Source organism: Phoca vitulina, unplaced genomic scaffold (genome assembly GCF_004348235.1).
Source record: "Phoca vitulina isolate PV1807 unplaced genomic scaffold, GSC_HSeal_1.0 scaffold1, whole genome shotgun sequence".
NCBI classification, from domain to species: domain Eukaryota; kingdom Metazoa; phylum Chordata; class Mammalia; order Carnivora; family Phocidae; genus Phoca; species Phoca vitulina.
The window spans coordinates 31,713,908-31,785,996 of NW_022589704.1; the positions used below are offsets into that span (position 1 = coordinate 31,713,908).

Below are 72,089 nucleotides of genomic sequence, written 5' to 3' on the forward strand. Positions count from 1 at the left end.
TCAAGGAGCTCCCAGACCAATAAAGGAGCTCAGGTGTCAAAATGCTGCTCTTCAGAAGGAAATTTCTTGCCAGAAGTTCCACTCTCTTGATTTCCCATTTTTCCCTGTCTGATCACAATTTTTCTTGCTAGGATTTCACTTCCAGCCCCACTGTTTCACTGTAAGTAGTCTTACCAAGGCCCCAGTTGCTAAATCCAAAGAGCTGATCCCATCCCTCATCTTACCTAATGAACACTGCTGACCACACTGTCAGACTTAGAACTTTCTTCTCCTTTAGAATAAATGTAATCCTTTCTCTTCTTTACACTGAAATGTATGAAGTAACTGTATTTTTAGCTCAAAAAATAGTCAAATAGCCAAGAAAGAAAAGGATGATAGTAGAATGCAGGGAATTATTTTAGCACAGTGAAACTATTCTGTATATTATAATGATGAATACACGTCACTATATATTTGTCAAAACCCATGGAATGTACAACACCAAGAGTGAATCCTCATGTGAACTATGGATTTGATTGACAATGATGCATCAATGGTGATTCATTGATTGTAATAAATGTGCCAGTCTGGTGGGAGATTTGACTGTGAGGGAGGCTTTTTGGGGTTTGGAACTCTCCCTATGTATATGTATACGGGATCTCTCTCTACTTTTTCACCTCATTTTGCAGTGAGCCTAAAACTACTCTTTCAAAAAATGGTATATTAATCTTTTAAAAGTCAAATATCAACAATTTCACATGGTTCAACCTAACAGTTCTACTCTCTTCCTCTCCAGAAGCTCCTTTAGGTCTCTGCAGGTTTTCCTCCCTCGGTCCTTTTCTTAGCTTTTGGCATTCTCCAGGGTCCTGTGTTTTCCTTCTCACTCTGAAAATACCACAGGAAAAAGTCTTCTGTCCTGAGGATCCTGTATATCAGGCTGCAGGAAATGCTTTTCCACATCTCTTGTCCTATGACCACAAAATGCTGGATGAATGCCATGAACGGTTGTAGGTTGCATCTCTGCCCATTTTAGATGCAGACACTGCTTCCAAGTTTTGAGGAGGATTGAATGCCAGAAATTTTCATCAAAAGAAAAGAAAAGATAATCCTTTAAATTTTTCCTCTCAGTATAAATTCAATAGACCCTTTTACAAAATATCACTTCCCACTACTACTAAACATCCTTTTTCTTGCTTCTCCTTCACTTCCAATTTGTGGTTCCAGAGGTGTTCACAGATTAGCACATATTTGTAGTAAGTTCACATAATATTTTGGAATGATTTTCAATATTAAACAATTTAAAAGACTCCAAAATTTGTATATCTGTAAGCCTAGATAACATGCATGAAGATTTAGGTTGACTCTTCTTGATCATAGGTTAGGTTTCCTGGGATCAAACTCTGAGACTCTGAAATTATTAGAGTTTTTACGGGGGAAAAAAAAATACTCAGTAGGGAAGAGCAATGAAGGAATCAGGATTGAACAGGGAGAAACTGAACTGTGATGTAGTTGTAGTTAAAACAGAAGCCTCAGTCAATATTATTAAAAGTTCTGGAGCAGAGATGGTTGGCCCTTCTGAACTGTTCCAATGGTGGAACCTTCAAATTGACCCCACTAACAAAGGCTGTTCTAGGGGAGAAGGTATAACTTTGGGTAAAGCAATTACCTTCAACAGAGAGCAATTCCTAGAGAGGGCACCATCAGAAGCAAGCACTCCAGTAGCTCAGAAGTGAAGGGTTGGTCCTGCAGACAATCTGGATGGCACATCTTAGCACCCACCACATTTACATGGACAACTAAATGGACATTACATGCTAGAATTGCAAAGTATACAATATTTATAAAAACATCAAACCATTTATTTAAATCTTCAAAAGAAATAAATAAAATAATTTTATTTTAATAATTTTTTTAATTGTCGAAAGCCTAAAAGAATGAGGTCAACATGGTTGGAAAGAAAAATGTATGCAAGCCAGAATTTTGGCCCAAAATACAGAAGTCATATATGACTCATTGTTTGTATTTGGCACTATATGAGATATGACTTCAAATATGCTGTGGGTGATAACTTTCTTTGAAAAAATTGAAAGACTATACAAATATTTTATGGATTTGCCAAAACACAGAAACCTTCATAAAACAGTAAATTTGACTTTACAACTGCTTTTGAGCACATGACGGGAATGCCAACTAGATACTGCTAAAGCAATTAGACTTACCTTAGACCTTAGAATCCATTAGAAGAATGAAGTGAAATAACAGAAGATCCTCGAATAAAAAACAAATTGTGGTCTTGTTAGAAAAATGAAATTACTTCCGTACTTGTTCTGGCTACAGTTATTTGGTATGGACTATTACTTGTTATATATTATAAAAAGAAATAGATCTAAGCGTAGATGTTTTCTTTTTAAAAGAATTTAAAGTATTTCTATTTAGAGTAAATTATTTTCCTAAATGAGAAATAACTACATGTGAAAAACACAACAAAGTGACATTTTAATAAAATATAAAGAAATGGATATGAAGAAGATCCACCCATAAGTTATCCTGAAACTAATTTCTCTACAGACAATTTTCTGATCATTTGAGATCAAGGCACAGTCTCAATTTAGACAAAGAATTACAATGAATTACAATGACTATAGATAAGTTGTCTCATTGAACATTACAGTCAACGATACACAAATTGTGTTTAAAATCTTGATTATAACACTTATGATTTGTGCTGAAATAAAAACAAGAAGAATAAATTTTATGACATTAGTATACGATAAATTTATAAAACTCTTTGCTAAGGTATAACAATACAGAAAAGTGCACAAATCATACGTGTACAGCTCAATGAAGTTTCAGAGCAAATAATAACCAGCACCCAGTTCAAGAAACAGAACATGATATGTGTCTTAATTTTATTGCTCATCCAGACATCTCAACCCATTAACAGAAGACCCAGCCATGTGTGACAAATTCAGTTGTCATTGACAAATGCTAACTCTTGGTCTTTACACATATTTTTCTATTTTATCATCATGAAGGTATATTTGTCCCAGTAGGGGAATAGAACATATTTATTAACACTTTGTTGTCTTGATTTATGATGTTTAGGTATTTCGTGGGGCTTCCATCAGCTGGTATTTTATCCCGAGCTCCATGAAGATTAGGGCTTGGTCTGCCCATGACTTCTAATTTTAAAGGCCCTCTGTTTAAGACCTCCTTAATGCTCTGCACCCTGCAGGTCCAGGTGTAGAGAAGGTGTAGAGAAGAAATACCCACATATTTCTCCCCCCCGTTTAAATTTGTTTTATGCTGTTATTCTATCTCATAAATTGTATTCTTTTCTTCATAGCACCTACCTCAATCTGTAATTAGGCATATTTTTATAAGTTTATGTATTACTGTCTATCTCCCACCTCTCTGAAAGCTCCATGAGGTAAAGAAACTTATCTGCTGTCACCATTTTATACCCAGCATGTAGCTCATAGAAGACAATAAATATATGTTGCAAGAATAAGTGAGAAAATGAATAAACTATAGGTTGATGCCTGACTCAAAAATCTATCTCTGCCAGCCCAGGTCTGACTCCTGAGTGCTACAATTCTGTGTCCAGCTGCCTCAGAAGGCATCTCTACCTGGATTCCCAAAAACATGTCAAACTCAACATATCCAAAGTGAAATTCATCATCTTCCTTCCCTGCTAAAATCGCTGTCTCCTCCTGCATCCCTATCTCAGAGTGTAAGTACCACCTGGTGTAGCACCTGTTAGCACCCAAAGAGCACCCACCCTCTCCCTCCCTCTAATAACTCCTAGTCAGCTGCCATCCTAACCTTTCCAAGTACCTTCCACTAACCCCACCCCCATCCCACCTTCTTGCCCCAATTACTACAACAGCTACCAGAGCACCCTTCACATGTTAGCAAAATTATCTTTCTAAAATTCTAATCTAATTAGGTCCCTCACATGCTTAAAATTCTCAAAAAAATTGGGAGTGTGGGAGTTAGTGGAAATGAGCTAAATTCTTCATCTTTCACTGTGGAGAGTCCATAAGTACTGTTAAGCTTGATAAATCAAGAAATATGAACATCAATATATTTATTATGAAAATAAATATAAACTGTAAAAACTGAAGACTAGAACTGTAGGGGAGGGGACAAGGAAGTGGAAGACTTTGAGTTTTCATTTTGTGGCTTTCCATAATGTAAAGTTATTCATTATAAATTATAATAATTTAAAGTGAAGATATATAGATAGATAGATAGATATTTTTTTTTATTAGCTTTCCAGTGCCCTTGAGATAAACTCCAAATTTCTTGGCATGAGTTTGTCATGATATGATGTCAGCCCTGCTGCTACTCTCAGCTCTTACACTCTCTCACTTTTAACCTGCTCTCCAGCCACTCTGAATTCATATGCTGAACTCCTCAAAGACACTGTGCTTGTGTTTTTGTATAAGTTGGTCTCTCTACCTGAATGTAAATCTCCTCTCTGTGTTCTGGCTAAGTCTCCCTTGTCCTCTATGATTCAACTGTGTCATGTGCTCCACAAATACTTTCCTGAGTCTCCCCAACTCTTCCCATGGGTTAAATGGTGCTGCACCCTTGAGCTCCAATATCTCCCTATACCTTGTTTATACTAGATCAATAAGACATGGGAAAGGTACTGTATCTCCCATAGCCTGGAAGCTTCCTGAAGGCAGGGGCTATATCTAACTCCTGTGCCAAGTGCAGTGCAGGCACCGAATGAGTGTTTCATAGATATTGATGAATGAACAATGAAACAACAGCTTACATCTTTCATCACTAAAATGAAGGAGTTACAAGCAAAGGGCTAGTTTCCTTAAAGGGGTCTTACACTAAAAGACAATAGTACAGCTGAAAGAAATGAACAAAAAATATGAGTTGACAGTTCACAGAAAATGAGATATAAATTACTCTTAACCATATGAAAAGATAATGAATCTGATTCATAAAAAAGGAAATGCAAATTAATTCAGTGATGAGATATCATTTTTAAACTATCAAATTGGCAAAGATCGAAAGTGTTGATAACACTGTATTACTGAGGATAAGTAGGATGATAGCCTCTCTCGAACATCGGTATGACCTCTCTGCAAAGCAAATTGACAATAAAAATTAAAAATGCAAATACTCTTCCTCAAAGCAATTCTACTTCACACGAGTTTGAAAAGATGCATATAAAATAATATTCATTCCAGTCCAGAGCCAGATCTGAAGCTCCAGTCACAATCATCTTTCACTTCTGAATTTGCATTCTATATCACTTAATTGGAGCTTAGTATTTACTGTTTATGACCAGTTATTTCCCCAACCAGATAGTAAATTTCTGAGGTCAGGACAATGTGTTAAACCTCTCTGTCCATCTCAGTGTCTATCACTATAATGAACACATGTGTCTTCAGTTTGCATTCTTTTCACAGGACACAAGACTTCCTCCAGGAAATCCCAAAGCCACTCTAGAAGTTAATGTGTCATCCCAAGGAAGATCAGTCTTACCTGAGTAGCCACTGCCAGAAGCTGAAAGAGACTGAAACAATCAGGGTCAAGCCGAGTAAATCTACTTTGACCTTCTGATAAGATTTCATTAAAAGAAAGAGGGGGTTTTTTCCCCCCTAATTTCAAGCCACTGGTCTAAATTAATAATGTAATTTTTTTCATTTATATTTTTAATAAAGTATATTTTGATTTTTTTAATTTAATATATTTTTTAAATATTTATTGTTTTACACCTACTATGACCTCCCTCTCCTACTGGTCCCTGGAATTTAAGGAGCATTAAGAAGTACAGGAATAGAACAAGACCAGTCAGCTAGAAGAATCTTGAAAGACTGGTGTGCAGTATCCTATACTGCTGTGTAGTATCCTATACTGCAAGGAAGTAAGCCAATGTTCCTGTTCTTCACATATATATTTAATTCAAAAATAACTATAAATTTCCCAGACTCCTTCCAAGAGGGGCTCCTTCTCATCAGTTCATATAATAGAAGGAAGAGAAGGAGTAAGTCTTACTGATCTCTTGTGGGGGTCTTGTATCTTCTGCTATTCTATAATCTATAACACCCCAATAGGCAGTGTGTTCACGGAAGAAAGCTTCCCAAGTTTCACGTGTCAGCAGATATAACTACTGTCCTGAGTGTGGTAGTAACATTTAGTTATTCAGAATTATCAGAGACTAATTATTGAGCAGGTCAACAAGATAAATTGAGTCAAGTTCTGGGTATCCCCAAGTAATATAATCTATGAGTATTTATGAACATCAGTAAGCATGAAGATGGAGTTACTTGTTAAATGTTTTAAGCTTCACACAACAGAAAATCCAACTCAAATACCTTAAATAATACAGCTATTTATTGTCTCACATGACAAGAAGTTGAAGAAAGAAGAGCTTCGGTGTTGATTCCATCTGCAGCTTAACAATGTCATCAGAACCCGGGTTCCGTCCCTCTTCCTGCTCTGTCTACCTCATCATGTTCTTCTCAGGCTAACTCCTCTCACAGTCTTAAAATGACTGTTCCAGATGCCGCGTGCAGACACAACACTCTGTAGCAGACAAGAGACTTTTTATTTCCACAGACTTCTTTTTAAGAGCAAGGAAAAACTTTCACGGAGGTCCCTTAGAACATACTACCATGGTTATTGGTCAGAATGTTGTCACGTGTCCCTGCTTATAACAGTCACTAATGAGAAGATGGGACCACTATTACAGCTTAAACCAATCATTATCCATTCCCTGGAACATCCCAAAAGCACTTGGAGGGTGCTTCTGAACGCAATTAGAGTTCTGTTTGTTGCCAAGGAAGGGGAAATGGGTATTGCTTCTGAATGTCTGAACAATGTCTGAAAATGTATATACTAATAGAATACATTTCACCAATTTAAGAAATGCAAAATCTTTATCAGTAGTCTCCAATCTTCCCAAGTCTTTTCACAGTAGCTAGTTCATCTAATCTGTCAAAGACCAAAACAAAAACAAAAACAAAAAAAGACCAAAACAGGTTGCAGATATTTATGAAATGAAAGATGTTCATTCATCCATCCATTTATGCATTCAGTTAAGAGCACTTGAGCACCTATCATATTCAAGATAGAGTTCACCATGGGAGACTAAATAATATAAATTTTATATCATCAAGAAATTTATTATTTCAGGGATGCCTGGGTGGCTCTCTCTGTTAAGCCTCCGACTCCTGATTTTGACTCAGGTCATGGTCTCAGGGTCGTGAGACTAAGCCCTGCAACAAGGCTCCATACTGAGCATGGAGCCTGCTTAAGATTCTCTCTCTCCCTCTCCCTTTGCCCCTCCCCACTGCTCACACTTTCAGGAAAAAAAAAAAAAAAAAAAAAAGAATTTTATTATTTGGAAAATGACAAACTCTAGAAATGATGTAATAGTTTCTTATGTTATAATGTGAAGGTGCTTTTTAAATTAAACTCACACAAAAAGCCCACAAGTCCCAAAAATTTTTCATGATTTCTAGCCTGAACTTATGAATAAAATTCATTATTTTCTTAAGAGAAAGTGATGGAAATTTTTGTGATAAATTGTTGAATTTAAGAGTTATAGAAAGGGCGCCTGGGTGGCTCAGTCGTTAAGCGTCTGCCTTCGGCTCAGGTCATGATCCCAGGGTCCTGGGATCGAGTCCCACATCGGGCTCCCTGCTCTGCGGGAAGCCTGCTTCTCCCTCTCCCACTCCCTCTGCTTGTGTTCCCTCTCTCGCTGTGTCTCTCTCTGTCAAATAAATAAATAAAATCTTTAAAAAAAAAAAAAAAAAAAAAAGAGTTATAGAAAATTGTAGGTTTATTCAAATAATCCTTATTGACAAATATCGAACATAAAATATTTATATCTATAAAACAGGAATGTGATGATGGGCAAAAACTCAAAACAATGGCATTTATTTGGGGAGGATTATCCTGGCAGAGTTTTAATAAGGAATATGAAAGCTATTATAAGTATCAGACTTGAGGTTATTTAGTCTAAACCCCTCATGTACTGATAACTATAAAATAAGAGTAGATTCTGCCATTAACTAAAAAGTTCCAAGGACATCTTGAGAACTAAATCCAAACCTAGTGTTCTCCAGGTCACAGATTTTTTCTTCAGAAATCTGAGCCAGGAAGTTTCTTCTCACATTACTCCTAAAAAACAATCTCCTCCTCAACCCCACCAAGATGTATTTCAGGAAAAATCAACCAACTGAATTAAACTGTGCAGAAAAGACTAAAGAAGGGGCCCAGGAGAGAAATTTTTATGGTATTAAGAATCATTCCACTTGTTTGGTTGATTTTTAACTCTTGCTCATCCTAGATAATTCCTATTTTGAGAATGAGGATCTAATTTATTTTATAAAGAGCTCAGTAACCAAATGGCAGAGAAGTAAGCATTCTGTCAGCACCTTGGTAGCCCCTATGTGTGGGCATTAGAGAAAGGTGCCCTCTCCCAGTGGACATAGCTCTTGCAAGTGAGTAGCTTAAGGGGATCCTACTGGATTTCGGCCCCCTCCAGCCCCTTGGCTCGGGGCCCTTGTGCGCAGCATACAACACATAAGTGTACACAGTAGCCCTGCATGATGGAGAAGAAAATTCTTCTTAGAATTCCTGAGGCCGTTCATGCAGACCCAGAACTTGAATGTCATAAAGAAAGTCAGGATAAATTCATTCTGCCAGAATCTTTATTCATTACTGACATCCCACACTGTTGGCAAAATGATCTCAATCATCTGACCTTTTAGAGGCAATTTCCTGATCTTGGCTGGACAGATCAAGCTAAATGCTACATTTGACCCTATTTTTAAATTGCTCAGATGGTGTGAATGGGTGTGTGGCTTGGGGTGCCCACATATGCTGGACTGCTTCCAGGAATTATTTGTACCTTGGGTGTAACCAGCAGCTGTAGACGGGAGTCAGGAGTGGGGATGAGGGAATGGTAAGGGGTGGGTCAGTGCCCTTCTTATCTGAGTAAAACTGATTTCACCAGTTACCTGTGAAAGTCTGGATTCCAGGGAGGTCACCCTTGGTCACCCATAAAATGGCGGCCAAGTGCAGACTGAAAGCACAGGTGATGGGCAGAAAGTAGGAGGCTAATTCTGAGACAGCTGTTTCTGACCTCTGCCGCACCCAGCCCATGTTGGATTTGACTGTGCTATGTCTGGAAGGGTTCGCAGGGAGAGTAGTCCTGTCCATTACATAAGGCGAGGCCATGTTTTTTGCTGCCTGCTGTGACTCAAAATTCACTTTGTCTCCTTGGAGATGAGGAGGATTTGATGCTTAGAAAAGAGCAGAAAAGCAAACATGACTTGAGAGAAGAGTAACCACAATTCCCAAGATTTGTAGGCTTTTAGCAATAATGTGCAAGGGACTCCATCATTCTGAAACAGCTTCTCCTCCTCTTTACTTATAATCTCCCGTTCCTTCCACCTAAAATGCCTTTCCCTCCGATGAAGTTTCTTCTTCCTTCTTCTTGAATGATCCATGCCCTTCTTTCAAAACAGATATTTAACATTCACCACTCCCAAGAAGCCTTTACACACATCCAAACTGATGGCTTCCAGCCCTAAAAATGCAGATGGTGGCTGGAATTCAAAGACACTCTTGTAGCTAAAATGGTGGCTTGGGTCTAAGTCAGCAAACTGCAGCCTGCAGACCAAATCCAGCCCACAGGCTGCCTTTGAACAGCCCGTGAGCTCAGAATGGATTTTACGTGATAAATGGCTGTGGGGGGGCGGGGAATAATAAGAATACTCATATTGTGTGACCTATGAAAGTTATATGAAACCCAGATATCAATGTCTACAAATAAAAGTTTACAGGAAGGCAGACGTGCTCATTTGTTTACGTATTGTCTATGGCAGCTTTCACACTCCAGTGGCAGGAGTTCAGTAGCTGCACAAGACTGTGTGTTTGCAAAGCCTAAGCTAGTTCCTCTCTGGCCCTCTCCAGAAAAAGCTTGTCAATCCCTGATCTAAGACATTAACTGTGCTAGCAAGGTTAAATAAGAACATCTCAAAGAAATAAATTTCAGGCAAACCGACCAACCAGAGGCTATCAAACAGTCACATGAAGGTGTGAGCCCATAATTAAGAGTAAGTGGTCATCCAGAGGAGGAGCAGGGTGTTTAAAGAGAAGAAGGAGAAGGAGAAGGGCTAGACGAAGTTTACGTTTTACACTTGGCAGAGGAGGAGATAATAATGCCGTGTTGCTCGCTGTCACGTCCCCAGGACCTCGCCTACTTCTTGGAGCTGAGCAGGTGCTCATGAAGGAGTTACTGAGTGAATGAAGAGGAAGAGAGGAGGAAGCAGCATTAAGCAAGTGAAACAAGAGTTGCATGGGGTTGGGAGTGGAAAAGGGTCCCCAACAGCAAGCTCAAGTGTGTCTACCCTTGTATAATATGCCACAGGTTCTCAAGAGTTCGGAGCTAACATACTATTTGGAAGCTAACGTATCAAATGTTAGGTATGCGCCCAGGAGACATGAAAGAAATGACTTCACTATAGTAACGGCCATGATGCCCATTCGAGTCCACCTTTTCCACCCCTTCCTCCATCACCAGACACTTACATATTTAGTCCGGAGACTAAATTGAGACTTGGAGATTAACAAGGGAAGGAAATCGAATATAAAGCTCATGAAATAAACAGCACCACTTGTTGATCTTTGATTAACTGGCTCTTCTTTCCGAAACAGGGCCTCTTTTTTTTTCTCTCTTTGCTTGCAGGTGACACCCACACATATCCTTCAGTGTTGGCAGAGATGCTCACTCAGATAACAACTGGAGTTCATGCTGCACATTTTCATCTTCATGTGTCATCATCACCAAGTAAAACCACAACTATAGGAAAACAAAGCTGTTTGCTGCTCTTTTGTCTCAACTGACATTTCCAGCCAGCTCTCACAACTTGTTCTCTGGAGCCAGAGAAGCGTTTAAGTCTGTCATTGAGATAGCACTGTCAGATGCAGTGTGAGGAGAAGGCAGGCCACCCCTGCTCTGGGATAAATTCCCCCTTCTGTGACTTTTTGTCCCCTCGAATTCCTGGCACCCCAAAACCTTTCACAGTTTCAGCCGGCAAAAAGGGTAGGAAACGGGGCTTGGAGAGCATACAGTCTGGCCTTCAGAGTGGCCTCAATAACGGGGTCAGCTTAGAAAAGAGAAAATATTCTTGGATCACCCATATTTCATCCCAAGCATTTTTCGATTATGGAGCCCAAGTGTCCACACACCCTGAAAAGAACAAAAGAAGCGCCAAGAAAGTGTACTCTGGACAGTGGTCTGGGTTTCTAAGTGCTGAGAGCCTGTGAATCTTCGAAGGGAAAGCACAGACTCCTTTGGGATGCCAAGTCAGAGAAAGTTGTGAGATCCACCCACTCAGATTTGGTCCTGAAGAACCAAACTTCTTTTGAGGACCAGGAAAACTGATGAAAAGTCAAGAGTTAGGCAGTGCCTCAGTTTAGGAGACACAGAGAAGTTACCAAACAAGGGTCTGTTATGACTCCCAGACCATCCTTTTTGCTGCTGCTTAGTGAGATAGTTAAGCATCCATTATGATGGATCCAGAAGTTTCTTTGATTTTTCTCCCTCACCTATTATCTTGGTTACAGGCAAGATGAGAGAGTAGAAAAGGTACTGCTTTAAAAGAAATCCCTATGTTTTATCAGACTGGAGAAAAAAAGTTAATTCAGGGCTGTGAGTGATTACACCATTCACATAGTTATAGAGCTAGAACAGGGTGGGAGGTCTGTTAGGTGAAGTTATGAAGTTTGCATTTTATTTCTCTTTGAACTTGGGTTTCAAGGTACTAGAACTTTTTTGCAGAACTAGGTTACACTATTTTTATTAGCCCAACAAAGGAGTGCTTATTGAGCAAATTGATTTAATGGCTAATTTTGATCAATCTTGTCCCTTTCCGATTGAATTGTTTTGTCCAGTTGAATTCATGTGTGACTAGCTAAGTTCAGTCTTTCTTGGAGTAGAATGACACATACAAGCTCATCTTTTTCAAGTTTACCTTTATTTAACTTAATGAGCTCCATTTAACAAAGAAGAGTCACTTTGGAGAAGTCTTCATGGCACACTTATTTGACTTCAGGCCACCTTCAAAGCACAGTTTGCAATGAAATAAATAGGAGCTGCTATGTAAATTATCAGACCAGCTCTGTGTCTCTTACTCAAGGGCCTTCCCCTACCCACAAGCTCTGTGTATGTGTGTCTGTCTGTGTGTGGTGATTAACATGTCTGATTTGAATTTTCAACTTACTCCAAGTGCCACAATTTTGTTCACTGTTGTTCTTTTATTTTTAAATTATTGCAAGCCATTGGAGTGTTCAGTTATGAGCATGACAGATAAAGAAGCTGAAATTGTCTGTCCCCAGCATTCTCATCTTTGAACTCTTTTTGAATCACAGCCAGGCAAGGCATTTATAGAATTTGTTGGGGCCAAAAAAAAGAGAGAGAGAGAAATGAGTAGCAGTTCAATTGTAAGATGGGATTTAAACTACAAAGGCAACATTTTTAGAAATCTTAGTCTAAAGTAATGTTTAAAACATAGTCAATATTCCATTAAGAGTAGATTTGGGGACTTCAGTGGAAAATCAACTTAGTCTTGAGTGTGGCTTATTTAGCATGACTTTTCAAGATGTTTCTTTCTAACAGTATTGGTTTTCCTCACTGCACAAAAATTTCTAAAATGTGAATGAACTTCCATCCGTCAGTTTTCTTTCATCAATTTTGGCTGTATATATATGTATTACCTCCCGTTTCACTGATAAAATGGATTTTGGTACTTATTAATAGGAAAGTAGAAAACAGAACTGTCTCTCTCCTTCTCAGAGTGTGATTAGTACATTTAAACTGACCATTAATCCATATGGTATATGAAATTCATTCATTCAATCAATAAATATTTATTTCATGCCAGGTACTATTCTAGGCACTGGGGATATGGCAATCAACAAAGCAGACAAAGTTCCATCTGTCATGGAGCTCACACTCTAGTTTGGGGAAACAAATAATAAACAAATAAATAAGTAAAAAATCTAGTGTAAGAGAGGGTGAAATGCTATGGAAAAAAGGCAAGCCAGGAAAGCATATAGGGTTTGGTGGGGCGGGGCAGGGCAGGGAGGTGGTTAACTAAGGTAGACGATGACATTTGAGCAAGGGCCTAAAGGAAATGAGGGAGCAAGCCAGGTAGATATCTGGGGAAGAACATTCCAGACAGAGGAAACAGTATGTGCAAAAGCCCTGAAGTGGGAACATGCCTGTGATGTTTGAGGAGGAATATGTCAGAAAGTATGCATATACCTATAACAGAGATTTCCTGAGCCTCAAATCTCAAGAAGTCACTCAGTCTAGGACTTGAGAAAGTCCTTGCCACGGTCCTTGACTTGGGTTAATAACAGATCTAAGGCAGTGATGACCCTGGTTCTGGGTCCATCACTGCCACCATCTCCAACCTCCAGCATGTACCTGAATTTAACACTTTGGCATCAATCCCTGGATAGGCTGTGGTTCCTATCCAGCATTGCAAAAAAACTGGAATGAGGGATCTGACATCCATTTAACCATCAACATCCCCATTAAATTAGCCATGAGAACTAGTGGTTCGGTTAGTGAACCCAAGGGAGTGATGGGGTCAAGACTGAAGTCTGATCTCTCTCATAGAGCATTCACATCACATAGAATGCACACGTCCTAGAGATATAAACCGTTGGTTTGATGAGAAACTGTGACTAAAAGAAAGTAAACAAACCAGGAGTGTACCTTGCTTGAAATAAAACTAATATATGAAAGTTTGGTTTCTTTTTAAAAAGCTAAACTGGAGATTTATGAAAAAAAAAAAAGATTTATCCCACACCATTTTTAAATAGCAAGTTTTCTACAGATTCATGACCAAAAGTCAAGCATACCTGCTCTGAAAGACAAATACTAAAGTACAAATTAAAAACAGGCACATGGTAGTTCAGTAATTTTACCACTGAATACACAGAATATAATGTACACTTGGTCTCTTCAACTTGGCATGCTCAGCCCAAAATAAGTGAGCTCACAATCAAAAATTATAGAAATACTATTAATTATCAGACTCTTACAATAATAGCAGCAAATGACATTGTTTTCTTCAAAATTATCATATCTGAAACTGTAAAAGCATTGCTCCAACCACTGTTTTTAAACCATTGGCTTGGTTTTTAAACCATTGGCTCATACTAATAGTGAAAATGGACTTCCCTATTAACATTTCTACTTTGGCTCTGTTCAGAGTGAGTAAGAGAAATCTAAAGTGTGATTCATCTTTAGTAAACTTATTTTTCCCATCAGAAAATAAAACCATTTTTTTACCAAAGATCAAATTTTTCCATTTTTTAAATTTATGTTTTGCCATTGCTCTTCATAAAATTCTCTAGCTCTATCATTTTCAAATCCAATCTAGTAACTTGGATTAAAGAACTCTGCGTGCCAAGAGGCTGGTGAGGCAGCACGTGAGCCAGTATAAATTCAAGAGTTCTTTGTCACCCAAGTTCTAATGACTTTGACCTTCTTTGGATTAATTATATTCATGGAATGGAAGCCCATTTCAAAGTCAACCGAAGTACAATATTTTCTGTCTGGAATCATAGGATTCCCCTTCCCATATCACAAAAAAATTAAAAAAGACCTCTTTCTACACATAAAAGTGGGAGGCAGAACACCGTACATTTCATTACAAGCTAAAATATTCCAGGACAGGAAAATGGTGGAAGTTAGGAGGCTCTCAAATTTTATAGCACCTTATGCCTGGGTAGTGGGTTTAAATTTGTGCTACAGTATTCTCCCCCTTCTTGGGGCATTGCCCAGTTTATCTTTTTTTTTTTTTTTAATTTACTTGAGAGAGGGCGAGAGAGAGCGTGAGCACAGAGGGAGAGGGAGAAGCAGACTCCCCACTGAGCAGAAAGCCCAATGTGGGACTTGATCCCAGGACCCTGAGATCATGACCTGAGTTGAAAGCAGATGCTTAACCCACTGAGCCACCCAGGCACCCCCCAGTTTAATCTTTATACATTATTTATAAGGCAATAATAATAGTAGCTGACATTATTTGTCAGGTATGGTACTAGTGCCAGGGACAAGCAGAAAAAACAAAAGACACACTTGGGCCATGCCCTGATGGAGATTATACTATAGGGATAAACAATTATGATCATTACCTACATTTCATAGTTGAAGAGTAGTCTTAGAAAGTTAGTGATTTGCCTAAGGCCAACTAGAAATGGGACTTGAACCAGAAATATTTTATCTGCTTCTAAAACCTAGACTCCTCTAACATCTCAGTAAATCGAAGCACTGAACAAATTGTAAAGGCAGCAGTAAAGCTGTTCTTTAAGGTCCCCAGGCATACGCCAGTTGACCCCAACTGGAGGCAGAAAAATATCCATGCTCATGACAAGATCAGGTCTTACACGGTCAGGCTTTGCAGGGATCTTGAGAACTTTGATGCTGTCTTAAAAGACACACTCCAAAATACTTTTCCATGTCAGTGGACCTCCAGGGTAAACACCCAGCTGAACCCACAGAGTTCTGGAGCTCTGAGCCCTAAAGTATATAAAGTCGCTGTAAAGGAACTCTCGCCATGTCTCCTTCTGTCTTCTGGAAATCTTCCACCAAATGTTGGCCCCCGCCTCAGTACATTGGCAAGAGTCGCATGTTTCCCTTCTATTCTCCTCCTCCAGAAGAAGTTTCTTGGGACTCATCCCCATGCCCTCATGAACACCCACACCCCATTTTCACAGTATCATCAGTGCTCTGGATGCACTTTCAGTGTCCACATGGACGACAAAGAGACCAACCAGCCAAACCTGAAATAGAGGGAACAGAGAAGCCCCCTATATGATTTGACTGGAATGATCTGCCAAAGAAGTAACCCTTCATTTCCTGACACATCCTTGGTATGGGAGGACTATTTTATTCTTTTCAAATTATACTGTGAATACTACATTGAATTCCCATCATAAGGAGTAAGGAGAGCGAGACTGTTTGCCTCAAAATGCTTCAAAGGAATTCCATTGGTCAAAATGACTAAATATGACCAGAGTTCATTAAAAAAAAAAAATGTCTATATCTTTCTAAACTAAAACAGTATTAAATAGGAACTAAGTGGCTCATTTCATGAATGAGAGACAGTGTTTTAATGATTTTTCAAACGTGTAAGTCTCCCTCCCCTCTCCCCCACTCTAACCTATTCCTACCCTAACCCCCATTTAACCAAAAGGAATGAGTTTCTAGCCCTTCTTCTCCATCTAAAGAGTCCTTCCATATCACACTTCACTTGACCACAATGTTCAGGTGAGTGAGAAAGGAGTGAAATAGAAAGCAGATTTCAAGGTTAACAGAATCCACAGCTTTTTTGTTTTCTACTGCAACCTCTTAAGTCAATAAATACACGGCAAGTTGGAATTTGGGTCATGGCACGACAAGATAGAGCCTGCCACAGTAATATTCTTTAACTGCACTTCAGAGTCTCAAAATAATGTTATTTGGCCTAGTCATTCAAGAAAAATTGGCATCAGGAGCTTAGTAAGAGCCCATAAAAGGAGCCCGTGGCCGGCTGAAGACGAGGCGGGTTTTTCCTATCCAGAGCAGTTGTGTTGGGCAGGTGAAGAGCTGCCAGCCGGCTCGCATCTGGATAGGCGTCCGTGTCAGGAGCGGTATGCTGCAAAGTCGCGAGCTGGGGCATAGGGCTGGTAGTGCCTTCGGGCGGGCCCGGGCCTCCGCGGGGTCATGTTCATGTAGTCACTCTGAAGGATCCTGCTCCTCTTATTCTTCATCTGCAGAAAAGAGAAGTGTCACTGTGAAGGGGGTCAGGGAACAGAGGGACATATAGTGGGAGGAGTTCTAAGACTTGGGGGAGCAACTACTCAGAACATAGACTGTCAAATGAAGCTGAATACCCCTGAATTCATTGAGTACCTTGGACCTGGCTAGTGCCTAATCAAACCTAACTACTTGGAACTCTTCTAAATTAACATGCAAAATCTGAATCAAAGAAAGTATTTTAGATAATGTACCCATATTACCCTCAATGCAGTCATTTGAATTCTGAAAGCGTTATCTAATTAACATATCCACTGTTGATATGTAAATACTCTTGAAGGCCCTTCCTCCTTTGAAAAGGTTAAGCATCCCCACTGCAATCTTCTTACATCTGTCATTTGCTTAACAAGCCATTTTTCCATCATTAATCCAAGAGGACTTTCACCCCTCTAGAGTCTGAAATAATCGTAAATTCCTAGCTCTGGAGTCCAAATTAGTGGAGAGGTATAGTTCAAGACAGCTAGTTACGTTCGTATTCTCTGACGTGTATGTACGTTTCCATAAAGACAATAGTGTCACTCAATCTCTGTTCCTGAGATTCAGCTCCTTCTGGATGAATTTCTATCAGGGGTGAGGGAAGCAGGGACAATACTAAACCCAGAGCAAGAGTTACACGCACCATGAATCTTAGCATAGTTTTGACTGGAGTTTAGGAGCATCTTTCCTGAACCAATGTGATGGTAAATTTTACATGCTTGATAAAAGACCCATAAAAATTCTAAAAAATAGCTACCCAGGTTTCTGAATTCAGAATTCCCTTTATGAAGGAAAAAAAATGTCTATTTCTTGACACTTGGCCTGATGCATAAGTAGATACATGCCACGTGAATGACATGAACCCTTGAACAGGTAAGTGAGCAGGTGACTTTTGCCCTGGCCTTATTTTCATGCAGTCCTCCCTGAGCCCTTCACACCTTCCTTGTCAAATGAACATGAGCAAGTGTTAAAGAAAGGCTTGAAAAACACTGGTCTCCACATTACTAAATCCAACTAACATGTTTTCAGTCCTCATCTTTTGAATTCTCAGCAACATTCTCTATTAATGATTACTCTCGCCTTTTTGAGACACTGTTCCACTTTGCCTTCCGTGAGATGGTACCATACTGGTTTTCATCCTACCTTTCTGGCTACTCCTTCACTGCCTCATTTGCAAGCTCACCCTTCTCTAAGTAGCCGTTCAGTGTTAGAGCTCCTCGCAGGCCTTCTCCTCTATTCACTCCATTCTCTCTAGGCAAACTCATCCCCATTTGCAGCTTCAATTACCACCTATTCACCCAAATTTATACCTCTGGATGAGACCTCAAAGTTACTTCAAACTCAACATGTCCAAAACGAAACTCAGATCCTCCCCTGAAGTCTGGTCCTCTCCCGGTGTTTCTATTTCAGTGAGTGCCACGGCCATATATACAGTTGCCCAAGACTTCCTAAGTCTCCTCCTTGACCCCACCAGCTCCCTTTCCCTTGTCCCAGGGGACATTTGACAATGTCTGAAGGCATTTTGTGTTGTCACAACTGGGAAGAATGTTATGGCATCGAGTGGGTAGAGGCCAGAGATGCTGCTAAACACCCTATGGTGCACAGGGCAGTCCCCATCAACAAAGACCTACCCAGCCCAAAATGTCAATAGTGCCAAGACTGAGAAATCCTGATCTAAGAAGTCTGATCATGAAAAGGAATGGAATGAAAAGGAAGTAATGGATAAAAAATATGGGACCAAATTTAGAATGAATATTGTTGGATTGCTTGACCCTCCCTTCTTGCTCATCCCCAGAGATGACCGATAATTTGAGCCTGGGAGACTGGAAGGAGGCTGTTCCATCCATAGATATAAGGCAGGACAGTAGGAGAAGTAGATTTGTAAGAGAAGGTTACAAATTCAGCTTTGGTCATTTGGGATTTGAATGATGGATGGATAATCCAGCTGAAACTAAGAAGAGGACAGCATTAAACAGACATAACTGGGAGATTCATTCAAGAGAGGTAGCCATGGAAACACAGTGGGTGAGGGAAGTTTCTCTTCAAACATCGTGGCTCTACATCCTTTCTATAAATAAGGACTAGAGTTCTCTTGGGCACAGGGTTATGCCAGGGCAGGAGAAACTTCTGCCCCCAAATAAATGTGGAAAGCTGCTGCTGATACCCTGGCAAGCATTTTAGTACTTACTCCAGCTCTGAGGACTTCCCTTGCCAGACTCCCAAATGGCAGTCTTTGCCTCCGGACACCGAAATACAACTATAGCTGGTAGAGAAGCCCCAATAATGAAGATGTCTTGGGTCTGAGGCTCCCCGGGTTGCCCAAAGACTCTGAAAGATCTGCTCATTCAGCTCCCATGCTTCCCCTCATGCTGTTTTCAGATGGTGGATTTAGTCCACTAAGCTGTAAACCCAACAGTGGGATGGAAATGACACATGCACGGCTGGGAACATGATCCAGAACCCACAGTGTCCGTGTGCACCTGCCTATGTGTGTGGAGAGGACTCGCCTTATGTGTCTGTGTGACTGGGTCCTCTATTCTGCCCCTTCCCCATTCTACTATGTCTGCTAAAGATGTGGGATTTCAGGACCACTCCTCTTTTGCCCTTCCTCCACCCCCACCCTCACCCGCCTGTTTCCTGGAAGCAGCAACAAGACACAATTCACTTCAAGGCACAGCCTTCAAGAGCACACTGAATTTAAAGGCAGATACCACCTATCCACACACTGTCCACGTTCCCCACATTGTGACTGATAGTGGAGAAGATCATGTTTTCGAAAAGGCTCCTTTAGACTAAGAAAGAGAATAGGTTTACCAGCTCAGCTGAGTGAGTGGAGGATTGAGTGACAGTAACAGGTGCTGTTCGGCAGCAGCCTGGCACAGGGGAGCACTTTATTTATTCAAATGCCAGCAACAGGTCAAAAGCTGGGCTAGAATGTGCAGCTGCTCCCAGGAACACACTCAGCCTACAACCGCCTGTGGTAGCTCATCATAAGCCCTCAGGGAGTTCCGGAGAACAACAGCTCACACCAAGGCATAGTGCTGACCAGCCAAAAATAGGCTCCCGGAATAGGACCCAGGAAATGGCTAACCTCTAGGGATCCCTGATGGCCTGGCTGCCTTGCTCAACAAGGTGCTGGTGGCTTAAACGGTAATAGCAGCAAGAAAAGATGAGCCAAGGGGAAAAATGCGATGTTATCTTATGAAATATAGACATATATTTATTTCACACCCTTTTGGGCAGAGAGTACAAAGACCTAGGTTGAGATGCAAACCAAAGGGTTCTTACTGGACAACCTAATTGACTATAAGAGGCCACAGAAGATAAGATCATGCCAACCACTGGCTCTTCCTAATTCACAGGGAACTTATGAAACAGAGTAAGACCAAAGTTAAGTTTTCTCAAGACAAAGCAAGTAGTACTACCAAAGAAAAACCCATGGTATCTATGATGTTTCCAAGTTGAAAGTGAACTGTTTAAATTCACTGAAAATGAGAAGTGGCTTTTGTTCCTCTGGGTGATTCCCGTCACTGAGCAAATTAGTGCCTGATTATAGTAACTGATATTCTAATGTGTATTTACAATAAGTTTTAAATGATGAGCAGTACCCTTCTGGCCACTGAAAGTTAAAGTACTTTTCCCAAAATGAATTCCTGGAAAGCTGGTAAATTACACTGCCCTAGGTCAGCATATTACAAGGGAGCCCCTGTCCTGGAAGTGGACCCATAAAGCCACCACACCTATATTTTAGATTAAGAAGTTGAAATTCCCAAGGGATAAAAATAAGGACTAAGATTCTAAATTCTAAAATCACTGGCAAACACCACAGAGGTTCAAAGTGGGAAGGTATCTTGTATGAAGACCCCAAGATCCAGAAAGATGAGGGACTCAACTGACATCAGAGGAAGAATTTAAGCAATATTTCTCTACATAAAAGGCTCCCAGGGTTGAGCAACTTGGAAGAGGCAAGACAGGTAAATATCAAGTTGCTATCTAGTATAAAAGATTTCCAGGAATAAACAGCCACTTTGTTCCCTACCCTACAGAAGGGACAGATTAGGCAACAGGCAGCCTAACAAATGTCTATCTGCCCCTAGAGTCTTCCAAAATGTTAGAAGCATGTGGGGAAAGATCGAGAGGCAAACTTTGGAAATAGGCCAACAGAGTTTAAAAGGATCTCAGGCAGGACACCTGGATGCCTCAGTCAGTTAAGCATCGGACTCTTGGTGTCAGTTCAGGTCATGATCTCATGGGTCATGAGATCGAGCCCCATCTCCGGTGCTCAGCAGGGAGTCTGCTTGAGAATTCTCTCCCTCTGCTCCTCCCCGCACTCGCACACTCACGCTCTTTCTCTCTCAAATAAATAAATCTTCTAAAAAAGTAAAATAAAAGAATCCCAGGCTGGATCTATCATTTACATGACTGTGAACCCAAGGCTGCCCTCCTCACCTCTACCCCCGCCCCCCCAGCACCAGGTCTTTAGTAAATAGGACAGTTTCACCTGGTGTGGGTTCCAGAAATCACTGACCCATATATGGCTTAGTTAAATGTGTAGAATATGCCTTAAAGGGCGCCTGGGTGGCTCAGTCAGTTAAGCGTCTGCCTTCGGCTCAAGTCATGATCCCAGGGTCCTGGGATCGAGTCCCACGTCGGGCTCCCTGCTCAGCGGAGAGCCTGCTTCTCCCTCTCCCACTCCCCCTGCTTGTGTTCCTGCTCTCGCTGTCTCTCTCTGTCAAATAAATAAAATCTTTAAGAAAAAAAAAAAGAATATGCCTTAAAGATATGTTCATTTAAGTCCTTAGTTTGGCCTTTATGAGGGTTATCAATTCATCAATTTGATAAGCACTCATTAAGAATTAAATATGCTTAATACCAGATGGATGGTGAATATCAAGAGAAATGGTCCTTTATCCTTGAGGAGCATACATTTCTTATTGAAGAAATGACTCATACATGCATCTAACTTATAGTAAAAAATGCAAAGACAACGTGGAATCAATGCAGGAGATATTCTGTCTCACACTGTGTACATGAGAAAGGGAGATTTCTGAGTAAGGGAAAGATCGTTGGCAAGGGAGTACCATCTTAACGGTGGATATGGTCATCAAGATGGTTTCAAAATTTCAACTTTGAAGAAGGTAAAGAAAAATACACCAGGTTCATGACATGAACATTTGCACAAATTGGTAAACTCTAATTCAGTGCTGAGAGCTCAGAAAAGTCTAACTCCCATTATGGTTTCATAATGACAGCAACCATACTTGGCCTCACAAAATTCAACTGCTTCAGAGGAGATAAAAATATGACTCAGATAAACAGACCTAGTTTCTTTGCTAGGTTTGAATGCATAATTTCAGTAGCCAAATTTCTCACAATTTTTGACCCTGAACCAAAATTGTTCATTGGTTTCAGTGCCTAGATTCCCAAGTTGCTTAGATTTTTATACATATGTATATATTAAAACTATTGTATACATCATTATGATATTGCAAAACGGGAAGAAGAAAAGTAACTGGCCCTAAGACTCCCACCCCCCACCCCACCCCCAATTTACCCATTTAGCTTCTTATTCTGCCTGGCCACCTAATTAGTGCCGTCTGGAAAATTGAATTCACATTAGATTTTCATCTCAGATAAAGTTGAACAGGCCTAAAGAGAACCTACCCAAACCTAGCAGGGAAATAACAGCAATAATAATAACAACCACATGTTAAACAGAAAATGAACCACATGGGCAAAATTCTTGAACATGTTCAGATTACACGTGCAGTGGAAAAGTTACACAAAAGCAGTGTTGCTTCTCTTACCCAGCAAGCACAAAGAGCCACTGTTACTAGCAAGCTATAGAAAACTAGGACTCCACCAACCACCACCAGTACCCAAAATGGCTTAGAAGATTCAGGAGTCGGCTGCGCTGGACAAAGATGTTTCTCTGAAAAATAGAACAGAGCGGGTTAAACAACATGGAAGTGGCACTTGAGTACATTTCTTTCCTTCTGAACATTATAGAAGAATGGGAAAGGGATCAAAATATGCAAAATATCACTAGTGTAGAATGTGTAGACTTCCTCTCTGGGATTTATCCAACCCCACCACTGATCATGACCTAGTTTTCAAGACTGCCATTGAAAGCCATTACTTTAGAGCAGTGCACTGGTAGAGTTGTGTGTTACCTTTCACATGGATAATGGTCCCATTGCTCTTCTCATTGTCTATGTAAGGAGGTGGATACATGACCTCAATTTTGCAGAAGTAAATATCCGTTTGGTTAACAAACAACTTCCGGAGGTAGAATGTCACTGTTTCGTTGCCCAATTTCCCATCACAATCGAATCCTGTACTTGAGTAGAACTGAGGCTGATGAGAGTAATTTCCATTCACAACACAGACTTCCACAGCACTATCTACTCCCTTATAAAGGGATGCCCGGAACTCCTTTGAGAAGAGGTTGTGGGTATACTTGCAGCTCAGGTTGACCTCATTGTTGTATACCACAAGCCTGGGCAACTGCTTCACCAAAATCTTGTTTTCTGAAGAAGGAAAAATCATTTGCTTAGAACAAGGGCGTGAGAACTTTTTTTTCCTGAAATCAAGACAAATTAATTAACAAAATAAACAGATCTCCAGCAAAGGCTTTCTCTTGGCAGATGAAGATGCAGGAGCTCTTTGGAAGATAATTATACTGAGAGTTTAAAAGTTTGCATTTTGATATTATTTTCATCCTCCTTTGAATGGAACGATGGAGCATGTTTTCACTTGGAGGGCAGAATGTGGCCTTCTGTTGGCACTGAGCACCATAGCTATGCATCTGGAATTTTTGAATCTGTGCTAAGATTCCAAAGATGTTAATCGTGCATAATTGTGTATCTTCTTGATTGAGTGGGATCCTTGGAAATGGCTTTTTAACACCTGACATGGATACACAAATAGATCTGGCTTTAAGTTGTGATACAGGCTTTTGTGAAGGAATTAAAATGTTTTGAAACATTTGGACTTTGTTTGTTGACGATTCCAAGAGTAGGATAAAAAGTAAGAGAAGACATAACCCAAAGAGTTGAACTTACCTTCCATAGCAAATTCTGACAGGAGCCTTCTCAAGAACTTCACATAATCATTCCCTTAAATCACAGGAGATGGAAGAGGTGTACAAGAGCTCTGCCTCTATTCCATTTCTCTACCTCTATGCTATTCCAGTAAATGATCAAAGAATCTGGAGACCACCTAGTTCAGTCTCTTCACTTTTAAAGCAAAGAACCTGAAGCTAGGTATTATAAGCTACACGAGGAAGAGAACACATCTATTCCATCTTGTTTACCACTGTATCCCCATTGCCTGGCACATGACAATATATTCCTTTTTTTAAAATGACTGTATGAGGCCCAGAAATATTAGATGATTTGTCTAAAATCGCTGAATAGATGGTGAGCAAAACTACGACTAAAAACCCAAGTAAACTACAACCACCTGAGAAATAGACCACTTAACCACTAAGAATCAACTTCGCAAACTTCTCTAAATTTTCCTTTACTCTAAAACAATGAATTTCTTGAAAACAGTGAATGGCTTTGTGTCTCTGACTCAAAATTTAATACAGACCAAAAAAAAAAAAATTGCTGTTATTTTGGGTTATGCTAATAATTGTCTACCTATTTGCATTTTTTTAAAAAAGGTTTTTTGAAGCAACACCCATACTGAAGAGCCAAATAAAATAAAAATCTATTAAAATAAAACCTCCAATTTAACCTGGATTTACATTCACGTGTCAGGTGTTTTGTTTTTGCTTTGGGAAAAAGGAAGATGCATAGAACTAAGTTACTAGCAGTTTTTCGTCACCTGCATTGTTCTCAACTCTGGCTGTACATCAAGAACTTAAAAAAAAAAAAAAAAAACCTATGTCCAGGTCCCATTTCCAGAAATTCTGATTTAATTAATCTATGCTGGATTGGAGAAGGGATTTGTATTGTTTCTTCTCATTTTTTTACACAACTTATTGAAATATAATTCATGTACCATAAAGCCACTCTTTCTTTTTAAGTTCACCCTTTTAAAGTATACAATTCAGTGGTTGGGTTTTATTTTGTTCTCTTTGAGTATAGTTGACACACAATGCACCACATAGGGAGTCAACAACTTTATAGTTACGCTATGCTCACCACTGGGTAGCTACCATCTGTCACCACACAACCATGTTACAATACCATTGAGTGTATTCTCTATGCCGTACCATTCATTCCCATGTCTTACTCATTTCACAAGTGGAAGCCGTATCTCCCACCCCCTTTCACCCATTTTGCCCATCCCCCCCCCTTCCTTCCCTCTGGCAGTAGTTTTTTATTAAATTCACAAATTGCAAATGGATGGCCACTCTCCAATTCCAGAATATTGTATTTTTATTGCCCCCAAACAGAAATCCCATACCCATTAGCAACCACTCCTCATTCCTCCTTCCCTCTAGCTCCTGGCAACCACTGAACTATTTTCTGTCTCTGTGGATTTGTCTATTCTGGGCATTTCATATAAATGGGCTCATACAATATATGGCCTTTTTTGTCTGGCTTCTTTCACTTAGCATCATGATTTCAAGGTTCATCTCTGTTGTGAAATGTTATCAGAACTTCATTCCTTTTCATGGCCAAATAATACCTTGTTGTATGTATATACACATTTTGTTTTTCCATTCATCACTTGCTTTCACTTTTTTGCTATTATGAATACTGCTGCTATGAACATTGATGTGCACATTTTTGTGTGGACATATGTTTTCAGTTCTCTTGGGTGTATACCTGGAGTGGAATTGCAGGTTATATGGTAACTCAGTTTAACTTTTTGAGGAGCTGACAAACTGTTTTCCAAAGCAACTGCACTATTTTACATTCCTACCAGCAGTGTCTGAGGATTCTGATTTCCACCTCCTTGCCAACACTTGTTATTGTTCACTTTTGTTACTAGAGCCATTCCGGTGGATATGAAACAGTATCTTATTGTTGTTTGATACCCATTTCTCATTTCTCGAATGACTGATGATGTGGAGCATTTTCTACGTGCTTTTTAAGCATTTGTCTATCCTTTTTAGAGAAATGTGTATTCAGATCATTTGCCCACTTAACTGGGTTGCCTTTTTATTGTTGAATTATCAGAGTTCTTTACATATTTTTGATGCAAGTTCCTTAACAGATATATGATTTGCATATATTTTTCCCATTCTGTGGGTCATCTTTAGTATTGTCATAAAAATTCCCCCCTTTGATTCTAATATTTAGTGAGGGTTGAAAATCACGATCATGTAACAGATTTCTCAAGCTGACAGCATATTAGAATCAGCTGCAGTTTTTAAAAACCTTTGATTCCTGAGCCAATTTAATCAGAATCTCTGTGTATAGGACCCAGACATCAATATTTTTAGTTTCTCAGGAGATTCTAATTTGCAGTCAAGTTTGAGAACCAGTGATTTAACAATTGAAAACTCATTTCTTATCCTCAATTCCTAGGGCCTCCACAGGTTTTTCCAGCCTCATCTCCTCAAACCCAATCTCCCCAATTAGCCGGACTGTTTTAAGTTAACATCCCAGCAAAGTACTGTGTGCGCATTCCTCTTTCCATACTTTGTCAACTAAGTTCATGGCCTAGAGTGTCTCTCCCTTCTCAGGTCTCAAAATTATTACTATCTGTATCACTCATTTGCCATTTGGTCAGGTTCTACATGTGGAACACCTCTTGTTTCATATGCTTCGAGCTCTTGATTTGTGTGTATTTATTTCCTCTAGACTTCCAGTTTCCAGGTCTTCTTTGAGCAAGGACAATCTGTTATGTTTCTTTGTATACTACAGTGTGAACGACAGGATCTCATTAAATAATCAATAAGTGAGAGGTGGTAATCTGACTGTGTCATTGTTATCAGCAGCTAGGTCTGATTACCATCTCATTAAATCCTTATTCAAAATTTGTGTCTCAATAACATTAGCTTCATTTATCATTCATTCAAACACCCCCTAAAAGCACTGAAAAACACATGTAAGGAACCAAAATTTCAACCTGTCATGATAGGGAAATTCAACTTGTTTTTTGTTGTATTTCATTTTGCTTGATTTTATTCTTTCTTTACTTAGAAAGAATCACTGGTCCAGTTCTGATTAAAAGAACCAAACCCAGCAAGAAATGCCAACATCTCCCCCTGCTTTTCAAGGAGTCCAGGTCAGGCGTTGGTGTTTCTGCTTACTGAGCCCTCCGGGGATTGTTTCTGTTCCTAATTATTGGGATTCTGTGTTAAGGGGCAGTCAAATTCTTCCTGCTCTGCCTTTGAGAGCTGACATAAGGAAAAAAATGAGCATAGGACTTCTTTGCTAGAGCAATAAAAGGGAGCATAAACAGGAAAACCAAGGAAAGCTGGAGAGAAACCCTGGATGGTGACCAGGTTTGGCTTCCTTTTCCCAGCACCCACAGTGAGGTGGAGAGAGGGGAAAGAGACGGAAGAAGGAAAAGAAGCTCTAGCATCTATAGTCCAGTAGTTTGCTGAATGTCTGATATCACTCAGAATGTGACACCCTCCCAAGATGCACACAGAAGAGAAAAAATCTATTTCCCAAAGATGAACAGGGCTCAGTTTCTATCCTTGGGCAGCTTACAGTTTGGTGGGAAAGAAAGATACATAAACAGCTGCTTTTAAAATAGTGGCACAGTGATCTGCACAGCATTTCTGCAGGCAACTGGAGAACCAGCTAAGGATTTCTGAAAGTGACTGTGGACCTGAGTGTGGAAGTATGCATACATGTATTCAACAAGTTTATTAAGTAAAAGCCTAGCAAGATGAGTCTTTGTGTCAGGGGTGAAGTGAAGTAGGAGAGTGTGTGGTGGAGAAGAGGGTGTGAGGTAGTGGCCTACGGGGAACACAAGACAAAGAGAGAAAAAGAAGATTCTATGCAGAGGAGATAAGGAGGTAAAAAAGTATGGCAGATGTGGGGAATTACAGCTGTCTCCGTTTTGCTGGTACATGACTTGTAAAAGACAAGACTGGCAAAACAAGCATGGTTCACAGCTTGGGCTCTCCTGCTGGTGATGAGTACCTATTGAAGTATCTTAAGCAGACAGGTGATTTCATTTTATATATACCACTTTAGTAAAAAGGTGGAGGGTAAATTTAAAGGGCACGAGGATGTAAACAGGGAGACCAGTTAGGATCCAGTCGTAGTAGCCTAGGCAAGAGGTGATAAGGGTCTGAACTAGGATTACAGAGAAGTAGATGAGCTCAAGAAATATTTACAGGTTAAAACTGGCAGAACTCAGCATTGGCTTAGATGTGGTGAGGGAGGGAGAAGGAGGAGTTAAAAATGATTATCCTCAGGCCATACACACCAACCAGTAAGTAATCCTGTTTTTCTTTTGCCTACTTCTCTTCTTCACTCATTATGAGAAACTGAGGTGACGTTTAGACATCTGGGCTATAAAAAAGACATTCTTCCAGCCTAAGAGACCACTGCAAAGAGTATACGAGTTACCTCAAAAGTTCCTGGGAACACAGTTGACTCCTTGGAGCTTAGTTCACTGTTTTCTGTTCTCACAGGGGAGAAGTGGTGGTCTTTCTCTCCCGAATCTGTTTTTCCTTCACAAAGCATAATATAGTGAGATAACTAGAAGATAGACTTTCCTTCTGTTCATCCATGGGGCCTCCAAATTCAAACCTCAGCCTGGTTAAGGGGATTTCTCTGAACCCATTCTACCTCAGCACTACAAATTGAGCAATCTCTCAGAGAGGAGCAATCCAAGATCTCAGGGTCGTGACTGGCTGTTACATATTCAGTATTCTCCTGGTTGATGGCACATCCAACAACTGCAAAGGGGAAAGAAAAGTCCTTTTTTGTGTGACTCCTTTTACTAAAATTTGTTGGGAAAGAGCTTGAAAAATATTGATTACATGACCATTTGATGAAAAGAGACGTCCAATGTATTTGTCAATGTTTACTTTTTTCTGTCTTCCATGTCAACACATAATTTTAAAGCTAGGTGCTATGCTTGAAGTGGTTTGCCAAATATGTGCTAGTGTGTGGCAATGGTCTCCTTGGGTTCAACCCAAGTTAAGGACTGGCTGGTAGAACTTCTTGTTTTCAACATTTATATCCTGATAGCCCTTGGTCCCACCTTGGTTCATGTCAATCATATAGAGAAGCCTAAGTGAGAAACCATCTCATAGGACTTCAAAATCTACATCTGCTTTGAAGACACACTAAATGAAAGAAATTCACTTTTGGTGGGAGAAAAAGATTACCAATTTCTCTAAATGATATTGAATATATGTGGTCATTATAACTTATGGTAGACACAATACTTATTTTTTTCTTAAAATGGAGCATTGTGAAATTGCACACTTTACTCTATTGGAGTGGAGTATTAACGTTGATAAGTCACAGCTACCAGTAATGGAAAAATCAAATGATATTTGGCTTTGAAATGTATTTTTGGTTCTCTGAGTTTCAGGGAATCCACAGGACTTCAAATAATTTAAGAACACATTGTAAAATTTAAGAATATACCCAGACTCAGAAGACACTAGAGAAATATTTAGCTTCCCTATACTAACTTGTACTTGAGTCCTTTCATACTAGGACTGAAGAGCACCCTTCTCAGGTTAATTTGGTCTTAGCAGACCTAGCCTTTCCCTGTGGATATTTGGTTTTCCTTCTTGTAAGTAGTCAGGCAAGTCCACCTAGGTCAAACCTACAGCATTCAAAGAGAAACATTGTCAGTCCATCACTTGTATTTGCTTCTGGTATCAAAAGATTCGCTTGACTGACATTTCTCTAACTGAATTAACAAGTTGTTTTGATGATGAATTTAGTGCTTCGCTTTCAAAGCCTTTCCTAGCAGCTAAATCAGCTAAAGGTGTGGAGACAGGAAGCTGTAACCTCAAACCTCTTTCCCTCACAACTCCTTAACAACAGGCAACATGAAGAGTAAGATTTGAGGTGAAAAGGTACTTATCTGCTCCCTATAAGTAAGGCAGTGAGAGCTAAAAGATTTCCCACAGATAATCTGTGAATCTTGTGATACAGTTGACTTTTAGAAAATTGGAAGTTACTTGTACTTCCATGATATTTGGTTACAAAAAAACTTTCCCTTTTTGCCTGTTGTAAATGGGTCAATTACTATTTTAATAATCAACTCTCTGCACAGGTGGAATGGATAACCATCTCTCAGGTGTGGTTCCAAGCACCAGAGAAGGAACCCTGCCCCTGAAAGGACCCTCCTCACCAACTCTATTAATGCTTGGATTTCAAAAGAAGATGAAGCCTAAAAGGTAATGTGGAAAAAACATTGACTTAAGTTAGTAATTGTGGCCTACATTAATAGGGCTACAAAGTGTTTTTCCTATTTTATGTCATATGAATTCCATATTAACCTGTGAAGTAAATAAATAGGACAGTCATCTTTATGCCCATTTCACAGATGGGGAAACTGAGGTTAAAGAGGTCAAACAAGTTGCCCAAGTTTATAGGACAAGTGACCTTTATAACTTGGCTCATGCTTCATTTCTAATCTATTATTCTTTCCCTCTGTTAGGTTGCATCAAAATTTCAACACAATCTCAGTGATTGATTGTAGATCTTCTCAAAGTTGGACAGATAATGGGATGGTATTAGAAGAGAGAGTTAGGAAAATACCATTGAGTAGGGGAGTAAATGGAGTGGAATCAGGACAAAACTAAGTTAAAATTCGATTTTCTCCACCATTTTGCTGGAGTACCATCCTACAAAAAGTGTTCAGCTGGAAGGAACCTTGGAGGTGACCTAAGCCAAAACCTTATTTTATAGCAGAGACAGCAGAAAACAAAAAAAGTAATTTTTTTTAAGCAAGGCCACACAAATAATGGAAGAGCTAAGGTTATTTATTTATGTTTCTAGGAATAATGTTTGAAATCATGAATGTTCTATTCAGAAAACCAACTTTGTGTAGTCAGCAGATACACTTGATTTCATGGTCGTATTTACAAAAACTATGTTTCCAAAATTTCTTTGGCTGTAATGCATGTGTACAAAACTTTTGCTTATGATTTCAGAGACTTCCTGAAGGTTATAAATGGATCCCAGATAAGGCCTACAGACAATATCATCACATGAAATGCCTCTTATAAATTATTTCAGATCCACAACCAGCAATTATGCCATCTCAGCTCTTCTATTTCAGCTTGCCCAAGTGTGTACAGAACACTTTGAACATGAACATTAGTCAGTACATAAAGTCACTTTTCAGTCTAAACCTCATTGGGCAAATTCTTAACCTCAGGACCTTTGTGAATCACATATATTTATCACATTTAATTTATGATATGCCATCTTTCCTTTTCTCTATCATAGCACCATAGAGAAACAGAAAGGCACCTAGAGGTTAGTGAACCAGAGAGTGGAGTAGACAACACCCAAGACTGACATTTGCATTGAGACATTAAGGAAGCAGTAAAAGGAGATATGATAGGTCTTTAATTAGCAATGTGACTTTCTTTCCGAACCTCTTAAGAACTTTACTGGGTTCCATCTCTGCATCACAATCAGTTCCTTTTGCAGCTTAAAAATCGGATTGTAAGATCCTAATCACGTCGTTTCCTTTTTTAAAATTCTGACTGAACAGAATTTAACATGTCAGGCAGTAACCAGAGAAAATGAAAGCTTTCTATTTTCAACCATCTTGCCCTGCAGTGTTTGCGAACACACTGTGAAGGTGACGCTGGTTTCCTTGGCATAGAGCACCTCCCTCCTGACCACAGAGCTGGTGAAGTTACTGTAACTTTCCTCTGAGTACATTTCCTGTTCAAGCCTAGGATACCCTTCAACACGTGGCCATCTGACCACTTGCTCCTTTCTGGGCTCCATAAGGGGCAGGCTTGCTCACAGGCCAATCCAGTGTTTGCTCAGGAACCTGTGAGACCAATTGTGTTTCTGGGAGGAAAGTGGCTCTTTCCTCTGTCTGTGGCTCTGGTAACTCTGGCTGGTGGCTCGGCCTCATACAGATGTGAGAAAGAGGAGTACAAAACCCTCATCAGACTTTCACCATCTTCTTTGAGCTAATAGGAAGATAAAAACAAAGCTATGAATGGCCTAGCATACCTTAAATGGCTCCAGACTCTCTGAAATTAATGATAAAATGGGGAGGGGGGGAAGTAACACACATTACATTTTCAAAATAACTTTGTGGTCATTCCATCTAGTTTTCTAATGGCTGTCATCTTGAAACTCTCCCCAATTTCACAAGGAATAAAGATTTAAGGAAAGCACCCCTCCCAAAAAAGGGCTTTGAAAAAGCATGTGGTATATACATATATGTGGTCTCATTCAGGATCCCAGCAGAAAACAAATGGCACACTCAAAATTGGGCAATAGGAGGAAGGTGTATTTATAAAAGGACTGTTGGCAAGGGTGTGGAACCACAAGGCAAATGCTAGAAACTGTAGCTCATGGCAGCAGAGTTATGACCACCCTTAGGTCTAAAAGGGCATGAGCAGGATGAGGTTTCCAGAGCCAGAAGGAAAGGGAATCGTGTAGAGGAGGCCACCACAACAGATGCAATGACTTTGTTCAGAGAAATAGACCATGGGACCAAACCTGCCCAAGACTGTGTACAACTATCAGTTCGAACAAGCACATTTATTCTTATCGAAAGGGTGATTTTTATTCAAAATCTAGAGACCTTAGTTCAAACAAATGCAAATGATTATAGATAGCAATAAAAATAGAAATGGAAACTTAATTAATATATTTACTCAACAAGCACCATTCTGAGCTCCATGTTTCATCCTCATCTATGTTTGTCCAGAGGAAGATACTGTAGTGTAGAGGACATCTGTTCTTGTCCTTTTAAAAAACTATTGTGCTTCATGCAACTGTCAGAAAGTAACTCAGAGATCAAGTAGTTCAGTACCCAAAGTCCCAATTGAGTACCTAGTCATTAATTATGGATAGAAAAATTACCAGAATGATCAATGAATACTTTCTGAAAAGAAATTTCCATGTGTTGGAAAATTCTTTGGTATTCTGACTTCTGCCATGACAAAGTCATGCATTTATCCAGTAAATAAATAATAGAACCAAATGTACTAGGTTCTTGGGAGATGGAAGATGTAAAAGACACAGCCTCTTTCTTCTAGGTGAAATCCTAAGGTAAGTACACAATTTGCTATACTCCAAAGCCATGTATGGTCCATGAGCCTTGTCACAACAGTCATATAAAAGAGGCCTTGTTTCCAGACAAGATGATTTTGGAGGCTTTTATGCAGACAAATTGGCCTTTAGCTGGGCCATGCAGTCGGGGGCAAATTTAGACAGGCTAAGATGAAGGAAATAGCTTTTTTTTTTTTTTTTAAGATTTTATTTATTTATTTGAGAGAGAGAGAATGAGAGACAGAGAGCACGAGAGGGAAGAGGATCAGAGGGAGAAGCAGACCCCCCGCCGAGCAGGGAGCCCAGTGTGGGACTCGATCCCGGGACTCCAGGATCATGACCTGAGCTGAAGACAGTTGCTTAACCAGCTGAGCCACCCAGGCGCCCCGGAAATAGCTTTTAGTATAAAAGTTTATTGGGGACAAGCAGAGCATTCCATTTACATAAAGGGGAAATAGGTAAAGACAGCTGATACCAATCATGAAGAGCTTTTAATGCCGAGAAAAGGCACATGGATTTTACTAGGAATGCAACAGGAGACATTGAAGACACCTGAGTTGAGAATAGGGTGGTAAGTGCCCCTTGGGGAAGGTTAGCACAGTAGTGCAGAGTGCACTCACTAGAGAGAGGGTAGAGCGGAGGCAGAGACCAATGGGGAGGCTGTTGCAATAGCTTTGATGTGAGCTCACAGTGCCTGAGGTGCAGAGGAGGTAGCTGGGATGGAAAGGACAGACGAGGAATGGGTACTTGGTTGTGCTCACTGATGGTGAACAAGAATCAGAAATGACAGTTTGTGGGCTGGGTGAGGATGAAAGCAGAGGCATTGTTGACAAAATTAAGCAAGTAGAGAGAGAACATTTGTTTGGAGAAAAGCTGTTGGGTTCAGTTTTTGACACACTGGGTTTGAGGGGTGTGTAAGGCATCCCGAAGGAAAGGTCCAGGAGTTAGGTGTGTTGGACTAGAACTCAAAAAAGTCAAAGATAGATGTGTATTTCAGAACGTCATCTGTATTAGGATGACAGTTAATATTAAACCTGCCTAAAGCCATTGCCTGTATTCTCATCCATCCCTAATGCTCAGAGACACTGTCCAGCAATGCAGGGTGTAAGCACTCTAGAACTGAAACTTCCTAAACACAGAGCAATGTCAATGGGTGTGATGTGACCCAGCCCCTACAATTCAAAGGTCTACAATTGTCCTCTCAGCCCCTAATGCTAGAAGGATAATCTAAGAGACCAACAAGGCAGAGCACCTTATATGAAAGCTGCCAAACCACTCCCAAATATCCAATTTTATTACCCTAAAAGGTCACCTGTAATCCAAATAGTAAGTAACTGGGGCTTTATAGCTTTCTACATAAACAGTATGACAATAATTCAATCTTACATCTCCAAAGAGCCTGCTCAGGGCCACCTTGACACATACAGAATCTTCTAGGCAAATGTCATGACTTGGAAGTTTGAAAACTTGAGACAACTTGAATTGTCTTGTTAAAACTGATAAAAGTCAGCATTTTTATTCCACATAAGAAGCATTTTTAAACCATAAACAGACCTGAGATGTCTTCAAGTCCAACCCCCTCACATATCAGACGAGGAAAAGAAGGCCTAGAAAAGTTTTGTCACATTTCAACAGACTAAAACTCCTAATCACATCCCCCCTACCTTGAGAAATCAGTGACTTTAGCTTTTAAGTTGGGGAAAAAAGGGGGGGGGAGGGAATTGGGGGTAGAAAAACAGACATGGCCTCTCCAAAGCCAAGGGCAAGCAGCAATACCCTTGATCCAAAAAACACAGGGAGATCCTGAGATTAGCTTTCCTGACTGGAAACTAGAGCCCTGCCCATGATTTTGGGCAGGATTGATCTGAACCTGTGACCCTCTTGTTTCAGCCATGAGCTGAGGCCAAGCCAAGCCATATTGTACATTTTTGAAGGCTCAAGCAAATTTAAAATAGAGATGGGCTAAGTCTTCAAAGTCAAGGTACGTATTATCCAGTGGCCCTTGTTGATATAGGTTTAATACTAAAGCCTGTTCTGAGAGAATGAAATATATATAACTTTAAATAAAACTTTTTAATATCAGATGCCAGCATGTAATCACTCATCTACCCCTGCTCCATCCTAACATTATATCTCTGCCCCTATAAATCTCTTCTCTTCCTTCCCATTCTTCTTAGAGATTTGTCCTCCTCTCTCTAATACTCCCATCCTCTGTGCTCCAAATCTCTCTCCCCATCTCCTGGTGAAAACTGCCTCTGTTCTTTATTTTTCTCCCTCCTCCTCTTTTATTTCCTAATGGCCCTCTCTCCCCTCCACCCCTTCAACACTAGACACACACACACACACACACACACACACACACACACTCACTCAAGAACAGCACTTGGAATTCCTCCCACATCTCAAACATAATAAAGTCACTCAGTTTGTAAATACTTATTACATACAAGAAATGGTGAACATTATAGGTGATAGAAGTTCCTAACTATCTTCACTTTACCTAGCAATTTCCTCTCTTTCTGCTGTCTCTATTCTGTTCTCCACTTTTTCTTGACCTTTTGAAGTCTTATCTTCTTTCCCCACCATTCTGTCTAAGCTCAAAAGTCTCAACTGGCCTGCTTTGAGTCAAAACCAATAGCCTTCCCAGGCCACTAATCACTTCTTCCCTTATATAATTAATGCCATTAAGCACTGTCTCTTTTTGAAATTCTTTCCTCCTTTGGCTTTAGTGATGTTCTATCAAGGCTCTTTCTCCTCTTATCTCTCTAAACACATTCTGTCTCCTTCACTGGTTCATCATCTCTTTAGCTGACTCCTAACCAGAGCAATTTTCCAGATTCAGTTCAACTCTCTGCTTTTCTACAGTTATACTCTCTCATTTCTACTAGCCATCCATTTCCATGACATCAGCCTTACTCCTAAGATGAGGATTCCTAGATATTTTCTTCTACCCAGATCCCATAGCTTCAGGTTTATACTGGACATTTTTCTGCCATTTCAAGCCTTTACTTCAAATTCAATGTGTCTAAAACTAAACATTATTTTGCCCCAAAACTCAGTTGCACAACATCTTGATTTCAGGTGGTAATACCACCATTCCTCTATTAAGCCAAAAACCTTGACATCATTCTTGATCCCTCTCTTTCACAAACCAAGCACTACATCCTGGAATTTTACTTTTCAAGCATCCTTCAAAATAGTTACTTCTTGCTGTTCCCACATTTGCTACCCAAATTCTAATCTACTACCCCTCCTCCTGGCAAAGTGGCAGAGTGTTACAACGTGATCTCCTTGCCATTAGTCTCTATACATTCTAGACCATCCTGCTTCCAACAGCTTCCAGCTGCATCACAATGCCTTGAAAATGAAGTCCGAACTTGGGGTATCAGTGTTCAGTCCTTGGTTTGACCTGATTCTACCCTACCTTTCCACGCCTCCACACATTCAGTTCTGGCCAAGAACACAGAACAATATTCCTGGTTTAATTTCTTTACTTGTATTGCTTCTCCCTCCTGAAGTAACATGGAATTGGTAAGAATATGAATCCTGGAGCAGGTGTCTGGATTTACTCACTTACTAGCTGTGTGACCCTAGGCAAGTTGCTCTATTTGCTCCACCGTTCAGTTTCCTCTTACAGATAAGATAATCATAGCAACCATTTCAAAGGATTTCAGAGAAGAATACGTGATTTAATATAGGGAAAGCCAGGGAGAACAGTGCCTGGCACATTGTAAGTGCAAAATATGTATTAGCTAGCAATTATTATTAATAACATCATCCATTCAAATCATATCTAGCTTTAATGTCCAGTTCAATTCCCATAAATGCTTACTATTCCATATTAATCTTACCAGAATATTGATGTTATGCTTCCTCATTTTAGTACTAACTCATTCATTTCCTTCTTCAACAAATATTTGTTAAACACCTATAGTGCTTCCAGCACTGTGCTGGAATAAGTTATAACTTCACTGTGCTGTGAAGTCCTAATGATGAATAAGACATAATCCTGCCTGCAAAGAGCTCACAGTCTGGGGGGAAAAACAGATGCATCAATGCACAATAACAATTTTGGGAACCCTGAGAAGGAAGGAAGTCCCTCACTTTGCCATTTAGGGTCTTGGAGAAGGCTTCTTCAAGTGAGAAGTGTAGGGGACATTTCAGATTACAAGCATAATGTATGCAAAGTCATTAAGCCATGAAAGAGCAAGGGAAGTAGCCAAGAGTTAGTTATCTGTTTCCCGCTGCTATATCGTGTCATGTATGGTCTTCTCAACTGGATCAAAAAGTCTGTGGAAGCAGAGATAACTTGGTTAATTACACAAGTCAGTCCTTATACTTCTTTTCCTCTTTTTATATTCCTTCAGACTCCAATTGAGATTAAAATATAACAGAGGTTTAACAGATCTTCGTTAGATTGAGTTATACTCCCATTGGAACTCCTCTTACAAATCCATAATAAAGACTGAATACCCAGAGAGAGCTTCCTCAAAAGAGGTGAGTCTTGTACTGTAGTCATAAAGTGAAAGATGAGTAGGATTTGGATAGGTGAAAAGGGGGAGAGAGGGAATTCCAGGAGGGCTATAACATCAGAAAGGTCATAAACGCAGAGGGCAGGGAGGTGAGACTGTGAAGAAAGCTGCAATTTGGGGTTTGAGGATCTTATATTAGGGTGTGAAAGAAGGTTGATTGGGTAAGCAAGAGGGGTTCAGCCTTAGATCATCCAAAACATGCCGGGAAACATTGCAAAATCACCTTTCTATTAGCATCCTCAAGGAGCTGTCAACACAACCTCCTTTTCAATAGCTTGAGAGATACCTAAGTTCTTGCCCATCTCTAAATGTCTGTGGTTGAACTCACCAGTTCTATGGATGCTGCTGCTTATAACTGTTTGCCATAAAATAAATTACTACAGAGAATCATTCACAATGATGCTAAACTGAAAGAAAAAAATTCTAGAAAGATCTCACAATTCTCGTTTTTACTTCTTTGAAGCTCAAATTGGGTTTTTGTATCAGTCATAGAACCTAGAATAGCACCTAGAAGATGTTAATAAATACCTATCAAATGAGCACATGAATGAAGACCTGTCTTGCTAAAGTGTAAGAAGAAGGAGGCAATTTATAAAACAGGAACCCAGTATTTTAGAGAACAGTAACCTAGTAACACCCTGTTTTAGTCCCCCTGGGAAGCTTCAGTAAAAGGAAACATTCTTCTCATGTGTGCCCATTTTCACCCAATGTCTATGGGACAGAGTCTGTGGATCAGAAATGGTACCCTCCTGGACCCAATATTCCTAAAGATGGTCTGAAATTACGTAGCCTTAGTAGTAGTAGTGTTAGTGTTCAATATCAAAGAAAGTCATCAGGTTACATGGAAGCCGCAGACACAGCCACAGCAATGTTCCGACACTTCATCATCTGTAAAGTATCCCTAAGCAATGAAAAGCACAACCCTCTACCTTCTCAGCAAGTGTAAAAAAACAAACAAACAAACAAACAAACAAACACCCACCTACGTTCCTAACAAGGGGATCTATGTCACTGTTACAATGTAAGACATGTCAATAATGCAGATTCTTGTATGAATGAGTGGGTGATGAACAGGAATTCCTGCCGTAATCAATACATTACGTGGTGAATTGTGAGCCACGAAGTTCACTTAGTTACTGCAGAAAAGGGCCCCTGATTAGATCAGAGGTCAGAGTGAACTATGAGTGGGTGACATTTCTGACACCATCAGGAATCATTAACACAGTTACCTTGGCAACCAGAGTCCCACAGATAATGAAGATGATGACAAATGAAAAAGATGATGGTAATGGTGATGCAGAGATAAAGTTGCAGCTCAAAGTTAAGAAATTCTCCACCACAGTGCAGGTTTTCATCCAGCACCGAAAACATAAACACACGAAACCCGCATGGTGACACACAGACTCAGTCAAGATGCCTATGACCTTAATATTGAACTACCTAGGCCAAAGAAGTCTAAACTCTCTTGTTCACATCCTTTAACAAATGACCAAGTAGCCCTTGACCCCATCCAGTGCTCCTCTCTTCTGATGTTCAGTGTCATCAAAATGAGAGTAACAAGCAAGAAGTTAGACAGCTGCTTTGCAAACACTTCTCCATGGAGCCTGGGTTACCTTCCCTCCAGCTTCGGGGACCCATTCTCATGCAACAGTTCTCAGTCTGAGAGCACTGGGTACCATTTTTTTTTTTTATGACTACGCCATGTTAAGACCAAAAGAGGCAAGAAATCACCATAAAAGAGACACAGATTCCTTAACACGGCTTCAAAAACCAGAGACCCCGTCAGTCAGTCACAAAACCACCCAGATGTCATTTTTTCCAGAAGTTCAGCTAAACCATCTACTGAGAAGAACAGTACCGGCCTCTTTAAAGTTCCATAAGTAACAAATTTCTTGAAGAAAAAGGCAAGCAAAAATTTAACCAAGATGAAAGGGAAAAATGAAAGATTTTATCCTTTTCAGTGACCTGCTGCAAAATAATGTGCTTTGAAATATGGCTTGCCCTCTGATTTGTAGACAAGAAAGTTTGCAATCGTGTCTCCTTATCGATGCCTATACTAGTTAATAAAGAGCTATTGTTTTAGAGATGATAAACCACAAACAGAATTTTCTTCTAGGGTATTGGTGGCCTAAAACTTTTCATTTTGTAAATGTCAGCACCCTGCCTACGGGAAATACTTGAAGGAAAATATCCACACATGGTAAAAGCTGAATGGTAGTCATGTGGCGTGTGGCATTTGTCCACTCATGAAAATAGAATGAAGACATTAAAAGGGAGGACAGGGGGCGCCTGGGGGGCTCAGATGGTTAAGCGTCAGCCTTTGGCTCAGGTCGTGGTCCCAGGGTCCTGGGATCGAGCCCCTCATCGGGCTCCTGGCTCACCAGGGGGCCTGCTTCTCCCTCTCCCCCGCTCCTGCTCTCTCTCTATCTATCTATCTCTGTGTCTCAAATAAATAAATAAAATCTTTAAAAAAAGTAAAAATAATAAAAGGGAGGACAGTCTAAGTCTTAAGAAAAGACAATGAGACTCCCACCCCCCACCCATAAAAAAGTTTTAATGTGAGAGCTTCAGAGTTACGATCACAGATTCATTTCTCTTTCTAATCAGTCTGTGAAAATGACTCATTCTATTTCTTGATATTGATATATTGATATTGATTTTACGGTCCTTGCTATAAAAGTTCTTGCCTTTAAAAAAAATAGAAAGTAATATCCTGTCTTAAACCATGTCTATACATTTGAAATGCCCATCGAATTTACTTCAGATAACAAAACATCCAGCTGATTTTTTAACAGTCAAAAAAACCGACCAGTCTCCCGTGCAGTGGATGTCATTGCAGCAGATACGGCAATCTGCTGATTATATTGCCTTTTCAATGCTCATCTCTCTCTCTCTCTCTTACTTTCCTAAGCCCAGACTCACGGCAACGCTCCCCTGTAAGAGGTCAATTACTTGCCGTTATGAACAACTACCTCAAAGGGGGCGTTTGCTGAACTAAAAATGAAGTCTTTAATTACCTTGCTTTGCTGATGAGTTTTTATTAAATGCCAACCATCTTCCTGCCTTCTGTGCCTCTCTCAGAAAAAGAAGTGCACGCCAAGGGAAATGCAGAGCATTGGAGAAATCAATCACGCTCGAACTGGCCATTTTGACAGTTTATTTGCTGAGGTTTGGGGAGAAATGAAAAATCCTCTCGTGGAAAAATAAGTGGCATTGTCCTGATTTTTATCTTCATACTGGATGATTAGCCTTGCTGAAAAATAACCAATATGGGCTGAAAAATCTATGAACAATGCTGTCCATTATATGCACACTCCTTCTATTATCAATCACAAACTGGTTCCCTTTCAAAGAACTACAGTTCTAAGCTGGACTCATATCTGAAAATCCAACAAAATCCTCTCAATTTGTGGATCTCAACTGCACAATTACTCAAATCTCGTAGGAAACATGTAACTTTAGTAAAGGAATTGTCTAAGTGAACATTTCCTCATGCTTCCTAAATTACACCTGTCTAAATTAGCCATAAAAATCTTTCTACAGCATCATTAAAATCATGAAGACTCAGGTTAGGTTGAAACTTCATAGAATAAGCATTATTTTAAGCTTTGTTGCAAGCCAGTGAGTTAGAATTTTTAAATTAGTGGGAAAAAGGACTGTTCTTCCTTTTTATTTTTCTTTTTCAAAAAAGTTTTAATTTAAATTCCAGTTAGTTAACATACAGTGTAACACTGTTCTTCCTATACACACACACACACACACACACACACACACACCTCAACACAGACATACCAGAAATCTCTCTTAATGCTAGGAAGGACAATTACACTGTGACCAGAGAATTTTACCTTATCTATAATTTCTTCATGGAGGGCAAATACAGAGAGACAAAGAGCATATGGCAGGTTTTACACCATTGATTAGAATGGATCATGCATTTTTTGTATGTTGTAGTTATTTTATCTCAAGTTTTCTTACTGAGAGAAGCATTTCAAAATTGCCTTCTTTACCCCTTTCCTACTTCATTAGATGGCCACTCAGCACCAAATCTTAAAAGTTGTTATGGGGGTGAGTTGGCATTCACAATATAGATGTATCTCAAAATAGAAAACAAAGGTCCCACATGTGTGTATCCTTAGCAGGGTTTTTAGCTACCTCCCTTTCAATAAAAGTTCTAAAGGAAAAATATAAAACTTTGCGTCTTACAAAAACATCTTCAAAAGAGATTCAGTGAGCTAATGACAGGTGGATGTCCACAGAGCACATCAGGAAAGTATTCTGTGTACAAATACTTAAATAGTTTCTGTGATAATGAGCTTCTCTTTCTTTTCTGCCTACTCTGTCTATCCTTTACTGTGTAATCAATTAAGAAATTTAAATATCTTTAAAAATAAATTACTGGGGCATAACCTAGCTCACCAGCTTATGTCTTTCATTGAATGGGTACTTTTTATAAATACACGCAGTTTGTGAATGTGCTCACTGGCACAGAAGGCAAGAAAATAGATGGGTGTATATGTAACTATTTCACTTGTGCAGGTTGGGAAATTACATCCTTTGGAGCCCATGCACATGATGTTAAGAATAATAGCAAATAATGCAGTCTCCACACACCCCAAAATAAATGAGAAAGAAAATTGAAGATTTTCTTATTATTCTTATTTAAATGTGCTCATTAATCAGTACAAATCTTGAGTCAAGTGAGACACTTCTCTAACTCTGAGAACAAGTTAAACAAACACTGTCTCCAGCCCACCAAAGCACCAAGGTCTTTCTGTTTGGAATGGTGATTTTCCAAAGATGGTTTAACCCTGGATGTATCTGGAGCTATGAAATTATAAACCATATCACATTAGGTGGAATAATGTCATGGTCAAGGGCATAGGCTGAAGAGTCAGATTAAGGTGGTTCAGACCCTGCCTCCCATAACTAATATCTGTATATCCTTGGACAAATTAACATCCCTACCCCTTGGTCTCTTCATCTGAAATGGAGTTCCTTTATAATGGTGTTAGGTGTGTCCTCCTCATCATCATTTAGAACTTAAGGGATTTTAACCTAAGATAACAGATTTCAGCCAATTGAAAAAGAAAGTAATTTATTGGCATTTGTATTGTGCCGCCTTCTGTAATTACTCCAAAATTCATTTTGACACACTCAATTCAATTTGAGTAGACATCGTAACTACAACTAACATTCATCTTGCAAGCCAAGCTCTGACTGTACTAAGCATTTCACACAGATTATTTCATTTTATCCCCCCAATGACCTTGAGATAAGGTTATTACCATCTCCAATTTATAGAGAAGAAAACTGAGGCTTAGAAAGCTCACATACTAGTCTAAGCTTAGCTAGTAAGAAATGGATTGGCGATATGAATCCTGTCAGTCTAAATCCAGAACTTTCAGAACCAACCTACTTATAGCTGTTGTCTTAAAGTTTTTTAAAAAGCATAATTTTTATAGCTTCCTGGGACACTATCAATTAATAGCTAAATAAATCTTATTTAATTCCAAAGAATATTTGTTAAAATACTATACTGTAGACTGAGAATCAGTGAATTTCTTAATAACAGGCTGCCATGTTAGAGCAAAACTACATTTCAAATGTCCACATTTCATAAGTCATCTGAAATTTAAGATGAGCTAAGCCAACCGAAGACTTGGAAAGAAAAACCGAGAGGAGGAAAGAAATCAAAAATGTTTACCTGTTACTTGAATTGAGGGGAAGAAGTTGAGAGCCAGAAGCAGCCTGAGGATCATTGTGCTAATGGTGGGCCAGGGCTCCAGCCCCTCCTCCCCGAGGAGCCCAAAGTGTGAGGGAAATTGAAGATGCACCTGCCAAAGCCCCAAGCGTCTCCGTCATCCACAGCCACCACCAACTTATTTCCCTCAGGGCACATGATCAAGGGACTCAAACCACAAGGCATCATGACTGCAACATTTCACACAGGATATTACATTGTTTTGATGACTTTAGACTTTTCCTCTTCTTTTAAAGACAAGCTTTTCTTGTCACTGAAAAAGAATGTCAGTTCTCTATGATGGGCTCATGAGAATTATTCTCCATACACACGTAACAGAGCTGTGAAAATAGGGGCTTAAAACTGAGCAGGAATTTAAGGGCAGACAAATGAAGTATTCTAAAGGAGGAAGAAAGCCAGTCACAGGAGAGAGATTTTCATAGCATGGGGAGAGATTGTGTCAAAAAGACAACAAGAATTACATTGAGGATTTGGGAAGCATCCACATCAATGTGGGAGGCGTTATAAATATTAGGAATTGAGACACAGGTGTGAGACATAGGTAGCCCAATGGAGCTTTCAGCACACGCTGCTTCGTTTATACCGAGCCTCCCCTAACTCACTTCCAGGAACTTTGAGGAACACACCCCACCTGCAAGCGCCAACCCAGTGAGCATCTGGAGGGGGTTTCCTGAGCAAAGGGAGAGTCCAAAAGCATGACAAGGAAGTGTTCAAGGTTAAGTAAGAGGCATGAATGCAGGCTCAATAGCAGGCTCCCCAAGGCCAGCAACCACACCTCTGCCACCCTCTTTGGTGGGCCAGGCCTTCTGCGTGGAGTCATCCCACTGGTGGGACCAACCCTGCTCTCCTCATCTGGCATCTGGGTCAAGATCTTGTACTCAATGGCTTCTTCAAAACCTTCTAGGAATTTTTTTCTCCTTCCCTGATAATCTAAGCTTTATATGACTACCCTAATTTGGGGTGTTCTGTATTTTTTTAAGATAACTTGCATGGTTTTTTATTCTGACTGTTAAGGTAGGATATATTTCACATAGAAAATTTATTAGAAGATACATTTTACCTTTTTAAATGTTAAAAATAATTATTAAAACAAAGCTCACCCATAATTTTACCACCCTGATATAAACCTTGTTAATATTCTGGCCCATTGCCTTCCATTTGTTTTTCTATCAAGATTTTTACAGATTTAATATCATGTTTTATTTGTATTTTTCAATAGATATATACTATTATCTGTTACACCTTAAACATTTTCTGATGATATTTAAATATTCTTTATAAACGTCATTTTTAATTGATATATAATATTCCATCCTATAATTATATCATAAATTAACAATCCCTTAGAGTTGTTACCAGTTTTTTTGCTATTTTAAAATGCTACTGTGAACATCTCTGATGATCTGGCTAAAAGTGGAAGAAGTCCTCATGTCTCTTCCTCTTCATCTGATAAATGACAGATCAGAAGTATTTTGTCTGCTGACAGACCCTCTTTGTCCTCATTTCAATTTTCTCAAAAAACAGATCTTGGTGACCCTTTTGTACTGACATATCTCTCTGCCCTTTGGAGCAATTTGTCCTTGGAAATGGTTCACTTATACTTCTGAATTAAAGGTAAATGATAAAGTCCTGTTCCCAGTCCTGGGGAAGATTCACTTCTCAAATTTGACCCAGTATTCCTGGCTCTGACCCTCTATATCTTACCCAGGGCCTGATATCTTTCCAGGGACAACTTATAGAAGGCAAGGTGCCCTTCTCTAAAAGATAATCCCTATTATGGAGCCACCAGACTACCCACATCCACAATTTGAGGCTCTGAAACTCATTACACAGATTAAGAATATGTACAGTAGAAACAAAGACTCCCCAAACTTTCCTATGATTGATAACAAAGGCTAAGGCATGAGTTAATAACTATCTTCAAGTATATTAAAGATGATTGTATAGCATCTAGTTAATATTATATCTATGGCAGTGCTTAATAGAATCAAATTAGGTGGAAAGAAATCATGCAATTATATAAATCTGCACCTGTACTTTTCTGAAGAAATTCCAGATTGCTTAAATCCACACATGGTCTTGAAATGCAAGGACATATGCATCATGATGAAACAAATGATCTTAATCAATCAACAAGTATACTGAAGTCCCCACTACATGGCTTGTCAGAAAAAAAAATATAATACAAGTGACCAAATTCTATAGGCTATTTTAAACATAATAGGAACTAAGGCTGGGGTAAGAGCCTTGGGGGGGGGGGGCGGTGGCGCAGAGAGTCTCAGAACATATAGGATTGTGATATAAGACATATTTTGGTCTTTGTCCTTGGCTCCTACCAATAGCTCCTAAACCATTTGTAACTTCCTAATCAATAAAGGTGCTAGGAACATCTTCTGTTTTACTATTTGAGTCTTGACCCTAGTTTCTGACACACAGCTCCTAAATCCCTTGGAATTTCCTGAGTGATAGGAGCATCTTATATTCTAAGAAGGCAACTTTGATGGGTTCCTGGATAGCTTTAGGATAGGAGCTGGTCACCAGAAAGATCAAGCCATAATCAAAAGCTTGGAACTTTCAGCCCCAGCCCCTATCCTCTGGGGAGGGGAGAACAGTTAGAGATTGAGTTGATAATTGATTATGCCTACATGATGAATCCTTCATAAATATCCCTGAACTACAGGGTTCAAAGAGCTTCTGGATTGGTAAACCTATCATAAGCTAGGAGGGGGGTGGCCCCCAACTCCACAGGGACAGAAGCCCCAGCACTTAGAATCCAGACCTCACTCTATATATCTCTTCATCTGGCTGTACATTTGCATCCACTATCATATTCTTTATTATATAACAAACCGGTAAGTAAGTGTTCTCATGAGTTCTGTGGGCTGTTCAAGGCAATTTATTGAACCTGAGCAAGGAGTGGTAGAAACCCAGTTCATAGGCAAGTCAGATGGAAGTACAAGTGACAACTTGAGACTTGGAATTGGCATCTGAAGTGAAGACAGTCTCCTGGGACTGAGTCCTTAATTTGTAGGATCTGACACGAACTAAACAGTGTCAGAACCGAATTGAATTGTAGGACATCCAGCTGGTGTTGGAGAAATGGTAGATATGGGGAGAAAATCACACATCGGGAATTCCAGTGGCTAAAAGCACAGGATTTGAGGTCCTGTGCTTGGGAGTCAAATCCGAGTTGGGCCACTTTGTAGCTATATGATCCTAGAAATTGGTAGCCTGAACTCTTCATGTGTAAAATGGAGATGAAAATACCTTACGCAACAAGTTGTTCATATCTCACAAAATGTGTGAATTTTCCACCTTAGGATAGAAATAAGATTTAATGGATCTCCATTTCATACTCATTTACAATGGGCTGAATAAATGTTTGTTGGATCAACCAAAAAGGATCATTGAATATATGTTCAACATATTTATGTAGATTGGTTTTTCTTCATAGCATGAGTACCACCAGAACTCTGTTTTAGAAATTAGCACAGTATTCCTCCTTGGTGCTCAATGCTTTAATAATAACATATACCAGTAAAAACTAAAGTATCATTGAAGAGCATAAAGAATTCTAGCTGTCAAGCCAGTCAACCATGCGAAGCCCTATGGCTATCTCTAACTCATACAGAGCAAGCCTACCAGGATAATATCTTCTTTGATCTAAATTCCAGAAACTTGCCCTTCATTTTAGTTTCTAATTCTCCCCAAAGCTCTGACTTACAGAGGTTCAAATGCTCACATGGTGATTGTAGGAAAATAATGAAGCCTGAGATTCTCTCTATGAGCTGTATGGTATCACCCCAGCTGTTGGTATGAAAAACTTATTCAAAAAATAGACAAAGATGACATGAAGAAAGTCATGCATATTACCACAAGCCAGCAGGACCAAAGCCTGAAAAAAATTACGCCTAAAAGAAACAAAAACAAGAAACAACTGCCATACTTGCTGACTACTCCCACTGAGTAAACAGCTTTACAAAAAGATCTTTCTGTATGAACAATCTAGAAGGTTTTATCAAGGATTACATGAAAAATATGCTAAAAAAAAAAAAAAAGTAGCCTAAAACAATTACTTAGAAAGGCAGGCCTACCACTCCAAGTGGTCAAAACTGGAGCTAACATTTCCTGTAGGCTTTCTGCTAGGAGCTGTTGTAGCTAAGCATTACACATACAATGTCTCATCTAATCTCCACAACAAGCCTAGAAGATGGGTACTATTAGTATCTCCATTTTATAGATAAGGAACAGAAACTTAGAGAGGTTAAGTAATTTACCCACAATCACACAGTAAGTGGCAAATCAGGGATTTGAGCTTGACTTGGTCTAGAACCACGTGTCATGGTAGAAGCAGATGAAATCCTGGTCAACCAACTTGGATATGTAATTGATAGTGCAGTGGTTAGGAGCAAGGTTCTTAGAGAGAAATGTATCTTTTTTATAGGCTCATCTGACCTTTAGCACCAACTTCATAAAGAAGCAAAGAAAAAACAAAAAAATAGACTCTTTTTTCAGATTTTTTACTATTATGTTCAATTAGCCAACAACAACAAAAAAACAGACTCTTAAACACGAAGAACAAACTGGTGGCTGCCAGAGGGGAGGTGGGTGGGAGATGAATGAATAGATAAAAGAGATTAAGAGGTACAAATTTCCAGTTATAAAATAAATAAGTCACAGAAATTAAAAGTACCACATAAGGAATATAGTCAATACTATTATAATGATGTTATATGGTGACAGATGATGACTACACTTATCTTGGTAGCACTGAGTAATGCATAGAATTGTTGAATCAGTATGTTGTACACCTGAAACTAATATGACATGTTAATTATATGTAAAAAGAAGAAAAGATTCAGCAAGAATTCTATGTGACTTGCAAAGTCTTCCTGCGGTGAGGAGTACGTCGTTCTCATTACTTCCCTGCTGACCCAGCCAAGAGGAAGAAACAAAATGTGTGTAGTTTTGACGTCATCAGTAAAGGAATCCACCGTGAGGAGACCAGGAATCTGTGTACCACCAGCAAAGACACATTGTGAACCTAGGCAATGTTAACCTGAGCTTTAGGTCCATTTCATGACAATAGGTTCATTCACTTGGTAATCTGGGAAAAAAAAAAAAAAAGCAAAAGGGGAGTGGCAAGTCCAGAAAATATCAGCCACCATCATGAAAGATTGAGAAAGACCACTACCAATCAGATTCTGGCTAAACCATTATGACCATGTAAATTGATAGGTTTTAGGACCCCGAGGTATTGTTATGAGGGAAGCCTACTATGCTGTTCTCCAATCTCATTATTCAGAAAATCAAATGGTCTCGTGGAGCCATGTTCTTTCAGTCTCCTAGAAGACCAGCTACCTGCATTATACAAAGGTACCAAGGGCCCGGAGTCAGCCTAGATTTTTGATTTCTTGAAACCACTGGGACATTTGGATATTTTCTAGTAACAGGAATGTTAATTAAATATGACTGGGGTTGGGAGGGCAAGGTAAGGAATGTATTTCACTCCACATCTTGTATTAAACCTGATTTGACCCTCTTCTATTCCCTACTGTGCGATCAGCAGAATGGTAAGGAGGAAACCTTTGACCTCTCCAGGAAGTGCAATCTTGTCCTGGCCTTGGGAAAACTGTGACGCCTGGTTTTCCTCATTTTAGAAAAAAAGTTAAGGGCCTTCATCCCCTCACATTTTTAAGCACAGAACCTCCAGGAAATTGAACTGTTCACTTCAACACTATTTTCAGTGATCTCTCATGTTACTGGGCCCCAGGGGAACTTTCCCACCCCCCCCTCTGTGGCATCTCCCTTCCCCCTACCCCTTCCCACTGGTTCCCACACTCACTGAATAAGGAAGGTCAATCTGAATACATCTGTCCACATCTCTGGAATGCCACAGAGGAGTAACAGCTGTTGACCTCTGTTCCAAACACATGATCCTGTTTGTCCCAAAAGTAGCTTGGATGAACTCCAGCTAATATATACAATCTCCACTTCCTATGGAGAATGTAGGCCCAAGAGAGTATATTCCCCACACGTGCTTTGGTATAAAAACAACCTGCTTTCAGGTACTGGATCCTATTATACTAATAATAATATTAAAAATTATAAGAGCAATTGTAGCAAAAATTTATTAAGCATTTCTTATGTACCAGATGTAGCACTAAGCTAAAAGCACCCCAAGTTTTTTAACTTCTAATTTTTCCTTTAAGTTTTAGAAAAAGCAGGATTTTCCTCTAAGTCACTACACTTCCACATCTTCATACACACACACACACACACACACACACACCTTAACTAACCTTCCATGTGTACAGGTGATAAATTGAAGATTTTATATTTTCTCCTAGAAATGTTGGCGGGGGTGGAGGGGCAGTGAAGAAAGGTAAAGAGGAAAAAAAAAAAACTATAACTGAGATGGTACAAGAAGCCCAACAGTAAGGGAGCAAGAATGCTATATGGCGACAGATGGTGACTACACTTCTCTTGGTAGCACTGAGTAATGCATAGAACTATGGGGAGCAAGGCTACAGTCTGAGGCAAGGTCCAGACAAATCTAGTATTTAAGACTCCATCCAGAAAAATCCATTAACACCACAGTGTGTATGATGTCTTTCGTACATGGTCTGGAGGAAAATTTCAGACTAAACTTGTTTAGTTTCTGTTATATGAGAGGCCATATATATATTATATACATATCATATATATATATGTGTGTGTGTGTTTGTATATATATATATGTATATGTGTATATATATATATATATATATATAGGCTGCTCAGATGTGAAGTGACTAAAAGCTAACTCATCGTTCTCTTCATTGCGGGGACAGAATCTACATTGGAAACACAGGGAAATCTCATCCATGTCAAGAAATCTAATCTACTCTGATTTCTCATGCTATTGTTCATTGTGTGACATTTATCCAGCTTTGCTATGCCAAATTGTTATAGGAATTTTCTAGATAAATGGGAATTATTTAGTGGGCTTCAAAGCAGAACAAACAGGAGTAGGAAATCTATAGTGACCTTGAAAAGGCACTCATTCACCCAATAAACCCATGCTCGGTGCCCGTGATAGAGAAGGCCTTGTTCTACGCCCTGAGGGTCCAGGGGAGACTCAAGTCTGGAAGAAATCCTGAGGAAGAAGCTCCTAAGTTGCTTAGAGAAACTTTTCAGGGCAGGGATGCTACAGTTAGGAGGATAAACAAAATGGGCCCAATCAGCAACGGGGAAGAATGAGAACTTCCTTCTGGGCAAAGTATACGCTACTATTTGCAAAACCCCAAAAGTGCATGGCTTATTTAAGGAACCATAAGAAGCTCATTGTGGCCGGAGCAGGAAGAACCCTGAGGAAAGGCAACGGAGGTGACAGGAACTCGGGGCAGTCATGCCACGGTAAGAAGTTTGCCCTTTACTGGGTGTTATACACAAACAATGAATCATGGAACACTACACCAAAAACTAATGATGTAATGTATGGTGATTAACATAACATAATAAAATAAATAAATAAAAAAATAAAAAGACCCCCCCCCAAAAAAAAAGTTTGCAACTGCCACGGTAAGAAGTTTGCTCTTTGTCCTGAGAACAGTCTGGGTCAGCATGCATGTCTGGGCTGCCGACACAGATTTAGGAGCATCAGCATGCTGGGTCCAGGCTTTCAGATAGGTTTACTCTCTCACATCAATGCCAGTTGATTGATATCCGTTGCCCGAATCACAGTGGTGAGCAGGATTTCTGAGACCGCATTCGGGTTCAGTAGGAGCATGGGAAAAGCCAGGGGAAGGATAGAAACGGCTCTCTGTGGCTTCCTGACCAGGATTATAATAAAGCCATAAACACAGATCAGATTGCAGTCGACTCTTCCCCACCTGTCCCTTAAATCTTGGCATTTCTCCATGGTTGGGGTTTGAGGAGGCTAACAAATTATTCCCTTCTACTTACTAAGTCAGTTCTAAATCAAGTATGACTGAAGAAGACCAGTGGAGACACAAATATTGCTGCTAGAGTACTACCCGAGAACGTGCCTACATCGGGCAGCCCCAACAAGCACCCCAGAATCAGGCACTCTTCCCCACTGGCTGGGACACTGCTAGAAAACCACAGGCCCCACGTCCAGGCGCAGAGTCTTGACCACTAAGCTACCACTGGGGCCAGAGCAGAACATCGCTCTCTGCAGACAGATGAGTCCTGATCATGGGGACAGGAGGCAACAGGAATCAGAGGGAGATGTGAGGTCAGGAGGAGTGTCTGGCTAAGGTAGAAAATACAGGGATGCAAGCTTGTTTTCACACTCAGGCGAGGAAGACCCTGCAGGAGGAAAGACTGAAGAGGTAAGACAGGATCATTTGTAGGAGGAAAAGGAAGAGAGTGGTAGGAAATAGGCCTAGGTCATAATGTAATACCTTAGCATTAATTAAAAAGGAGGACACTTCTTTGAGACTAGCACATCTGTCTAGGAAAACAGAAGTTCCAGCAATCCAGATGAATGAACGCTGACGGGGCACTTTTCAGTTCACACACATTACCTCCTAGAAACCCTGTGTAGGAGCCGTTATTGTTGGTTCATTTTATAGATGAGAAGACCACTAAGTAGCAGAAAAGGACTGGAACACAGTGATCTGGCTCTGAAACTGATCTTGGGGAAGTTGAATTCTCTGATTCCTTGTTCTATGCCATTAAACCATCGTTCCATTAAGCCATCTCTTTAGAAAGCGCTTCCACCAGGCCATAAATTAACAGGAGAGGCATTTTCAGAAGCCATCCTTCAGGGGCGCCTGGGTGGCTCAGTCGTTAAGCGTCTGCCTTCAGCTCAGGTCATGATCTCAGGGTCCTGGGATCGAGCCCCACATCGGGCTCCCTGCTCGGCGGGAAACCTGCTTCTCCCTCTCCCACTCCCCTTGCTTGTGTTCCCTCTCTCGCTGTGCCTCTCTCTGTCAAAATAAATAAATAAAATCTTTAAAAAAAAAAAAAAGCCATCCTTCAGTTTGTGTGGTGGAGAGTGGAGGATAGGAGCAAGTGAATGGCCTCTTAAGCTTTAAATTCAATTTCTAAAATCTCAGAAAAAGTAAACATTTCCTTTTCCCTCACGTCTCTCTCTCTTTCAAGATGCAGAAATAGAGGGACACCTGGGTGGCTCGTCAGTTAAGCATCTGACTCTTGATCTCAGCTCAGGTCTAGATCTCCAGGGTTGTGAGTTCAAGCACTGCATTGGGCTCCATGCAGGGCATGGAGCCTACTTTAAAAAAAAAAAAAAAAAAGATGCAGAAATAGAACTATTTTAATTTCAACAAAGGGGCATAAAAGGATTTCTTATCTCTGCGTGCCACCTCAGACTTTTGGGAAACCAGGCTGACTTCTCAGGGCTTGCTATCAGTGCTTTGTCTCTGCTGAGAAATTAGACTTCCTAAAAATTGCACCTATCAGGTGGCTGAGCTGTGGGAGGGGGCAGACTGGCTAATAATTTGCATTGTGAGTGTTTGCAGTGTCACCTCTGAGGACCCTGACGCTACAACCCAAGGAAATAGGGAAGGATCAGGCTGACTGAGTGGGCTTTTCCCAGGAAGTCAGAGTTGTAAGATTATGTCTGCCCTTTTCTGGCTCTCTACTTAGGAAAGGGTTGTGAAAATGCACTCTTTGTACTCAAGATTATGGGCGTATTCCCTCCTCTCTGTCTTAAGTCTACCTAGATCAGTCCCTCTCTTTTTATTTCTCAGAAACTCAGTCTGCACAAACATGGAGTTGATGAGTACTTATTGCCTCAGTCAGAAGACAAAAACATTTCATATGAAAGTGAATATGTGGACATTCGGTCCCTAACATTCCTATTACATCCAACCAGCAAGACTGTGTCCATGAAGTCTGGCAGTTCTTAGCTTTTTTGTGTGTCAGGGACCCATTGGCGATCTGGAAGCCTAAAACCCCTCTCACAATCACGTTTGAAATGCAAAACAAATAAATACATAGGCTAGCAAAGAAAACCAGAAGTACTGAAATGCAGTTTTCGAATATTTTTCAAAACATGATATAGTAATAAATGTGCTTTATTAACACATTAGATAACAAGACCTAGCTATGGCATGATAACTGCAGTAATGTTCAAATAGTGATACGTGTAAGTGATATTTTGAGATATCCGCAACAACTATGGGATATGAAAATATCTGTGATTTCAACTGATGACAAATTCACAAGTACTGCTGAAATTACTGCGATTTGTTGTCTAAGCATATTGTTGCAATGCTAAATCTCAACTAGAGGGGTTAGTGAAAACAAAGATGTAATTTTTTTCCTGCCCGAGATTACATCAGACCCCTGGTTAAGAACCCCAGGATAAGCCAGTGCATCTGGCTGCCGTCAGCAGCTCATCTACCAACCTGTGGGTCACACACACATACACACACACACACACCCCCAAGCACTACATGTCCTGCAGTCTCAACTGGAATCTGACAGCATCTTAATGATATTCAAAGGAGACTTCCCAGATGTCTCATAGCCTGAAAGATCAAGGAAACAGAAAGTGCAAATAACATTAGAGACCTCGATGTCAGCATTCTCTTTAGTCCCCAATTCCCAGTGCTGACCGGGCATGGATGGCCACTCCTAACCACGGTTTTCTCGTGTGGGCCTGATACTGGGCCAGAACCATCAGCTCTACAGCTCCACCTGTGCTTGTTCTCCTGCATTGTAGATGAATTCCAACTTTCCATTCTGCCCACTCTTCCTCAGCAGGGTGAGACATACAGCGCTCGGACTTTCAACACACAGTGGAAGGACCGCGCTCAGGCTCAGACCTCTTTCTCTGTAGGATAACGTCAAGCCCCCTGAGCACTCTGCAAGCACCCCACATCTTCCATCTGATATTGTCCTTGACGGTAGATCAAAAAATCCTTGGAGGACTTCTGCCGGTTAGAGCACATTCCTCCCCCCAACCCCCCACTCTGCTGCAGACCCATTTCTGCTGAAACACCCATTTCTTTCAGACAGCAGGTTGTTCGCGTGAGCTTTTTCCTCTGCCTGGAATGTTCTTCCCCTTCTCTCTTCTCCAGGTTTGCTTCTCCTCCTGACAGTCATTTCTGGCCACTTTAGACAAATCAGGTATTTCTTTCCTTCCCTACCTCAGTATCCAGTTTATTTTTTAAAATGCCCACAACGTATAATTATTTTATGTATCTGTGCTTTTGTCTATCTCTTCCATTAGAGGCTAAACTTCTTCAGGGCAAGGACCACATTTGGCTTGTTCACCTTTATATCTCAACACCAGTGCAATGCCTGGCACATAATAAGCGCTCAATGAAAACACTGGTGAGTGCATTCATCAGTAATGAGCACTCCCTTTTATGACATACGGCTCTGTCATCTGTAAGGTACACACTGAGCTCCTAGAGCGGAGCAGTAATGGAAGGCGGGGCAGCGTCAAGTGTCAGATGGGATCAATTCACAAGCATTCCTCTGCTTTATGGGGCGAAGTGGTATCCCATTTGGCCTGGTTTGTCTGTCACCTGTTGATCCAGTTGCCACAGTTCGCTGTACTTGCTACGCCAGTATCGAACTGGTGTGGATAATTCCGTGCCTTACTTCTCTGATCCCAGGGAAGATGGTAGGAGGAAGTAGAGTTGTTTAATCTCTGGAACCATAGTGTTTGGCGCCTCAGGGATGCTCCAATCCTAGCTGGCCGGGCACTCCTTCGGAATAGTAGTCCCTTCCCTGAAATGCACTTTCTTTACAAGCCACATCTTCACGCACAGATGACTAGTGAGCATTGTACTCAGTGATGGACCTGTTAGTGTGGGCTGGAAAAGACAAAGGCAAATGAAGCATGCCCTCAAGTGACTCAAGACAGACAAGTAAACCATTAGCAACTGGTACAAAGTAAGCTTCTGCTTTTACATTGAAAGGACCAGAGAGCATTATCTTGGTTCACATAGACATTCTTTTTCCAAAACTGTCTATAACACTACTTAAATGAACCAACATAAGGGCACCAGAGATATGTTCATGGGTATGTGTGTGTGTGTGTTTACTTTTGCTATCTCTCACAAGATCCTGAAAGCGAATCTGCCTCCAAGGGGCATAGGAACCAGACTTGACCATTCCACATGATTACTGTTGCTTTAAGGGAATGTCTGGAGCTGCCCAGCCCAGTAAGCACAATGGAACATTTTCCTTGGAATTACCTCACTCCCAATGACCCACACAGGAAATAATTATTTTGGTAGTCGCCAGTAAACAGTGAAACACACTTACTTGAAAAATAAGCTCTTTTTGACCCTACAAGACAGTGGCTTCAAGCTTAGTTTCTACCCAAATGCAATAATTTTGTACGTAAATGGTGCCTTATTCTTGGATTGTGGGTTCCCAGATCCAGGCCACGCTTCAGAGTTCTGCCAAAACACTACAGCAAACAGTGGTTGCCTTGTGTTTCTGGCTAAAGAAGAATGTAGCATCAAAGAAAAATTAGATTTCTTTCTTGGGAGAGAATATGGAAATTCCATGGATGTCCTAGCAACAAATTCAAACACTATAGTGTCTGAGAAAGTACTCCTGCTCTTATAGACATCAATCATGGGGAGTGCCAGAGAAATATGGCAACGTTTGGAGTAGTGACAGTTCTGGGCAGGATTTTTGAGTCTAAGTGAGAAGTCCAGATCTCCACTCTCTATTCTAGCTGAGGCCTAATTTCATAGGCCTTTCTTTTTCTATGTAGCCCCCCCCCCCCAAGAGGCAGCACCCGACATGAATGCTACAGAGCTCTGAGAAGAATCACGCTACCTGTTAAAACAGATGAATTGCAATAACGAAGTGGTGTTCTCAACTAAAACTGACTCTAGTCTACTAAAATCCAAAGTCACTGATTTAGGATAGAGTCTTGACTGCTTCGACAGAGATGTAAAATCACAGTGGTTTAAACACAATTGATGGTTTTTCCTCTCTCAGCTAACTGTCTGGGAGTAAGCAGTCCAGGACGGGTATGACAGCTCAAAGCTCAAGGTCCAGATGCCTTCTGTCGTGTAGTTCCGCAATCCTTGGACCCACATTGTCCAGGATGGATCACCCTCACCAACATCATAGGCAACCAGAAAGTATGATGAAGAAAGGGGGAGGGGGGCCTGCCCTTTCCCTTTAAAGGCACAAACCAGAAATAACACCACTTCTGCTTATATCTCATTGGCCAAAACTTAGTCATATGACCAACAGAGCTTCAAGGCTGTTCCCAGCTACATGTTAGGGATTCTGTTACTATGGGGGAAAAAGAATCAATACCAAGAGGCAGCCAGTGGTTTTCTACAATTGTCAATTTTCATGTCAATCCTTTGATGATGGATAAGTCATCAGAAGACACAGCCTCTTTTCCTGCAAAGCTATTGCACTGTGCCACCCTCCAAAATGAGCCCATTTGTCAGACCACCCATGCCAGTATGGTACACCAGTAGGCCTAAGTAAGGAAAGGCCACGAGAGTAGAATCCACCACAGGTGTACTTTGTGTGGTGGTATCTGGCCAGATCAGTAAGCAGGGCTGTATCTCCTCCTGGGAAACTCCTCTGCTCATGGCTCTGGTTGGTTCTGAGTATTGTCATCATTTATTCTATAAACCAAAGACACGACTTTGGTTGCCTTAAGACGCAGAGGTTATCCTGTGGTTGTGAGGATCACCTTATCTCATTCTGGCTTCTCTACAGCCCTAGTAGGAAAATAATGTAGTCATGAGTCAGGGGCACAAAGTCTCAGGCAATTTCAGCTCTGGACAGGAGGGAGGATTTCTCCAACCTTGAAACCCTGAAAGAGTAACCTAGAACAAGAGAGGGCTACATGCTAACCTGGACTTTTTTCCATGAGCTTCTGCGGTCACGCCAAGAAATAGGTTGTGAGTAAAGGAGGTGAGGGATTATTGATCCAGCCCTCTTCCTGAGTCATTTTGGAGTGAGACTCATGGACTTCAAAAGGTATAGAGAATTCCTGAGCAGGGACTTCCCCGAGATTTTCATTCATCAAGGAGGAAAGAGTGAGCTGAATGGATTAGAATCCCACCTGGTGTTTATACCAAACTGCAGGATATGCTTAATATCCTGACATGAATGGGCCATCACTTGGCAGCAGACAACAGCACCTGCTTACAGTATGCGGTCTGGTCATATAAACTTAATGATATTTACTCTAGTATCAAGGGATATAAAAACCAAAGATATGGATGCTCAATATCTTAAAGATAAGCTGTGAAGTGACTCATTAAACGGGGCCAAATTGAAATAATGCCTACCTAGAGGGATGATATCGAAAAGTGAATTTGTTGTGTCTTATTAGCAGAAAATGTGATATATTACTACTAAACTATGATAAAGTCATAGCCAACAAAAAAGTCTTTGAGCTGAGAAAATCCCACATTAAAAGAGAAAATCATCATCATTTGACATAAGACTTATAAAGTATGAAAGTATAGCCAATTACAGTGGATTTTTTAAAGATTTTATTTATTTATTTGAGAGAGAGAGAGAGAGAACAGCAGGGGGAGGGGCAGAGGGAGAGGCAGATTCCCAGCTGAGCGCAGAGCCTGACTGGGGGCTCGATTCCAGGACCCTGAAATCATGACCTGAGCCAAAGTAGATGCTTAACTGACTGAGCCACCAGGCACCCCTACAGTGGATTTTAGTGATTTTATATAGCACACGTATCATCGCTGATTATATAATATAGTTGATACACACGTATGTATAGTATAGGATTATAGAATCCTAACATCAACAATTTTAATCACAAAACTATTCCAACTTCCAACTGAGATCTCTAGTCAGGGAACATTAGGACATCCTCTTCCTGTTTCTGCCTTTTCCAAAAGCTGGAACAGAACTCTTGGAAGGGATCCAAGATGTCAGGAAGAAATTATTTTAAGTGCTGTTATGCTTGGGAGAGGCAGCGGGACAACATAAATTGAGCTCTATATCTGAATCTGTGTTTAGTAATAATAAAGCATGCCCTAAAAAGACTCCACTATGTTAATTTCTGGCAGCGGACAAGGGAAATTGCACAAATGTCATGCACCCAGACCTGTTCAGTCACTCCTTCCTCTGCTCCCTTAGTACACGGCACATCCCTCCAGGAGCACTTACCTCATCCATTACACTGTGATGACTTGTTCACAGGCCTGTCTCCAGCACTGGCCTGTGACATGGGAAGGGGTTAAGAAGACTAGCTCTGGGGCCAAACCCCCTAGATTTGAATCCCAGCTCTGCCACTAATTTCTGTAACTTGGAGCAAGTCCCTGAAACTTGCCAAGCCTCAACTTCTTCATCTATAAAATAAATTTAGAAATGGAATCTGTTTAAAACAGTGGCTGTCAATATTTCATGATGAATGAATGATAAAAATATATCCCGCCTTAAGGTATATCTTCAATAACTACTAGCTGTTCTTCTGATTACCTGACTGCCATCCAGGGATAAATCACATCCTATTCATCCTTGCATTCCCAGCATCTGTAGGGTGTCCAACTCCTGAAAGTCTGTAAGTTGAATGAATCAATTAATGAGAAAATGTGGTCAAGAAAAGGCAGTCGCCTCTAATGTTCTTAACTCAATCTGTTCCCGGGCAGTACGGAGGATTCTCTGCCTGGTAAATCTGGGAAGAAGAACTAGGCAAGTGCGGCCCAGTCTCACCCCTCTTCTTCTTGAGAAAGAGCTGCCGTCAAGGGTTACATGCTGGACTTTAAGCTTCCAGCTGGTAAATAGACCTGACTCTTCCCTCCTTAGCCTGCTTTTGGGAGAAGAGGCAAATTGCCCACAGGAAGCAGGCATTCTCTACTTTCCTCCGGAAAAAGGCTCTCCCCCACATGGTTTGGTGCCAGAGAAGACTGATGAATTCTGGGCTCAGAGGCCCTCACACTAAGTCATTCCCTCCAACCTAACTTGGCCAATCACAAACATGCTATTTTGGCTCCCACCTGCCATTCATTTGGATTATTTCCTAGTATATTCTATTTACTGAGCCCTCTTCAAAACCCTACCATTGGCTTAATAACAGAAAGAATTTTTTCAGAGTTTTCATTTTTCAGAATCTTAAGGAAGAGCTGCTCTTGGCAGGAACTGAAAGCACATGAAACTGGGGAGAATTGAAGAGTTGAAAGAGTAAAGTGCCAGTTGTTCTTTTTCACCCTCTCCAGATCTCGTCTTGGTTTTTCTCTTCTTTGCTGGACCTCGAGAGGCTGGCCACTTTGGCTGCATCATCTGGACTCTCTTGCCTTCCAGCTGAGTTCCAGCTACTGGAGAAGCCTGAGGGTGGAGAGACAGTGATTCTGAGTGTTGATTCTGTCTGCCCTTCCCTGACTGGTGAGGTTTGGGCAGGGGCTGCGTTCCCCTACTTATGGCCACAGCTCCTGTTGGCTGCCCTTCCCGTGGCTACACTCGTGCTGGGTTCTCTAACACCATTTGCTCTCCATGTCCCTTCAGGCCTAGGAGCAGTGCCAGCACTCCAACATTGCTAGCTCCCTGGGTGCTTCATCGTCTTTGTTAGTACCCTTAACCCTGCCTGCACCCCTGTAAAGAGTCCCTTTGTTAAAGTCTCTTCAATGAGGGGCGCCTGGGTTGCTCAGTCGTTAAGCGTCTGCCTTCGGCTCAGGTCACGATCCCAGGGTCCTGGAATCGAGCCCCGCATCCTGCTCCCTGCTCGGCGGGAAGCCTGCTTCTCCCTCTCCCACTCCCCCTGCTTGTGTTCCCTCTCTCGCTGTGTCTCTCTCTGTCAAATAAATAAATAAAATCTTAAAAAAAAAAAGTCTCTTCAGTGAAACCTTTGAGTATGCCATCTCTTTGCCCCCAGGACCCTGACTGGAATAAGTGATGAAGGGGGCACCTGGGTGGCTCAGTCAGTTAAATGTCTGCCTTTGGCTCAGGTCAGGATCCCAGGGTCCTGGGATAGCTCCATGTACTGGTTCCCTGCTCAGCAGGGAGTCTGCTTCTCCTTCTCCCTCTGCGTCTTCCCACTGCTCGTGCATACTCTCTCTCTGTCTCAAATAAATAAATAAAATCTTAAAAAAAAAAAGTAACAGAAAGACCCTTTTGGAGATGGACACATTGAGCATGCAGAGCCTGATGTCACCAAACAAAAAAATTACCCTTCTTCCGATTACACCTCACCTAGAAACTTTCTGATAACTTGGCTTTCCATGTTGTTCTAGCTAAAGAAATAGAAGACCCTGGTCAGGCTGTCTCTACCTACAGGTTCTCTGGATGGTACAATATCTCCTCTCAAATCAGAAGATTGTTATTGTGCTTTATAAAAATAGTGACTGGAAAGTCAAAGGGAAGTGGAGGTGGTAGAATTAACTTAGTTTACTTTTAGTTCTATGGAAAAAAAAAAAATCACGGAAGTGAAGGAGTGACATCATAAGATAAAGAACTCTAAGATCAGTGTTCAAAGATAAAGAATCTGAGGTTTACCAGGCACAAGCTTCTGTAAATATAGCCTCTACATGAACTTGGGCATAGACTCAATTTTTGTTTTCTAACTAACTTATTTCCATCTGCCCTTTTATATTTCAATGTGTTTGCCTATTTACCAGTGTTTACAAGTATAGTCAATTTCTCCCCGCCTTAAACTTCAATGCAAGAATGAATTCTGGCTCACAAGATAGCATCAGTAAAGATCAGCACTCTGAGAGAAAGCAATAGCCAAACAATAGTTACTTTTCTGCAAAAAAACATGAAAAGCACAAAAACAAAAATCCTCAGTCCAGCATTTTAAAGCTTTCACAATCCAAGGCCAACACACCCACTAAACTCACGGACCTCAGAAATACACCACGCTCCTTTGTGCCATTTGTCCTTTGCTCATTCTATGACCCACACCTAAAACACCTTCCCCATCCCCTCTGTCTATCCTGACCTGACTCTTCAACCTTCGACACCCCGGCATAACCCCATTGCTCCACAACGCTTTTCCCAGCATGGCAGACCATAGTGTTCTCTGTTTTCTGAGCACCTCGGGCACTTACTAACTTGCCACTCACCAAATCGCATGTCACTTCTTTATTCCTTGAGCCATTTCACTGTCTCCCTCCAACCTTATTCCTGGAGTAATTCTTGGTGATTTCAATATCCTTCCAATATAATATGATCTCTCATAACCTTTTAATTCAGTCCTATTAAGTTGTCCTCTACAATACTTTGGCCACCCCATCCTAATTTCTCATTACCATTGACTGTACCCCTTCCATAATCGCAATTTCAAGCATTCATTCTCTAATCAATCAATATTTCAGATGATTCCAGTACCTCAAACCCCTTCAGTCAACCATGCCTACTATCCTTTCTCTCCTGCCCCTTGTGTTCTCATGTTCCTCCTTATCCAGTTTAAAGACAAGATCCGTTACTATACTCTCTAACTCACATACATCTTAACTCCCTAGACCTTCTCTCCCTCCTTCATATTCCTCTGGCAAAACCCCAAGCCTGGTTAAATTCAAAGCCCTACCTTTTCTGTACCTGTATTTGAGGATGGCTGGGTATAAGCACACAAGCCCTTTGACTGTTCTCAATTTAAATTTGAGACTCTCTTTATTGACTCTTTCTAAAATATTCAACTTGGTGTTTGTGGAAACAATAATCCTCTTTCTTTTTGCTTTCATAGGCTTACCTGCTATTTCATTAAATAAAAACTAAATATAGGAAAAAATGCAAGTGGTATTAACAGGTTTGGGAATGAACCAAGCTGTCTCTTAGTAAGCATATAATCAGCTGGGGAGAACAGAAGTGTGGGTTATAATAGTGAGTAGTCTACCACTCTGGAGTGTTCAATGTGCCATGGATCTCAGCCACGGAATATTACAGAAAGTATGGAGAACCTCTGTTAATCTGGCAAGTAAGTTTATTGGGGGTCAGTTAAGAGAATGTCTACTGTACATGTACACGTGAAAACTATAGATCCTGTCAATAAGATTCTGTAAATAAGCAAAAGAGGATTTACTTCCTACGCCTTTATTATTGCCAATATAGAGTCTATTTGAGCCCAGGCTTGTTAGGTTTATAGTGAGGCTATTGAGAAGCCTATCAATTTGCCTCAGGCTCTTCCGACATTTATTAACCATGCTACCATTTGGGCTTCATCCCATCATGGTCATTTCCTAGTTACTGCTATAACATGAATATCAAATTCTTTAAGAGAAAGTAGTTTCACATAGAAGTAGATTATCTCCTCTGCACAGCATGAGGATAACATGAAGGGCACTGTTTCTAAACTATTTACTTTCATTATCGCCCCCAACCCAGAAACATTTTTAGACATTTTTTCTACTTACTCCCCACCCCATGAAAATTAATATCATAGATATACTTTGTATCTGTTTATACAAGCACATATGCTTATACATTAAAAAGGAATATTTTACACACATACACCCAAGAACCAGTTGTCACCTCCTTGGGAAGGTTATCACACTGTTGAAAATACATGATTTAGGGCATATGAAGTACAACCTATATATGATTTTTTACATAAAAATTGTGTCTATTTAAGGTGTACAACACAATAACTTGCTATACATATACATAGTGAAATGATTACTATAGTCAAGCTAATTAACATATCTCATATAGTTACTTTGTGTGTGTGTGTGTGTGTGTGTGTGTGTGTGTGGTGAGAGCACCTAAGATCTACTCTCATAGCACAATTTCAGTATTCAATACAGTATTACTAACTCTAGTCATCATGTTGTATATTACCTCTCCAGACTCAGTCATCCCACATGACTGCAACTTTGTACCCTTTGACCAGCATCGCCCCCACATCCCCCATCTCCCCACCTTGGTAATCCCATTCTACTCTCTGCTTCTATGATACAATCCCTACTTAGCTGCTATCTGTGGCTGACAAGGTGAACACAGGACCCATGGATTTGGGGGAGGGGTCTATTTTAATTGTGGCGCTCTCAGAAGTGTTTCACGCCTTTATTTTTTCATTTCTTTTATTCCATCTTTCTTAATTACCCATCCTTATTCTTACCAATTCCACTCTCATATTTTTATTAAAATGGCAAGCAATTTGATACCAGACTAGGACTAAAGATCATATTTTCATCAAGAAGAGCACGAGATTAAGCAACTATAGCAAATAAGCCTTTCCTTTTCAAATGGTTAGCAGTTTCCTTGACCAGAGAAATACAGTACCTGTGAAAAGTACTGTCCAGTATTACCACACACCACTTCATGTGCCCCCTCTGCTCCAGGCTTGTTTACTGTCAGTAGCATATGTATCCTTAATTTGAAGCAACACAGCCCAGAGGTCCACATGATAGCATTTGGGGGGGGGGGCGGGGAGGAGGGGGAAGAAAAGAAAAAAAGACAAACAAGAGAAAAAATAGAAAAGACAAGAATGCTGGGTTTTTTCCATAATTTATATCCACAATTTTCAAAAGGAGCTATGAAACATCAACTAGTATGTTGTCCTACTATATTAAAGAGGTCACTTTGCTCCTCCAATGTTCACCTTCTAATACTGATGTTATTTTAAGTTATTTTCTCAGATCTGGAGCTGGAAATAAAAATATGCTGTGTCATGTATAATTATTCCATCAGCTTCTAAGAGTAGTCTTCCTGACATTTGGAGAGCAGTGCAAATGATTCCTGTGCTTATTTTCTATGTCTGTAACTATTTATCCTTTCATAAGCTCAATATGCAAGAACGTACACCCTGATTATAGATGTTGGTAATTTTTTGAGCTCCAAAACTTCCATGCAAAACAAGGTTCTGACTCACTAAGTATCAAGACCATTGGGAAACGACTTTAGGGAAAATCAGACTGGTGTTTACCAAAAAGTCGTTTTTGCCATTAGCAACTGAACCAAGCCAAGCAGCTGAAATATCTAGAATAAATATTAATTTTTGCCCTTTTCCCTATAGAAATTATGCATCTTGAGTTTAAAAACTTCATCAAGGCAGGAGTATAGAAGGGGAGAGAGGAAGAAAACATGAATTACATTTCTTACAGATATCTAAAAATCCAATAAAACTTTAAATGTTCCTGCTACTTTGTGCTAAAATCTTTTATTTCAATGTTTTTACCTACATTGTCCCCTTTGGTAGAGTTAGAAATTGGATACCCTGTTGATTATTTATATAAAGTCTGTCCTCCTCCATCAGACTGTCTACTCCATAAGAACCAATGCCATGTCTACTTAGCTCACCATGACATTCCCATGACAAACACAGGACCTGCACATAGTAGATGGTCAGTAAATTAAGGAGTGAATAAATTGGATGGGAGGAAGGACATTTTGATTTTTTTTTCACTGCAAAATGGTGCTGCAATGACATCAATTTATTTTATTCATCCATCTTGATTTCTTTATTTACTCATCACAGAGCTTTTTTGTGCCTGAACAGTCCCTGACCCTAAGAGACTCACAGTTCAGAAGGGGAGGCCAACATATAAAACAATTAATCATAGTATACAGGGATACAAGAAATAATACACATCCATGCAAGGGGGAGAGAGAGATAGCAATCCAATTGTCTCCTATTGAAATCAGAATTGTGTTTCCATCAGGCAACCAGTGAAGGGTAGAAAAAATAAATTTGAAGTAAAGTTTTGTTTTGTTTCGTTTTGTAACAGGATCATTGAAAATGAAGCCAAACTAAATTGGGGCCTTTTCTAACTAACTCCATTCAGGTCTTGAGAGAAATCTCCTCTGATCCCTCTTCACACACACACACAAACACATTCACACACACACACATACACACACACACACACACACACACACATGCACCGGGGATTCCTCTTCATATGCACACGCTAGGTTAGGTCTCCTGCCATACACAGTGGGAAGTCCATGAAGCCAAAGAACATGTCTGACTATTCACTGACTGTTATATCTCTAGACCTAGAACTATCTCTGGCACATAGTAAGTGCTCAATAAATGTTTGATGAATAAAGTTTCCCTTGCAATATATTTGTCTTTCTCTTTTCAAACCTATTTCTCTCATTTTTCCTTTCTACAAATTGAAAAAAATAATCCCTTTCTCTAAAGAATGTTCTTTGCCTTTTCCCTCAAGATGACTGTTTTTTCTAAATGTTTAAAGACATTATCATTTAATAACTTGAAGCAAATTGCCCTTTATGCATCAACACACAGTAGGGAATTGAACCTGAATTGTATATTCGAGGCTTCTTCCTCCACCACCGCCAGGTACCCCAAGGACCGGGCCTATATACGTAGACTGCTAGAATAGGTTCCCCATGGCGTTTCTTCTTACCTCTTATTCACATAATTTCCAAAGGATTAGGCTGAAGAGGGGAGACTTTCTTCTAGAAAGTAGTTAAAGATTAGTGTTCTCAGGGGAACAACGAAAGTCAGCATTCACTTTCTGTGCCCAAAATTAATTATTACCCTCTGCTTTACTAAAGGGAGGAGGAGAGGATCAAGATGCTGGTTTCAGGCTTGAAGTGCTCCAGATATTGCAACAGACACTTAGGGAGTATCCTGAAAAAGGTTTCAGTCATAAGGCACCAAGTTCTGAGGTCAATGAGGCTTGTGTTTGGTGCTTCCCTAGACCATGTGGCAGCCAGAGAGAGATATTTTAAGTCATGGCAAGGCCATGTGGCAACCTCAAAAACCACACCCTTTGAATGTGAGCCTTCTCCACCAATGTGGGGCAAGTCTGGCAAAGGGCAAGAAATAAGGGCTGTGCTATGGGGAGACAAGCCCCACTGAAATGCTGTTGCCTTTTTTTTTTAAATGTTGTTATTATAATTTCCTTGTTCTTTTATTTACCAAATGTTATGCTGAAAATTGAAAAACTCAGTCAAATTTGGATGTTTCCAATGTCCAGATGTGTCCTAGATACAGCCTAGATGTCAGGAAGAGGCTTGAATTGATTTAAATATGAGGTATTTTTTTCTCACTGTAGAAATATCTCTTCTGAATTATCCACAGTCTATCACATGACCCTTATAGGAAATAGGGAAATATAGTTACCAAGGAGGAATAATGTTGCCCCCATAAATATTGGCTAAAGCAGACATGTGATGAGAGAAAAAAAGTTTCAAAGTTTCTCTTAATAGTGTCTTTTTCATACACACACACAATTAAATGAGTACTAAAAGAAAATATGAGGATTTTTCAGTACATATATGTATTTTTAAGTATACATATATATATATATATATATATATATGGTTTTTGCTGTTTCAGTTGCAACATATAAGATGTTATACCATTATATACTAATTTTAACAAGTGATATAACTGAAATTTGCTGGAATTTCCTATCAGTTATTACACCATCTAGAAACAGAGATTTCCCCTAGTTTCCTTAAGTTAAACTAACTCAAACTGAGGGAAGGAGTACCACTTCATTTGTCCTGGGACAGCTGCAGATAGAGCATCTCCGGATGACCTGGGTTTTAGTACCAGCTCTGCCACTTACTACTCACCTGGAAAATAAACCAAAGAATATCTCTAAGATTCCTCCTAATGCTAGCATCCCACAATTCTGCAATCCCCAACAACTTCCCTGGAGACAAATCAGGGGGGCACTTAGTCAAAGATCCAAGCCATGTCTGCCTAGATACACTATGCAGTTATTTCTTCAGTGGACTCTCATCACTTCCTCTTGAGCCTTGTGAGCCTAGAAAAATCTACTACTTTGTATTTTGGATTTTGTTTTTGTTTTTGCAAGGATGAGCAGTAAAACAATGGAGAAATGAAAATACTGAAATACATCAGCTAATATTTCCCAAAAATTGCAATAATAAATTATAAAATATTGTTGAAGTTATAAATTTGAAAGAAGTCACCATGGGAAGATAATATATAGTAAAAGAAAGAAGACTGAGAACTGATTCCCCTTGGTAATGGGAAGGAGGTAAGCATAAGAAGAAAAGTCCTACACAGTAATGTACATAATTGTTGAATCATTTTATTGTACACCTGAAACTCATACAACACTGTATGTTAATTATACTTCAATTTAAAAAGAAGAGAAATCCTAGAAGGAGCCTGAAAAGGAGAATCAATATAGGTATAAAGAAAACTGTAGTGCTTTGGAAGAAACTAGGGAAGAGACTGCTTTAAGAAATCAGTGGTCAGAGGCGCCTGGGTGGCTTAGTCGGTTAAGCATCCAACTCTTGATTTCCACTTGGGTCAAAATGTCAAGGTCGGGAGATCAGGCCCCAAGTCGGGCTCCCCACTGCAGGTGGAGCCTGCGTGGGATTTTCTGTCTCCCCCTGCCCCCCACCCCACCACCCCCACCCTCACCCCCACTGGCCCATGCTCTCCCTCTCTTTCTCTCTCTCTCTCGAAAAAAAAGAAATCAGTGGTCAACAAAGCCAAAGTTTTCCTAACGATATGTAGGATAAGATTACATCATTAAATATAACGTCATGGAGTGTTATTAGCAGTGAAAGTTTCCACAGAGTGAGGATAATAGAAAATAAATGGCAAGTGACTTCACAGCTACATGAGAACTGGAGCTGCAGATTGAGTTAACATTTATCCCCTCTCCATTATGAACACTCAAATACAATGTTGCAAAAATATGCAATACATAGTGGAGCTTAATCAGAGAAGGAAAGGAGAGACAACTCCAATTGATGCTACTGTTGTCCGAGGGTTCAGAGCTTACCTGCTGGGACTGGGGTCAGCAGAGTGAGAACAGGAGACATGGTCTAGGGCCTGCATAAGGAGAGGAGTTGAAACTGAGACCACTGAATATATCCAAGATCCTCAATGGGCTGCCCAGTCTATATTCATATTGGTCTAGAACCACACTATCTAGTATGGTAGCTACTAGCTGAATTTAAATAAAATTCAAAATTTAATTCCTCAGTCATACATTTCAAGTACTTAATAACGACCTGCGGCCAGTGGCTAATGTGTTAGAAGGCACAGATCTAGAACACTTTTATCATCACGGGATGTTCTATTGGACAGTGCTAATCTAGAAAGTCCTTCAAAGTTGAAATGTGTTCTAGGAAGTTATCAGTCTTTATAGTCAGCCTTGAATTCTGCTTTAGAGTTGTGCAGATGGGGCCCAGCAGAAAAACCAGTCATCTGGTCAACAATCAAAATTTCATTGACTTTCATGGCAATCAGGACACAGAAATCTAAAAATTACCTAAGCAACCCCTGACCTTTCATGTAACAGATAAAACACACATTCCTTTATTGAAATTCACTTTTTTTTCCTATGTCATACACCACTAATTTGAGGGAAAACAACCCTTACAAATGTTTATTATCTGAATAAACTGCCTCATTTTTTTCATTGTGCCTTCTTTTTTAAAAAAAGATTTATTTATTTATTTGAGAGAGAGAGTGCACACGCGGAGTAAGGGGCAGAGGGAGAGAATCTTTGAGCAGACTCCCCACTGAGTGCAGAGCCCACCGCAAGGCTAGATCTCACGACCCATGAGATCATGACCGAAGCCAAAACCAGGAGTCAGACACTTAACCAACTGAGCCACCCAGGAGCCCCTCATTGTGCCTTTTAATTAATCCTCTCAGTAACCTTGTGGACCAGTGTGTGAACCAGACAAACGCCATCTTGGACAGATCCACCATGGTGACCGCTCTGAGACCTGAAGCCTTCTTGAGCACAGCTATTCACTGTCCCACATACTTTCTTTTTGTTTAACCACACCCTTAAGTATACCCTTGGAGCATAACATCTTTGGTCAGTTCTGGAGATATGACATTCCCTCCAGTGTGGTCTCCTTGCAGCCTTTAGGGCTACAAAAGCAGTTTTTACAGGAGGTGGGGGTGTGGAGATCTACTTATCTTGCAGCCACCCAAGACACACTTCTGTCCATTAGTCCCTTTAACAAACCATTTCTTGTCAAGCTGGATTTGGCCTTTTTCTTTGGTCTTTCGAGACTCCTCTAGCCTTCCGAGGTCGTTTTGCTTACACCTCCCTTTCAAGGAACAACCAGACATTGTTGTGATTTCTCTCCTACACGTGAGACATGAGGAGACTGGGTAATTAGCCTGATATCACAAAGCCAACTTGCAGAAGAGTCAGGATTTGCACACAGGTAGTTTTGACTCTGAAATCTAGGCTGTTAGCCCCCACCTATAGCTATTCTTCTTATAACTCCAGTGAGGTCTTTTTTTTTTTTTTCTTTTTAACCACATTACATTGTCTCTCTAAAGGCATTTTCACTCATGAGTAACCAATTAAGCTTTATCCTAAAACTAAAAATAATATACATCCATTTTGATTGCATAAACATTTACTGAAGTCTGTTGTATAACAAACCCTGAACCAGGTGGGGCTTATAGTACCAGCCCAATGAGAGTGTCAGTGGGCCCTCATGCTCAACTATAGACCACAACCATTAGAACCAGAAATAGACAAGACCACTTAACTCATGCTCTAACTGAAACCCATTGTTCTTTTTTCTTATCGCACTTGGAGGCATTGATGAAGATATTTGGCAATGACCAGAATACTCCAATCACCAGGCCAGAAAAGCCCTGATAGCAATGGAATGCCTGGACCACATTCCCTTCCCTGCCCATGATCACATGCTGAACACATAGCAACCCCCACCTATGATCACATGCTCTCTCTGCCTGCTCTCTTGCACATAACCACCACCCCCATCCAAACTTCTCTCTATAAAACTCTAGGTGTGTTGCAGGAGAGAGGTGGGTTGTTAAGGCCGAGTCTGCCACCTCCCCTGGCTGTGGCACCCCAAATAAATTTCTCCCTTTCTTTTTCCAAGCCCTCATCACTTGAGTTGCTAATTTCTCTTACAATGAGTTCATCCAAGTTTATTCCTCAATAATGTTGGCAAACCCAGCCAGGGACTATGCTTTTGATTTGTCCTGCCCCCTCAGGATTCCTTGGGACAGAGCAGTTGGCCACAGCAGAGCACCAGGGCTCACCCACTGTTTCCAGAGTTAGCGGCTATGGCAGATTGATCGGTAACATAAGTGCTCGAAAAGTATTGGCTGAACCAAAGAATCCATGAATGACTTTATTATAATATGCTAATGATACAGGAACAGAGATGCGGTACGTGCCATCCTGGGACCTGAGACATTTCCTATAAATGATGTATGCTAAGCTGAACCCATACACAGAGGAAGGATCAACCAGACAAAGAATGAAAGAAAGGAGTTTCCAGGCATGCTAAAGAGCTTGGGCTTTACCTGAGGATGGTGGAGATTCACTAAGGTATTTAAGGGGGCAATATGAACTCAGACAGACACGTGTGAATGCATATAAACACAAAGAGTTATATACAATATATTCAAAATATCAAGAATGAACCCCCCAAAAGCCATCAAAACTTCAAGTGTAAAACTAAACCATCAGGACTTAAGATTGTTAGCAAACATATCCTGTCGGAGGCTAGGAATGTATGGTTTGTCACTGTCTTACCTCCCATACATGGATATGGAAAGAAAGGGATTAGTGCCCTTAGTTAGTTGCCTGACAAGTGAGAAGGGCCAAAAAGAGCTGGAAGAAATGGAAACTTGGCCTGGGAACCATCCGGGAAAAAATGGGACGCCCTGCCTTAGTTCCAGTATCAGCTCTTAAGAGTTATAGAAAATGGGAGCAGGAGAGCTAAATTTGAGTGACACACAAATTTTCTCCTTGATACTTAAGTGAAACCCATTAAGATGCCCGCCCCTGAGAATCCCCCAGAAAGTAGAACTCTTCTCTTTTTTAGTTTTGTTTACACTATTTTTAAAAAATCAGATGTTCTTGGAACGTTCGTTAAAAATTACAGACACCCTAGGGGCTCCCGCAGCTCAGTCGGTTAAGGGTCCAACTCTTGGTTTTGGCTCAATTCATGATCTCAGGGTTGTGGGATCAAGCCCTGTGTCCGGCTCTGCGCTCAGTGCAGAGTCTGCTGGAGATTGTCTCCCTCTCCCTCTGCTCCAGGCTCTGCTCACTCTCTCTCTCTCTCAAATAAATAAATAAAATCTTTTTTAAAAAAGGAATAATAATTTCTATATCTTGGTATCTCTAAACAATAATGGCAAAAAAAAAAAAAACCCTCTCATCTTCTTTTTTTCTCCTATTTTCCTTAAATTTTGCTTTATCTCCAAAGAATTCAAAATTTGTTAAATAGATTAAATAACAACCACTCAGGGAGACAAGGTTGCTTATATCATCTGTTTTGTGCATCAAGGTTTTTCTTCATCAAAAAAACAAATTTTCTAATGTTCTATATTAGGGTTCCAGTATTAAAGGTGTTTCCCTTGGGGTGTTCATAAAGCACAGAAAGTTCAGAAGAAAAATGCTTTCATTCTCAGTTGCCCAAACCAAAGTTCAGACTTGTAAGCTTCCTCTTCAATATAGGGTGTGTTGGAATCTGAACTGGGACACACAGCCAAGCACCCCACGGTCAAAAGTGCAGGGACAGCCTTTCTTCCTTGTCCAGATACCACCATGAACCAGGAATCCAACAAAAGAGACATGGACTTTCCCCCAACAAAAAAAGAGAGACATGACCCAAGAGATTAGGGATGAACAGAGATCAAAGCAGCCCTCTTTCTGAGGGCCCCAGCAACTCCCCAGCTGCTCCTTACAGAACATCATCAACCTCTGTGCAAGGGCACAAGGAAAAGAGGTGACACAGGTGGGGTAGGGGATGGATAGCTCGCTTCTTGCAAATGACATGAAAGCCACTGGACAGAATGTTTATCCACCTGTAACCTTGCTTGCCCTTAGTCTTTTTTCATCCAAATCTTAGCAACCTTGGTGAAAAAAAATTATGTCACCCAAATATTTTAATAAAATATAGAGCAGACTTAGAGTATTAGAAATACCTTAAACCAAACCAACATTGCAATTAGAAACTGCACTTCAACTGCTCCTTATATAAAGACTTGG

The 72,089-nt window shown here is 40.3% G+C and overlaps 1 protein-coding gene across 1 annotated transcript; it reads right to left on the bottom strand.

Annotated features, from left to right (window-relative positions):
* Positions 1-16,346: 16,346 nt before the first annotated feature.
* On the bottom strand, positions 16,347-43,312 carry CD28 (CD28 molecule). Its single transcript, XM_032415412.1, has 4 exons — positions 43,192-43,312; positions 22,984-23,340; positions 22,618-22,742; positions 16,347-16,788 (listed from the first exon to the last, which is right to left on the bottom strand). The coding sequence occupies exons 1-4, from the start codon at positions 43,244-43,246 to the stop codon at positions 16,660-16,662; spliced, it is 666 nt and encodes a 221-aa protein (XP_032271303.1). The 5' UTR covers positions 43,247-43,312; the 3' UTR covers positions 16,347-16,659.
* Positions 43,313-72,089: the final 28,777 nt, after the last annotated feature.

Bases quoted from the DNA above. Each gene is read 5' to 3' on its own strand.
- CD28 (XM_032415412.1), bottom strand. From the start codon at position 43,246: ATGATCCTCAGGCTGCTTCTGGCTCTCAACTTCTTCCCCTCAATTCAA. The intron at 22,743-22,983 runs GTAACACACAAC...TCTATTTTTCAG, and splicing joins GACCATTATCCATGTGAAAG to AGAAACATCTTTGTCCAGCG. The intron at 16,789-22,617 runs GTAAGAGAAGCA...TCTTTTCTGCAG, and splicing joins TGGCTCTTTGTGCTTGCTGG to ATGAAGAATAAGAGGAGCAG.